The following is a 72089-nucleotide window of genomic DNA, read 5'->3' on the forward strand; positions in this document are numbered from 1 at the left end:
CCCAAAGGCTCTTCGAGTGATCCATGACTCATCCTCCTTTTGCTGGATGTAGAATGGCAAAAGGCATCGCAGATGTGAGGTGGCAGAGGGGCAGTGGTGTTGGAGTTTTGCATGGGTCTTAATTTACATATTATGGAACCAGGATTCAGTTATTCTTAATCAATGGTTGTCTTAACGATGTGATGGAGGAAGTTGACTGTGTTTGTGGTAGCTCTCCTTGATGATGCTATTTTATTTTTTAGAGATGTTTTTTATTGAGTCAAATACAAGAACATTAACTTAACATTGCCATGACAGAGATATGCAGTTGTGAATATATATGCATAAAGAATATTGTACTTATAAATGCATAATAAACATGTAAATGAAATAGGCATATACACCAATATAGTATCAAAGACTCCAAGTTTGATTAAAGAAAGAAGAAAGAGAAAGGGAGAGGGAGAAGAGCTATAGGGATAGAAGAGGGAATCAAGTGATAGGCATGTGGAGAGAGAGGTAATAGACATTTGTTAGAGTGAATGTAAGATGAAATAAGTATATATAAGAAGACAAACAGGAAATATATTGACATTTTAAAAAGGAGGAGAAAAGTCAATTTCCTTCGAGGTGCGTGAGAGATAGTTACTTAATGGCAACCTTAGCTGATGATGTTTGAAGAAAGTTCCTGTTAAATCAAGCTTGTAGCTGTCAAGTCTATGATGATAACATACAGAATTCCACCACTGTATGAGAGTAATGTTCTCCGAAGATTTCCAGTTAGAAGTAATAATAGAGATTGCAACAGAAAGCAAAAGGTCCACCAATTTTCCAAGGGGCCTGAATGAACTCCAGATATTGTGTATGCCACCCAAAAACAGTAATTCACATGACATTGGTAAGGAGATCTGAGCTATTGCTGAAATGCGAGGCCATATTAAGGACCAAAAAGTAGATAGGGATGGACAAGAAAAAAACATGTGAAAGTCAGTACCCTGCTGAGTGTGGCAGCGCCAACAATTGTTATTTTGTGCAGGTTTGAGTTTGTAAAGGCGTACAAGGGTGTAGAAAAGTCTAATATAAAAAAAATATAGGGTCTGCGTGAGGCTTGCAGTGCGTGCAGTGGAATGTATCTTATACCCTATTCTATCCCATAGAAAAGTTGGCCAAACAACACCAAGATCTGATTCCCACAATGTCTTAATAGGTGATTTGAGGCTAGGTGAAACAGACGTTCTTAAAAGTTTATAAATTCCAGCTGCCCTAGGATAATTAGAAGTTACGATAGGGTGTGGAGTAGATGCAAGAGAAGAATGATTATGATGTATACGTTTATTGAGGGCCTCTTGGACCAGAGTAGAAAGAATGATATATTGGGATTTCATGCAAATAGGGAGATTATAAATTGCTGAGAGAGTAGTAAAAGGGATGAGAGAGTCACCTTAGTCATCCAAGCCTTCCAACACAAGGTTTTACCTTGTTTCCTAAGAGAACTATTGTTCCAAATAGGACTGTTAAAGAATTGATTAACCCCTTCTGTGCCTTGGACGAGGTGACCTCGTCCAAGGCTACAGTTCCCGAGTGCCTTGGACGAGGTCACCTCGTCAAAGGCACACAGGAACTTGGGGGAGCGCTAGCGTGCCCCCCCTGCGCACCCCTCTTGCCCCCAAGGCGGGGATGGAAGGGGAAGACCTTCCCCTAACCACCCGCCAACCCCCTCCCCACCGTGACATCAGCGCGCGAACGCGCGCTGATTTGTCACAGGGGCCTCCCCCATTGCGCTGGAAGCTCTGCTTCCAGCGCGATTGAAAGAGAAATGCAAAGCATTTCTCTTTCAATCACTGGAAGAGGCCCGGAGGGGCTACAAAGGGAAGGAAATGTATTTCCTTCCCTTTGAAGTCTCTCCCAGGGTTTCAAAAGCCGGATTGCTTGCAATCCGGCTTTTGAAACCCCAAATAACACCGGGATTTTTTTTTTCTTTCTTCAGAAATTGACATAAGGGGGCAACCCCTTGGGCAAGGGTCGCTCCGGGGGGGGGGGCATTTTAAGGGAAGGCCTTTTCTGCCCCCCCGGGGGCAGATTGGCCTAATAGGCTGATCTGCCCCCAGGGGGGGCAGAAACCTCTAGGCACCAGGGTTCATTTTTTTTTTTTTTATAGGTGGGGAGCGACCCCTTAGGCAAGGGTCCCTCCCCTAGGGGGCAAATTATAGTTAGGCCATTTCTGCCCCCCTTGGGGGCAGATTGGCCTATTTTGATGAGGTTAATCTGCCCCCAAGGGAGGCAGAAACCACAAGACACCAGGGAGTTTTTTCTTTGCGTGAATTTCACGCAAGGGGAGCGACCCCTTAGGCAAGGGTCGCTCCCTGGGGGGGAGAAATTATTTTAGGCCATTTCTTTCCCCGGGGGGGGGGGAAAAACCTCTAGGCGCCAGGGCAATTTTTTTTTTTTGTGTTTTTTTTTTTTTTTGTTTTTTTAGAGATGGGGAGCGACCCATCAGGCAAGGGTGGCTCCCCTGGGGGGAAAATTGTATTTAGACCATTTCTGCCCCCCTTGTGGGCAGATTGGCCAATTTTAGGTCAATCTGCCCCCAAAGGGGCAGACACCACTAGGCACCGGGGATTTGTTTTTTGCCGCCAATGTCATGCAGGTGGAGCGACCCCGTAGGCAAGGGTCGGTCCCAGGGGGGGGGGAGTTTGGGGGATGGGGGTCAAATTTATTTTTTAGGGCATTTCTGCCCCCCCCAGGGCCGGCTGAGCTAGAGGCCAAAATCCACAGGTAGGCACTTTGCAAAAAACACCTCTGTTTTCTGTGAAAAAATAAGTTGTGTCCACGTTGTGTTTTGGGCCATTTACTTTCGTGGGCGCTAGGCCTACCCACAGAAGTGAGGTACCATTTTTATCAAGAGACTTAGGGGAACGCTGGGTGGAAGGAATTTTGTGCCTCCTCTCAGATTCCAGAACTTTCTACCACAGAAATGTGAGGAACATTTGTTTTTTTAGCCAAATGTTGAGGTTTGCAAAGGATTCTGGGTAACAGAACCTGGTCAGAGCCCCACAAGTCACCCCATCTTGGATTCCCCTAGGTCTCTAGTTTTCAAAAATGCACAGGTTTGGTAGGTCTCCCTAGGTGCCGGCTGAGCTAGAGGCCGAAATCTACAGGTGGGCACTACGCAAAAAACACCTCTGTTTTCTTTCAAAAAATTGGATGTGTCCACGTTGCGCTTTGGGGCATTTTGTGTCGCGTGCGCTAGGCCTACCCACACAAGTGAGATATCATTTTTATCGGGAGTCTTGGGGGAACGCTGGGTGTAAGGAAATTTGTGGCTCCTCTCAGATTCCAGAACTTTCTGCCACAGAAATGTGAGGAACATGTGTTTTTTTAGCCAGATTTTGAGGTTTGCAAAGGATTCTGTGTAACAGAACCTGGTCAGAGCCCCACAAGTCACCCCATCTTGCATTCCCCTAGGTCTCTAGTTTTCACAAATGCACAGGTTTGGTAGGTTTCCCTAGGTGCCGGCTGAGCTAGAGGCCAAAACCTACAGGTAGGCACTTTGCAAAAACACCTCTGTTTTCTTTCCAAAAAATGGGATGTGTCCACGTTGTGTTTTGGGGTGTTTCCTGTCGCGGGCGCTAGGCCTACCCACAAAAGTGAGGTATCATTTTTATCGGGAGACTTGGGGGAATATAGATTAGCAAAACAAGTGTTATTGCCCCTTGTCTTTCTCTAAATGTTTTCCTTCCAAATATAGGAGAGTGTGTAAAAAAGACATCTATTTGAGAAATGCCCGGTAATTCACATGCTAGTATAGTCACCCCAGAATTCAGAGATGTGCAAATAACCACTGCTCCTCAACACCTTATCTTGTGCCCTTTTCGGAAACAGAAAGGTTTTCTTGATAGCTATTTTTTACTCTTTATATTTCAGCAAATGAATTGCTGTATACCCGGTATAGAATGAAAATGCACTGCAGGGTGCAGCTCATTTACTGGCTCTGGGTAACTAGGGTTCTTGATGAACCTGCAAGCCCTATATATCCCCGCAACCAGAGGAGTCCAGCAGACGTAACGGTATATTGCTTTCGATAATCTGACATTGCAGGGAAAAGTTACAGAGTAAAACGTGGAGAAAAATTGATGTTTTTTTCACCTCAATTTCAATATTCTTCTTTTTCAGTTGTTATTTTCTGTAGGAAACCCTTGTAGGATCTACACAAATGACCCTTTGCTGAATTCAGAATTTTGTCTACTTTTCAGAAATGTTTAGGATACTGGGATCCAGCATTGGTTTCATGCCCATTTCTGTCACTGGCTGGAAGGAGGCTGAAAGCACAAAACGTTGCAAAAATGGGGTATGTCCCAGTAAAATGCCAAAATTGTGTTGAAAAAGTGGGTTTTCTGATTCAAGTATGCCTGTTCCTGAAAGCTGGGAAGCTGCTGAGTTTAGCACTACAAACCCTTTGTTGATGCCATTTTCAGGGGAAAAACCACAAGCCTTTTTCTGCAGCCACTTTTTCCAATTTGTTTGAAAAAAATGAAATTTCCACTGTATTTTGGCTAATTTCTTGGCCTCCTTCAGGGGAACCCACAAAGTCTGGGTACCTCTAGATCCCTAGGATGTTGGAAAAAAGGACGCAAATTTGGCTTGGTTAGCTTATGTGGACAAAAAGTTATGAGGGCCTAAGCGCGAACTGTCCCAAATAGGCAAGAAAAGGCCTGGCAGAGGAGGGGGAAAAGTCCTGGCAGCAAAGGGGTTAATTGGGGTAAGATGTGAAATAAAAAAAGGTTTCAGTAAGTTGACTGAATGGGAGATAGTGCTGGGCAACCAGAATTTTGGGGGGTTAGACATAAATATAACGTGTTTATGGGAAAAGGGATAAATCATTGTTTCTTCCAAAGAGAAGCATAGCTTTTGAGGGGCATCATTGAGTGTAGATAAATAGGGATGTATTTGCTTAATGCCAAAAGATTTGTGATAATTTAAAAAGTCAGGAAAATTAACTCCACCTTCTACTTTAGGAAGTTTTAATTTCGAGAGAGAGATTCAGGATTGTTTACCGTTCCACAGGAACTTGGATGGAATTTTATTAATTGAACTAAAAAATAGTTTAGGTATCTTAATAGGAAGCATCATAAGGAAGAAGTTAATGACAGGGAGGAGCATCATCTTAATGGTGTCCAAGCGGCCCCACCACGTGAGATATAATGGAGACCATTTCTGTGTGAGATCTACAAGCTTTGCAGATAAGATTTCTAAATTAGTCTTTAATGTATCCTTGAGAGTAGTGCAGTACCATACCCCCGGCATTTAATCTTATAAGAATGCCAAAATAATCCTGCATCAAGGAATACAGAGCCAGTGCAATGAGCATTAAGTGGTAAGACCACTGTTTTGTCTATATTAAGTTTATAGCCAGATACATCAGAATATAAGTTGAGCTCATACAGGAATGCAGGAAGAGAAGTGTCAGGGTGAGACATGAACAAAAGAATATCATCAGCATATGCCATAAATTTGATGTGTGCATTATTAATTTAAAACCCTGTAAATTGTTCAAATGTTTTTAATTGGTATAGAAAGGTTCAAGAGCCAAAATAAATAGCAAATGAGATAACGGGCATCCCTGACGAGTTCCCCTTTTAAGAGGGGAAAAAAGGAGATCAGATACCATTTGTTATAACCGAGGAACATGGTGAGGAATGAAGAATGGATATAAAATGTCAGAATTTAGTACCTAGTCCATGCCATTCCAATGCCTTCGACAAGAAACCCCAGTAAACCCTATTGAAGGCCTTTTCCACATCCAATGATAAAGCTGCCAAAGGAATCGTAAGTTTAGATGCCTTGTTATTAATATTTTACGTACGAGAATTATCTGCTACATTTCTATTAGGAATGAAACCAGGTTGATGAGAATCAATAAGGTCAGGTATATATGGGAGTAAACGGAGAGCTAAAAGTTTGACATAGAGTTTACAATCAGTATTAATTAAAGATATGGGTCTATAATTTTTACAGTCAGTCACATCCCAATCTTTTTTGGGAATAAGACAAGTCATGGCCTCCTTAAATGAGCCAGATGCAGAACCTGACATTATAAAGTGATTAAGTCATTCAAAGAGTTTGGGGAAGAGAGACTTAGCAAACTGAAAAAAGAATTCTACTGTGAAGCCATCTGGGCCTGGAGCCTTACCTTTGGGGAGAGATTGTAAAGCTGTATATAGTTCGGTAAGTTGTAGGGGTTGGTCTAAAGATGAGAGGTCAATCTGCAATGGGTCTCTTGGTTTGAGATTAGAGAAATATTGGTTGAGAGATTCAACTGTTGGTGTGTGTTCTGGAGTGTACAGGTCCTTTTAGTAAGAAGTGAAACACAATGCTATATCTTTATCTCTAAAGTGTTTAACCCCATTGTTATCTGTGATAGATTTAATAGTTTTTTTTTCTTTTCTTAGTTTCAAATATCGAGCTAGAAGAGAACCAGCTTTATTGCTACAACCATAATATCTGGCATTTATTTTCAGGAGAATGTTGCATGTTTGTTCAGTGGTATATTGGTTAAACTTTATATTTTCAAGGATGGAAGTTGATTTTTGTTGAGCAGACTTTTTTATTGAGTGAGCGTAACTTGTGATGAGACCCCTAGAGGCTGCTTTGAATGCATCCTATACAAAATGAAATGATAGTTGATCACTATCATTGATGTGGAAGTATTCTTCTATAAACTTACTGTAGGAAGCAATAAAAGTATCATCTGAAAGTAGAGAGTTATTAAACCTCCATGAAGATGTTTTAGAACCATTAAGAAAAAGATCAAAGTCAGTAATCTCAGGTGCATGATCTGAGATCAAAACAGCACCGATTTCAGAGTTGACCCTATGTTGCAATAAACCTTTACTCAGAAAGATATAATCAAGCCTAGAATGGGAATGGTGGGTAGGAGAATAAAAAGAGTATTCCAAGCGATCTGGATTGCATATTCTCCAGGAATCAGAGAGAGAATGCTGTAAAATAAAGTTTTTAAAAGCTTTGTGGGAGGCATGTGGAACGAAATATGACGTGGAACATCTGTCCAAAAATGGATCAAGAATTTGGTTGCAGTCACCACCTATTAGTAAATTGTTTGAGGAATGTTCAGAGACAATATGTGAAAGATTCTTCCAAAAATGTGGATCTGGATGTGTGGGGGCGTATATATTTAGGATAGTAAGAGAAATATTGTCAATTGTGAATGTAACAAGTACCCAGCGACCTTCTGTATCTTGATGCTGTGAAATTATGGTAGGTTTGAGAGATTTATGACAGAGTATAATTATCTTATTTTTGTTTGTGGTAGAAGGGGAATAGAAAATGCCCCCCACCCATTGTTTTTTAAGCTTAATTGCCTCAGAGTCGTTGCAGTGAGTCTCTTGAAACAAAGCAATGTGGCATTTCAAACGAGCTAGGAGAGATAAGACATGCTGACGTTTAATGGGGTGTTTAAGCCCCTTAACATTCCAAGTAACAGTTCTAAGTTTCATAAACAACTGCTGTAACAAGGAAAAAACTAGGCATATCAATTTTGCAAAAGCTAAGAAATGGGAAAGAAACAAGATAGTAAAGAAAATAAAAAAGAAAAGGAGGAAGATGACCTCCAAAAGTTGTATATACATGGATGTGGCAATACAGGGACTAAAGTCCACGAAAGCTAAAGAAGACAAGATAGAAAGTGAATACCCCAAAAGGTAGAGGGACAGCGGAGAACTTGAAAAGACAGGCAAGAGTGGCTTCAGCACAAGAAAAGTGATATTAGACATTAAAACATATGAAGGCGAGTTTCAAGTAAGAAAAAAAAAAACATACGAATGAAAAAAGTACCATTCAGTAGACCAAATAACGTAATAACTACAGTAACGGAGTGTGACATGAAGAACAATAAAAATCAAACCTTACCAGTGGAACATGTAGGAGAACAATTTGGATGATGAGAAAGGGATACGGTTGGGAAAGGAACATGAGGATTGCACAAAGAACACTATCTAAAAAACAAAATTAAAAAAATAAGAAGGTGCAGAGAAGGAAAACCATAGATACAAATACTAAACATAACCATTACTATTAAACTGTCCAGAAAAAAAAGAAAGGACATTAAAGACAAATTAAATTATATCTTCGAGTAATTGCAGATGCTCCCAGTTCCATTGCGTCTGTTTTGTGTTGGTTAATAAAAGTTTGTAGTGCCGAAGGTTCCTTGAACGAGTAAGATTTGTCCTTGAATGTAATTTTGAAAAGGCATGGGTGAAGAAGACCATATTGAATATTCAAGGATTTGAGTTGTGGACATAAGTTCAAAAACTGTTTGCAACGTGCAGCTGAGCAGGAGAGAAGTCTTGTGTGAAAAACACTTTATGACCTGACCATAGCAAAGAGCCCATCTTTTTGGCTTCCAAGAGTATTTGCATCAAGTCAGTAAATTGGAGAAAGAGAATAATAATACCTCTAGGATGTGCACAAGGGCCAGTTGAAGTCTGTGGACCTAAACTATAGAGCGGATAGAGAGGGGAGAGGTAGAAGGCAAGCAAAGAATTGAAGGTATTGCTGTTTGAAGGAATGCAATCATGTTAGAGCCTTCCGAACCTTCTGGAATCCCAAAAAGGCAAAGATTATTTCTCCTATTTCTATTTTCTAAGTTTTCAGTAAGCCTTTTAATTTGAGCTATGTCCTTGGAGATCTGAGGATTGACAGTGTTACAATCTTCAAGATTACTGCCTCTCCGTTCCAGAGTACAACTTTGTTGTTCGTGTTGGGACCACTGCTCCTCAATACGTTGCAAAGAGGCATTAGTGTCCATCATAAAGGGCTTAAATGCACGTAATACCTCCATGCCATTATCTAGAGTAAGATGTGTAGGTGATTTTGAGGGAGAATCAAGGTCTTTTTTTGGGGCGCTTGATGGAGGAGGTGTTAGATGTTTTTTAGCAATTGCGCCAGCAGCATGAGGTGAAGAGGCGCTATCCTTTAAAAAGTCTGTAGCACTATCCATTGTTAAAGCTGATGGTAGAGAAGATTTAGTTATATGTGTGCGCACCACTCAAAGAGGATTATTAGGCTTAGTGGAAGAGGATGACTGGCTGCTCTGAGAATTATGTGGTCTCCCCATAAAATCCAGCAGCAGTTTGGTAACAGGAAACCAGCAATGTGAGGTGATGATGAAATTATATGACGATGAGCAGCTTCTGCGAGAAGTTTCCAACAACAGAGCAATATATAATAAAAAATATATAAATAGAAAATTCTAAATTATTCTCTCAGAACAGGCAAGACAGTATACCACAAGAGCAAAGCACTTTACTGCACATAGTCAAACAATTGGTGACTAGTTTTAAGGGAACCTTCTGAAAAGAAAAAATCCCCTCCCTCAAAGGAAAGCATTTACCATGTTATGAAGAACAATTTGAAAGAGCTCCTTGACAACAAGAGCTGCCAGTGAATACTGAAAGTTGAAAACCTCAGATAAATGTGTTTGAAGAGAGAGGTCAAAAGTTCAGCTGGCTGTCAGAAAGTAATAAATATTCCATTGCAGAGAAAATTAGATTTGTAGAATGACATCCACGCAAACAGTTAAAAGTCAAATAGAAACATCTCTGTGAAAGTTTAGGTTTGTGCAGAGACTTATGGAGTAAAAGCAAATGATGCAGATAAATAATTACCTCAGGCCCTCACATGAAGTCTCTGAAATGACTTCAAAACTGATGTCTCTGTAAGATAAAGGCATGTTTATGCAGCGCAGAGCTCCAGAGCTAAAAAATGCTCAAGAAATTAATCATTTTGATGTGAAAACATCTCCTTCCTTCCAGGACGTGCTGAAGCCTCATGGAGCTCTTAAGAGCAGGGGCCATCTTGCGTGACCTCTAGCCACGCCCCATGCTATTTTTAATTTCTTGATTTTATTATTAGTACCTCTTGCCAGTGTTGGAGTAAAAGCAAATGATGCAGATAAATAATTACCTCAGGCCCTCACATGAAGTCTCTGAAATGACTTCAAAACTGATGTCTCTGTAAGATAAAGGCATGTTTATGCAGCGCAGAGCTCCAGAGCTAAAAAATGCTCAAGAAATTAATCATTTTGATGTGAAAACATCTCCTTCCTTCCAGGACGTGCTGAAGCCTCATGGAGCTCTTAAGAGCAGGGGCCATCTTGCGTGACCTCTAGCCACGCCCCATGCTATTTTTAATTTCTTGATTTTATTATTAGTACCTCTTGCCAGTGTTCTATGAAACTTAAAAGCCATTGATAAGCGCTTTGTGTACCCCTCCTCTTACCACCAGACCTCTCTGATCTGTCACTGGTGATTTGGGTTTAGCAAGCAGTTTTTCCATCCTTGTATCTTGTGTTCAGGTGATTGTGTGCCCGCTCTAATGTAACATAACATCAGTTACAAAAAAAAAAAAAACATGTGAGGAACGGAGCATTTAAAATATTTTGCCTGAATTTTTAATCAGGGCTATGTCTTTTTAACTGCTAATACAATCAATCAGAATTAGTATGAATCAATTCAAGGGGAAATACGTTCACGTGTCAAAACTCCAAATTTGACCTTTCCATGGGTAGAGAAAACTAAACTTCATACAGTGACATTATTGATTGTGCTTTTGATCCGAAAAAAACAAAAAGGAAGAGCTACCACAGGACAAAAGCAGCATGTAGATATTACGGGTACTTTCACTAGTGCTAAATGATTCTTACAGCAAATGCATATCCCGAAAAGGCACAAACATCGTTTTACGCACACCCGAAGTTTCACCAGATTATCATGGAGGTCAATTTTAAATAAATAATGTAACTACAAACGCCCCACGCTGCTGCACCAATGTCTCATCTCTGCTCTGCGGCGGCAAGTCTTGGTGCCATTAGTGTCGTGGGCATTCAAACACTGGAATGCATCTTCAAATTCACAATTTAAAGCTTCAAATTGTGTTGGCTTTCCTTTCTTTAAAAAATCACTTGGCTGTGTTAAATGGATCAAAGGACTCCGACTAATATGGGAAAAGAGGCGGCTAGCTGTGGTGAGACCTTTTAGCCCCTGTGAAGGCGCTTTGATTGTACAGGCGATTTAATAACAAAAGTGTGAAAAGGTTAAACAGTACATCTATTCCTTTATAGTCCATTCAGAGTATTTCTAAACATTATATCCCCTTTTCAAACGTTTTCTCCTTCTAGCTCCAGTCCAAATGCGTCCATTCTCTTCTGCAGTGATGGGCCTCATTGTTAGTTGAAGAACAAACATTTGCCAGCAAAAATGTGCTGATAGAAACTTGCGAGTTTTACGTCAGATTCCGTAACCTGAACTATGCTTTTCAGATGTACACCTACACCTGTTAACGTTGTTGGTATTTTGTTTTCTGCACTAGTAACATTTTGAAACATTTATGCTTTTGCATTGAATCCCTGTCCGGTTTTCCTGTGGTATTTGACCCTGGGGACCTTGCACGAAGACTGCTGCAAAGGAAGAACAGCTCTAGGTAAATGAGCAAACGGATGCCTGCTGGAGATTCAAGAAAAAGCTGACCTCTGTGTTCCTCTGAATACTGAGGAGCTAATTAAGCACAGCATCTCCAGAAATACAAAAAGGAGTCAGGTGCTCTGCCTGCATATGTCAGCAGGGATTGTGCATGGGCCCATTTCTAAAAGGCAATTGCAGAGGAAAGAGCGAAATTGTCGGTTTGCAAATTATAGTCTAAATCACATCTTGTGCATTTCATATCCATCCATAAAACATATAATTTAGATAATGAGCAAGCAAAAGTACACAAACACTTATGGGGGATATGTATGCTGCAAGAAGACTTCTTACATATAAAAACGACTATATTATACCCAAGAGCATCATTATCTTGATTCTTAAGAGTTCATGGAAAGTTTCAATATGTGGGTGCTGGTGTGAATTTGTTTATCCATGTGTGTGAGCATACACAACAGGCGGGGGGGATACAAATGTGTGTTTGGGTATACGTTTACCAGTTATGATGGATAAGATAATATGATCAGACTCTCTGCACATATGTTAAGAATTTCAAATGTAATGTGTTTTAAACAGTAGTTCCTCAGAATGTGAAATTTAGTTACATTATCTTTGCTGCCGGGAAAACGGCATTAAAGGGCAATTATTATTTGACACAATGCAACACAGCAAGACACCTTGCTGCACCACACTGTGTGAAAGAAAGAGTCATGAATGTGCCACATCTATTGAGATATGGCGCATTCCTGCTCTCTGCCTGCGCTGGCACACAAACTGCTGCCTAGCACCAACGTAGGTACCCTTGCACCATGGTGCAATAATGCCGGCAGTACTAACAGAATTGTTTTTGCGCAGGAAGGGACACCATCCAGCGCATAAACAATCCTCTGAGTCTTTTTCCCATTTCTACTTGTGCTGTAAAATGGATAACTAGTAGAAGGAGGAAAAACAACGAGAATTAAAGATATTTCTCCTTGCTACGCCTCCCATGAGAAGGAGAAGTATCCTGATGCATTCTTAGGTCTTCCAGTATTGGTAAATTCAGGACTTTATTCAGAATTCAGGGGTGGATACACGGAAACACCCATTTTCCACCCTTGGAAGCAACCCAGGGGCAGAGTAATGCAACTTGTGCTGCCTTGAGTTACTCCAGATTTACCAACCCACATGGGACCACGCAAGGTGGACTTGTGTGGCTTGGTGAATCTCATTACAGGTTTTGCGTCACCCTGTACTACTTTATGTGGCACAAAGGTGATGCAAAACCCTTGGTAAATATGCAGCTCAGTTTATTCAAATCCTGCATATACCATAGTGTTTATTAGTACTAGAGAAGCAGGGAGTGAAAGTGAGCTGTGTTCTGCAACTAATTTTGGAATTTCAAACTGACTGTAGCTACAAACCATATAAACACTTTGCGTACCAAAAATTATTTTTGAAGTTACAAGGCCCATGGACCAGGCTTTATTACTGTTAGAAATAGGGTTTCTGTTTGGCTAGGGTATGCACCTAAGCCAGGCAGAACCCACCCACGATATCCAGGGTGAGGGAGTTACACACCCAAGATAACCCCTGCTCACCCCCTTGGTAGCTTGGCACAAGCAGCCAGACTTATCCCAGAGGCAATGTGTAAAGTGTTTACACAACAAACACAACACACGTGAGGAACTATCCCCACCACAAGGGAAACACAACACCAAGTTATATAAAAAATAAACTGTATTGCACACAACATCATTTGACCAAACACAACATGTCAGTAATACCCTGCTAACCAAGCAATTGTCAGAATGTTACACAGTACTATTACTCTGCAGAAATCAGCAGAAGTCACATACACACATGTTACTCATTATTCTGCAACATAAGCAGTAGTCAGGTTTTAGAAATGGGGTCTTTGGTTGGCAGTCAGGTTACCCTCTGCCCAAGCAAGGACCCTCACTCTAGTCAGGGTAAAAGAGAATCACCCTTAGCTAACATCTGCTTACCCCCTTGGTAGCTTGGCACGAGCAGTAGGCTTAACTTCAGAGTGCTAGGTGTAAAGTATTTGTACCAACACACACAGTAACTTAATGAAAACACTACAAAATGACACAACCCAGGTTTAGAAAAATGGAAGAAAGGTATCTAAACAAAACAAGACCAAAACAACAAAAATCCACAATAGACAAGTCAAGTTATCAATTAAAAAGCAATAAGAGTCTTTTAGTTAGTTTAAAACACACACTAACACTGTTAGCATGACAATGTACCTTGGGAGAGTCCAAAATAACCCCACACGGGTGAGTGTGCATCAAAAAGGGCTTGCGGAGCGTCAATTTCACTGACGACCAAGACCTTGAGTCGTTTCTCCTTTCATCGTGTCAGGCACATCGTTTTCTTCTCTCTGCAGGAGAGCGATGCGTCGATCTGGTCAGCACTCTCAGGTCTGGGCAGGCCTTGCGCTGTTTTTACACGCCCAGCGGTGCTTGCATCAGAAAACCAGCTGCACGATGATCCGAAAACCAAACAGCATGGGTTGCGATCTCCCAGCCTTCGTCAGCGCTGCTGCGCGTCGTTTCTCCAGCTCCATGCATCAATTCTTCAGTCATGTTTCCGACTAGCATTGATTTTCAGCTGCAGAGCTGACGCTGCATTGTTTCTTCAGCCGCAGATCAAAGTCGCTTCGATCTTTTCCTCGCACGACGCTCTGTGATTGGATTTCTTCCTCTTAGGCTGCCAGCTTCTCCTTCCAGGGTCCCAGGTACTGGATGGGCACCACAGGGCAGAGTAGGGGTCTCTCCAGAGACTCCAGGTGCTGGCAGAGAGAAGTCTTTGCTGTCCCTGAGACTTCAAACAACGGGAAGCAAGCTCTAAATCAAGCCCTTGGAACGTTCTTCTCAAGATAGAAGGCACACAAAGTCCAGCCTTTGCCCTCTTATTCTGGCAGAAGCAGCAACTGCAGGAGGGCTCCACAAAGCACAGTCACAGGCAGGGCAACTCTTCTTCCTCAGCTCTTGGGCTCTTCTCCAGGCGAGGTTCCTCTTGGTTTCCAGAAGTGTTCTAAAGTCTGTGGTTTTATGCGCCCTTCTTATACCCAGTCTCTCCTTTGAAGTAGGCCTACTTCAAAGTAAAGTCTCTTTTGAATTGGAAATCCTGCCTTTCCCAGGCCATGTGCTAGACACTCACCAGGTGGTTGGAGACTGCATTGTGTGAGGACAGGCACAGCCCTTTCAGGTATAAGTGACCACTCCTCCCCTCACTCCTAGCACAGATGGCTCATCAGGAAATGCAGACTACACCCCAGCTCCCTTTGTATCACTATCTAGTGTGATGTGCAACCAGTGCAACTGTCAAACTGACCCAGACAGAGAATCTACAACCAAGCAGAGTCACAGAAATAGTATAAGCAAGAACAAGTGGAATTTTCAAACACAATCTTGAAATCAACTTTACTAAAAGATGTATTTCTAAATTGTGAGCTCAGACACCCCAAACTCCACATGCCCCTCTGCTCCCAAAGGGAATCTACACTGTAATCAGGTTTAAAGGTAGCCTCCATGTTAACCTATGAGAGGGACAGGCCTTGCTACAGTGAAAAATGAATGTAGCAATATTTCACTGTCAGAACGTATAAAACACATTACTATATGTCCTACCTTATCCATACACTGCACCCTGCCCTTGGGGCTGCCTAGGGCCTACCTTAGGGGTGTCTTACATGTAAGAAAAGGGAAGGTTTAGGCCTGGTAAATGGGTACACTTGCCAAGTGGAATTTACACTTAAAACTGCACACCCTGACACTGCAGTGGAAAGTCTGAGACATGATTACAGAGCTACTCATGTGGGTGGCACAACCAGTGCTGCAAGCCCACTAGTAGCATTTGATTTACAGGCCCTTGCACCTGTAGTGCACTTTATTAGGGGCTTACTAGTAAATCAAATATGCCAATCATGGATAAACCAATTACATACAATTTATACAGAGAGAACATGCACTTTAGCACTGATTAGCAGTGGTAAAGTGCTCAGAGTTCAAAAGCCAACAGCAACAGTTCAGAAACAAAGGCAGGAGGCAAAACGATTAGGGATGACCCTGCATGAACTTAAAAGTCTAACACCAGGAAAAACATTATTAATTAAATGCACTTGTCATATTATCATCATAAATGCCAATAACAGGCACATTAGGAAATACAATGCAAGTCATAAAAAACACATATTAGCATGGGGTGCCCCTAAAAGAAACCTTAGATAGTATATGGTGCATCAGCAAGACCACATTATCATTGTTACCCATAACTGGAGCATCATAAGGCCATAGCCTTATCACCACAAAAGCCTATTTCAGGATGAAACACATCATATCCTAACACCATGTAAAGACATCTTCATAACGGCACCTGCACTTCTGTTGGACGTGGACTGGTCAACCTCGATGCATGCGATGTACTCAGGAGTTCCTGTGCTCCTGGTACAAAATAGTATGGGGGACCCCCCTTTTTTGGGGGGGACCAACTCACCTTCATAGGATCCCGGCCAGACGGGTGCTCTCCTCTACACCGGTGTGGTGATATGGCCTGGTTCTGCTCCTCTCCGCTATGGGAGACCAGGGGTGAGAACATAACAAAAAGGAGGGCCAGTACCCTCAAACTGGATGTGGGGACCTCTTGGGGTCCCCTCCTGTGATGGGGTGCGACCGGCAGCCACCCATGTCCTTGCGGCGCAGCTGCCACTCAGGGTGCTGTCTTCAGCAGCGACAGTGCCGCGTGAACACAAGGCACTAGAAGTGGATTCCTGTTTGTGCCCCGTGGATGCCTCTTGAGGGCTTTTTGTGCCCCCAGGGCACCACTGGGGGAAGTCCAAAGAGCGCACTTTCGACACGTTCAGGTTTTCACAAAAACAAATTCCTGGTTCGCTGTGGCAAGCTTTCTTTCCAAAGCGCCCAGGTCACGACGGTGATCACACCCTCGGGAGAGAAGCAGAAGGTGCTCCAATGCGGGAGCAAAAAGGAAACCAAGCACGCTAGAGGCGCTATATTTACCAAAAGAAAAAAGCTTCTCAAGGCGCTATGAAGGAATCCAGAACAGTGCTCCCCACGCACTGAAAGCAGGCAATTGCACAGGCCACAGCACCCAGCCCCGGGGACACAAAAGGTGGAACACAGGGCAGTAGGGCCCAGCAGCAGGCCAGCACAAAGGGTTGCAGTCAGTGGCAGCAGCAGTCCAAGGCAGTTTCTGGTGAGTCCCTTCAGCAGCATTCTGTGTCCAGTTACAAGCATGTTAAAGTCCAGAGTTGTCTCCAAATTGTGGGTAAAAATCCCATCTACTAATACTCAGTTTTGCAAAGGTTTAACAAAGAGGGGGAGAGGAGGTTCCAACCAGTTCCAACTGGTTCTAGGAGTGTCCCCTCTCTCTTCCAGCACAGGCTCCAAACATCAGTTGGGGATAAACAAGCCCTTTGTGTGAGGTCAGGGCACAGCCTTTACAGATGCATGTGTGCCCCACCTGCCCTTCTCTCAGCCCAGGAAGACCATAATGCAGAAGCACCTCTGTGACACCTCCACTCTCCCTGTGTACAGGCTGTCTGAAAAGTATGCACAAAGCCCAACTGTCACTCTGCCCAGACATGGATTGGAGTCAAGTGGCAAAACACCAGTCATGAGCACAGAGAAATGCTCACTTTCTAGAAGTGGCATTTCTGTAATGATAATAAAAAATCCACCTACACCAGTAAGCAGCATTTCATTTCTCACTACCATTACAACCATACCAAACATGCCTACGCTAGTCCTCATAAATCAGACAATACCCCCTACGCCCAAGGCAGGGTATTTCAAATGCAATCCTATGAGAAGGCAGAGCTCACAGCAGTGAGAAACCAAATAGGTTGTTTGTCACTACCAGGACAGGCCACGCAACCAGTCATGTGTCCTGCCTTCTACATACATACCAACCTGCCCAAAGGGCTAGTTAGGGCCTTACTTAGGGGTGACTTACATGTAGTAAAAGGGGAGGTCTGGCCCTGGCATGTAAATTTAGATGCCAGTTCCCTGTGGCAGAACACTGCGAACGCAGGCCCTCCACTAATTGGCCTGAGACAGGTTTGAATGGCTACTTCTGTGAGTGGCACAAGCAGTGCTGCAGGCCCCCTAGTAATATTTAATTTACAGGCCCTGGGTATAGGGATACCACTGTAAAAAGGACTTACAGGTAAAGTAAATATATGTATAAGCCAACAATACCAACTTTAGAAAGGAGAGACCCTGCACTTTAGCACTGATCAGCAGTGATAAAGTGCTCAGAGTCCTAGAGCCAACAGCAAGAGGTCCGAACAAATAGGAGAAAGGAGGCAAAAAGTCTGGGGGTGAACGCACAAAAAGGGCCAGGTCCAACAATTACCATAACACACTTTTTCACAAATATTAAAAAAGCTTTTTTATGTGAGGGAAATGTTCTTCCAATTCATAACGTCAGCTTTGCGAAACTCTCAGAGTTGCAAACAGCATGTGGGTATGAAAATGTGGGCCCCTCCTCTTTTCTAATTGCAAAGGGATGTTTTCAATGGTTTGTAACTTCAATTGACAAAAAGCTATTTATTATTGTTTCTTCTTATGTTGGTTACTAACTAATTACCAAAAATGAAGCTGCTACACTTAGGAATTGTGTTGGGTGGCCTTAGGGTGGATTTACAGTTTTCAAAACTGGGCACCTGTCCCTTTATTGGCCATGGGCTACTTAAAAAAAATATGCTTCCTGTTTAGGAAAGCAAATGCAGAGATGTTGGTGTTCTGCTACTTGCTTCCCACCATCTCTGCATTTACAGAGAATTGCAAAATGTGACCTGCCTAGTTATTGTTTATTGTAAAGTTCATTTTGTAATGCCCTGAGAATACTCAATTTGTGATGCAACCTATTATCACATAGGTTGCATCAATATTTGTATCACTATTTTAATTCAGTAGAAGTGCAATTTTCCCATCCATGGTCTGTAAGCAGGGATACTACTTCTGGCCCAAAGTATGTTCATGATGGAGGACATCTGAGTAAATATGTTCTACAGCACACCAAATGTCAATGTTTTTTATTGGGCTTGTGTTTTTTAAACACAAACATTTGCTATATGCCCATGAATTAAACCAGGTTATGTTCTGAACAAGGTCATTTTCACTGGCTGCATCCAACAGAGGGATAGTGGTTGGTGTAGAAAGTATTCCCCATGCAAAGCAAAGATGTCTGTGAAAGAGGAAGCACCCTTTAAAAGTTCACTTTTTGTTTAACATTTCACGTGATTGTCTGCTGATAACCAATTAACATTAACTACATCCAATAGAAAATAACAATAAGCAATGATCTATCATCCCTCCTCCAAATTTGGGGTGTGCCTTGAGTTTGTAATACTATAACAACTTGATTAAGGCAACTTATTTGTAGTTTGTCTAAAAATTCATAATTTGTAGCTCTGAAGGCCGTGCAGCAACACATACAGTTTAAAATAAAACATTAGGTAATCACCTCTAATCTAAAAAACTTGCACTGTTACATCCTCAGAGTCTAATTACTTTCAAAACCACCGGTTTCACATACAATACCACCACCTGGGTCTCCACAAGCAGGAATGTCAAAAGAGGGATGAGGGGGTCATTATTACCCAGGCTGATGCTTCATGAGCACCCATATTTGTGCTTCAGTAATATTTATTGTTTTTAAAGCAACGATTCCCTCTTTATTAATGACAGTGCAATTCATATGACTAATACTGTCATATTGCACTAATGGGTGGATTATACAGTGTGGCACATGTTCCTTGTTTGCATCGGGCTCTCCTTTTAAAAGGTGCGTCTAGCACAAACAAGGAGAATACACTCTATTAAATTGAATTCACTGCCCCCAGGGTAGCCTCGAACTCGAGTTACCCAGGGAGCAGAGCATTCAAGTGAAATATGATGCAGCTTTCAAGGAGTTACTTCTTGTTGAACTGTGCAGGTGGCAGCCCACCTTCTGCCTTAAAGGCAGGTGCAAGGAGTGACTGCACCCACCTGCAAGGGAATGTCTAGGGAATCCATTAGACCACCCCTACTAGAGGGCTAGCACCAGGGGCTTCACTGGCAGCACCCCACCTTTTTGTAGCACAATATCAGTGCACCACCTGATGGCTTCTTTGCTTTACACCCACGTCTATAAACCGGCGCAGGCTAAAGGCAGAGAGATTCCCTCATGTGCATGGGAACACACCTCCATGCAAATGAGAAAGTGTCTTCTAATGATAGCATAGGCATTATATATGCACCAGCACTATCTGTATTACAGAAGGGGCCGCAGAAGTGTCTGTGGCCTCTTCTGTAATACCAGCGCCTGCTGTACCGTGGGACACTTCGTATAAAACTGCCCAAGATGTCAGATCTACATTGTTTTCTCTTTCCCTAGTGGACATTTATTTAAACTTTGAACAGGTCCTCTGCGAACAAAAGACCCACTTCATTTTGTCAGCCGGACCCCTTCAAAAATATCTGACATGCCTGCCACATGTACCATAAACTGCATATCATAGAAGGAACAATAGCTAGGATGAGAGAGAGCTGCCTCCACCTCAACTCAGATAAGACCGAGATCATCATCTTCGGAAATGCTACCTCGGACTGTGATGAGCCCTGGTGGCCCACATCTCTCAGTTCCATGTCTACTCCAACTGACCACACCCACAACCCAGGAATAATCCCTGACTCCTCCCTATCAATGTCCCAACAGGTAAACATGATCACCTCCTCCTGCTGGCACACCCTCTGCCAACTCCTAAAGGTTTTCAAAAGGATCCCAGTAGACTGCCTCAGGACAGTCACCCACACCTTAGTCACAAGCAAGCTCAACTACTGCAACACAGTCTACCCTGGCACCACTACAAAAAACATCAGAAAGCTGCAACTCATCCAAAACGCTTCTGCCAGACTCGCCCTGAACCTCCCCCATCAGGAACATATCTCCCAGCACCTGAGGACCCTCCACTGGCACCCGGTGGAGAAACTAATCATCTTCAAGCTACTTATTCACACCCACGCAGCCATTCACAACATTGGTCCAGCCTACCTAAATCACTGCAACTCTTTCCACAACCCTGCCAGACCCCTCCACTCCGTCCAGCAGGCACTGGCCACTACCCTCTCGGGTGAGTAGTTGCGCTCTACAAAAACAGATTGATTGTAGAAGCAATTCACGTTTATGCCTCTAAGCAACTAAATGAAGAAATTTAAAATAATTAATTAGGTCTTCTCCCTCTAAACACATAGGGATAGATTTAATAAAAAATAGTGCAATTCAGCACAGCAAGTACATTTTTAATGCTATGTTCCTCTAGGGGAAAGAACAGCGCAGAGCCATATCTACTAAGATATGCAGCTACTGCTCCTGTCACCTAGTATGGGTGCACAAAGAGGCTGCCTATTACCACAAACACTGTTGCATCATGGGGTAAAGGTGTTTACATGATGTCTATCATAGGTTTTGTGATGAGAGGGTACCTGTCTAGTACTATATACTATGCCTAGATCTTCTCTAAAATATTTTTCATATTGGATGTTTCCTTACATTGCAGCACACATCCAATGTTTGAAGTATTTGCAGAAATAGAAACATTTCTTTTACTTTATGCTTGTTTCAAAGAGGTGCTATTTTTTACACAAAGCCGGTGGTCTTTGTAGAACTATCTATGCATCAAGAGTCATGTATGGTAATATGAGAACACCCAAATACCCTAGGTGAAATACCCCTTGACTTAAAGTAACACACACCAGTGCAAAGCACTATTTGCACTACTCCATAAGCAAATTTCCTGCAGAAAACAGTTTTGCGTTGTAAAGTAAGTACTTTTTCAACACTTTGCGCTGCTTTATGTCACTTTCCGTCATTTCGTATCAGGAAAAAATCCAGCATTCATAACTGGAATCTACCTTTCCATCAATCCTCCCCTTTTTCCTGTGGACATCTTGGCCACTCAGTGTTCTTTCTGATGTATTACATATTTACTCTTTCTGTAAGGCATTGTGAGATTTCACAGGAGAATATTCAAACTAGCCTGAAAAAACATTATTTTGGTTGATCTTCCGGGACAACGCAACAGCTCCAAATGTTTTTTCTTCACCTCCACGAAGGTCAGACATGCAGGCACTTGTGTGCAATCTTCAAACCACAATTGCAAGCATTTATTAGAAAGCAGCTTCCATAATGAGCAGTGCTTTAAAATGCAGACTGAAGTATGGTACAGCAGACCAAGAGCTGGAATGGGATGGGAGTCAAACTGAAGATTGAGGGCCTCATTTAGGCGGTTTTGGCACACGGCAAGAAAAGGGCAGGAATGTGCCGTATTTAAGAAATATGGGCATTCCTGTCCTTTTTCCATGCATTTGTGCACAATGGGCTCCCATGCACCAACACAGACACCCTTGCACCATGATGCAATGGTACCTGCATTGCATGGATGATTGGTTTTGTGCCGAAAGGAACACCTCCCTGCACAAAAATAATCATGAGAGATGTTTCCCACTTTTTATGTGTGCTGCAGGTATTTCTCCTCATTGCGCCTCTCTTATGCATAGGTTTTTGGCGCATTCCCAGGTTTAAAAAATCTTGTAAATCTGGTAATGTGTCAAATGCCATGCGTGTTATTTGGAAACACCCACAGTAACTCCCATGGCATGCCTCCCTGTCGCAGGGTGAGACAACGCAGTGACTTTCAGTAAGCTTTCACCTGGGCTCTCATTATCCTAATGAGGCTGTTGGATTTGGGCGGCAGCACCACCTGAATTGTAGAGAATTTAATCCAATCCCACATATATTGCGTCATCAATGGCTCTTCCACTCTATAAGCAGAAAAGTTTGAAAAACCTGACTACGCACCATACTTCATACATGGACATAAGTCGTAGTGACAGTTATAACATATTCACATTTTCAACAGTTTAAAAACATCAGCGTTCATTTCTTTTGTGAGTGGATGTCATAGATATCGCTACATGTGTGAGGATGTAATGTAATTTATAATGAATGTTTATGATACAAGAATTGTACAACCATCTGCTGGGATTTCTAGATTCTGCACCGCAGCTCCATAGTTGATGTCTCGTTATGTGATCAAGGCATTGAACAAAGTGGCCAAGCCACAAATGTTGCTTGATTTCTCTAACATCCTGAAATCTATGCTGACATTCAGACAAGAAATACATATCCAAGCTTAAGATAAATACACAAGGTGCCCAATGATAGCGCAACTGAAGATAAAAATACACTGGCCACAATTCAAAAAGTCACATATATCTAATTATACCAATATGGTATGATAATACCGAGAAGAAAAATCTGCTATCATGGGCATGTTCTGGCATTCCATTGGGGACTGCCACACAAAGTTGTCGAGCTACCACCCGATCCCAGTTCTGTTGGTGTTCTAAACATTGTCCCTGCCGAATCACATACTATATGCTGTGAGATCTCTATTCCTTTCAAGGGTAGGAATAAATGCCCTGACAGAGATGCGAATAGGGAGGAGAGACCCAAACATTGATGAGATTGCAGGAGTATGGGTGTTTTCCATGAGAAAAATGTTTGCATGTTTTAGTGCAATTTTGCTAAGCATTTGCAAATGCCTATTGTCAATATGTGTATTAAGCAATCGTCACAGCTTTCGTGGAGTATTCCTGGATGTTTTATCAGTTCCAAAAGACTTTTAAATCTGTTCCAAACACAGTACCCTATTCACAGTGAAATTTACAACATTGAATTCACAGAGACATATAGGGGTCATTCCTACCCTGGCGGTCCGAGACCGCCAGGGTAGGTGACGGAGGAAGCACCGCCAACAGGCTGGCGGTGCTTCCGGGGCAATTCTGACCGCGGCGGTAAAGCCACGGTCAGAAAAGGGAAGCCGGCGGTTTCCCGCCGGTTTCCCGCTGCCCCAGGGAATCCTCCACGGCGGCGCTGCAAGCAGCGCCGCCATGGGGATTCCGACCCCCTTCCCGCCAGCCTGGTTCTGGCGGTTTTTACCGCCAGCCTGGTTCTGGTGGTTTTTACCGCCAGAACCAGGCTGGCGGGAACGGGTGTCGTGGGGACCCCCTAACAGGGCCCCACATTAATTTTCAGTGTCTGCTTGGCAGACACTGAAAATCGCGACGGGTGCAACTGCACCCGTCGCACACCAGCAACTCCGCCGGCTCCATTCGGAGCCAGCTTCCTCGTTGCTGGTGCTTTCCCGCTGGGCGGGCAGGCGGCCTTTTGGCGGTCGCCCGCCAGCCCAGCGGGAAAGTCAGAATGACCGCCGCGGTCTTTTGACCGCAGTACGGTCTTCTGGCGGGGGAACTTTGGCGGGCGGCCTCCGCCGCCCGCCGAAGTAGGAATGACCCCCATAATGCCTCCACAGTCGGTTCATTTATATCTGGTAGCTATCCACAAAATGATGCTGGTTAGGCATACATTGTTTTACTACTGCATAGGCCTTTATGACTTTGCATACATTAAACAGTAGCAAAACTTATGCCAGGCATGAGAAGTGGATGGTTCAAGTCAGAAGTTGCCGTAAAAGTTTTGAATGCCTCATAAACTAATACTTTTGTGGTAATTCACAAACTCCTGTCCAACCATGTTCAGTTCAGAATACAGTTGGAATTTTACTCCCACAAAGTGCTTGGGATTCTCCCCTTCCATGGTAGGAAAGGGGGTAGATCACCACCAAACTTAATTAGGGTGTTGGGGAAGGCAGGTATTCCCTCTGGGAAAATGTTTCCCCATTGAGAGCAATTAACAAAAAGAAACAAAACGTGCATTTACATATCAGTCCTTGTTTCCACAGTTTGTAATAGTAAGCTATGGAAACATTCAAATTGCGGAAATGACTTCCTTTCAAACTATCACTCAGTCATAATGATTGCCTTTGCTTTTCTGGCATACTAATGCTGAGTTTGTGAATTATGAAAAAAACATAGATCTGCATCCATAAAGGATTGTTTTGTAGCGGGAGCTAGACCAGAAGGTATCGGCGTGCTTTCCATGAGCACCAGTAGCTTTCAACAAAAAATGTTTCTGGCTAGGGAAAGTTAAGTGATCTGTCCAGGATCACAAGATGTTGAACCGATGCTGAGACTCGAGCCTGGTTCCCCATTTCTAAATTCGGCAGCTCTCCCAATGAGTGCAGATTTGTAATTATTTTTCTGAACTGGTCCTATAGGCATACACCTGCAGGTATAGGTTTATGATTTTATTTGTAAATTAAACCCATATCTAAAGTAAAGTACAATAAATGTACATACATTGTTTGGATACTAAAGGAATTTACAATAGATAAGCACAACCCTATTCACAAAGGTAAACTCTTGTTTATGACAGCCAGGAATCCACAAAATAATTAATTTGGTAGCTGAGAGAGTAAACTAATTTACTACTGTGACTTCCTCCACCATGAGAACAGTAAAATATGTATAGTATTTCCTTCCCTAGGTGTAGAATATTGAAGTTCCTAGTCCGGATTTAACACAGAAATTTGGAAACGCCCACAAAAAAGATCTCTTGTGGCATTTCTAAACTTCGCTCCAAACTGTTACCTCTTGGAAAATGGTCAGACGATTTGACTCAGTAAACGGCTGGAGTATCGCTTCTTCCAGGATGGGAAGGGTAATAGATCCTCCTCAGATTTCTTGGATATTTGAAAAAAGGCCTTCTGCAAATAGAAATATGTTTTCCCATTTGCAAGCTTTAAGTCCGGTGGTTTCCGGGTGTAGTACTGTGAATGATCGTAAATAGAAATGTGCACTCATAGAGAGATGACATTTGCTCCCTCACTTTTTCCTGAATGGGGCTCAAAAAGTGTAATATCAATTGCTAAGATAGGGTTTTTGAGATGTTCTAATTTAGTTGCATTTGAAAATATTTCAGTCGTTGGTAAAATCAACCATTGCATCTTACCAGTCTTGAAGTACTGAAGTCGCCATATGTCATGTATTCGACTGAAAAAAATGGCACACACTATGACCGGAAATTAAACTTAAGTCTATTGTATAGCTTCCTCCAAAATTAAAATATATAGTATGTTCAGTCTGTTCATTTTTATAAATCCTCTAAAATAGTGCAGAAATGTCATGGAATATTGAATCTAACACACCTAAGCCTCCATATGTCATGCAGAAACATTATGCATATATTCATATACCTGTCAGCACAAAACAGGAGGCTATTTTAGTTGAGAGTTTAGTTTAATATTCATGTTTTATCTTCCTCCACAGACACTAATTAGCTTAGTATCAAACACAAATTAAATCATTTGCATGATATGCTATGGAAATGTTTTCTGAAATGAGATGATTAATTAAAATGTTTCTGTTGTGCCCTATTTTTCACACAGGTGTTAGCAACGTCTCATACCTTACTATATATGTATTCTATTGATCACTGTGAAATGAATTATCTTTGATTTTTAAAACTTGGCACCATTGCCTCATTCAATAGCCCGCCAGCATTATAAATGAAACATTTAGATTTTTATGATTTATTGTTCATAGATTATATTTTTGATGTTTCCTGACACAATATAGGGGGTGTCAGTCAGCCAGTCATAAAAGCCTTATTCGATTAAAAAAATGTCGTACACAGTGTCAATAAATCAGCATTTGCAACGTCAGCCCATGGACAACAACTCTTATGAAATTAATAGCTGTGTGACAAATTTCAGGAGAGTCAAGAGAATGTCGAAATCTAAAACATGCTTGGTAGAAGCAAGGAGTATGTAATCTCAAGAGAGGAAGCAAAACAGTTGTCCTTGAGATTTTGTAAAGTGCACAGAAAAATAGAAAATGCAGTGGATTGCTTCGGGGTATTATCACAGGGACATAGGGAAAGGTTTTCCATCTTTGCGCCTTGAGTTGGGTAGGCCACCAAAAAATGTAAGGTGCCCAACGAAACCTAGTCAGATAAAACCTGTGCTGTGGAATCAAGATAAAGGAAAACATACAATTGTGTCTCAACACTGGAGGGGATATCCTATGGAATGCTCAAAGAATATTGCAGAGTAGATGAACGCCGGTTTTTAGAAAACACACATTCTGAGTGTGCTACCTTGATTTGATTTTTAGCTGGGGGCGGGATATTGGCTCGATCATCAAAAAACTCAACGAGGCCCAATTCGCCAAGAGTTCATTTAACATATCCAAGCCAATAATCTTTTTCAGCATTACACATAGTCAGGCAGTCCAAAAGAATACATTTCGAAAAATATAATTTTGGTGTTGTCCGTATTTTGACCCACAATAACAAGCCTATGCAATCGTCTATTCATTTCAAGCCTACCTATCCATGTCCCGCCCCACCCTATCAATCCAGAAAGTCACGCAAGGAAAAGTAATTTATGAACTGTGCTGATATCGTGCCAATTGCGTAGTAGGTCGGGGTAAGAAATGTCAAGAGAATATGCAGTGACATGACTAGGCTCAGAGGCCTTCTCTGCATCCTTAAAGTGTGGAGCACCTGAATGAAAAGGGAATACAAACCAAAATGATACAGGGGTGAGGGAAAAAATTAGGCCACTATCGAAGCGTTTACGCACAAGGGCCCCTCCTGGCTGATTTGGTTTGTCTGGAAGGAACCTGGAGTAGGTGAAGGGGTTCTTTCATCATCTTCTGCATATCACTTCAGATCAAGTATCAAGGCATCCCACTGCGATGCTAAAGGTTTTCTCCTTGTGCAAGGCCATGCCTTCCGCTTCTGCCCAAAAGAGTGCCTCATCTTCACAGGCTGCTCCAATTGGGGCACCATTGGATTGTTATACTGTGTTTCGCCTGGAGCAGTAGGAGATCAGTGAATCTTGTTTTCACCTGAGCCCTAGAGGAACGGGGGACATGCCTGACATCCAGGCTTCCATTGTTGCCAACTGCAGCATGCCTGTGACCATTGCAATGATAGTCTGTTTGGTGCCCCAAAACAATAGAAGGAGGGGCAGTACCGCATGACAAAAGTGTGCTGTGTAGTGATGACACCTAGCACAGCCTGAGCATGCCGCTGGTTATAAGCTGCCAATTTTCTGTGGTGTAAGGTACACCTTGTGGTGAATGTTCAGTTGAATACATCAAAAACAGGCATTCCTGAAGACTTTTTGTGGGTATTCTATTGTCCTCTGCCATTCTTTATCCTTGAACACCCATTCTCTGACACCCTTCCTGGACTTCCTAGACAGCCGAAGAGAAATCTCTCTGTGTTCCTGGATTGCCCTATAAATCTAGGTAACACGTCTTCCTCCCTGCCTCATGGTTTTTAGAGTTTGCAATAATGCATTGGTGGGGAGCTGCGTTTCAGGTCTTGCTCCAGAGCCTTCAGAAGTATCCTGGATCCTAGATATTGCAGAAATTGACTGAGTGGTAAGTTGCATGTATTGTGTAGAGTGAGAAACCTGAGGAGGTTTTACTTTAGGTATGAATAACCCTGGGTGTGGAGGCCCACATTTTTCAACTGAATAAAAACCTGAGTCGACAGGTGTTCCAAGTCAGTTGGGAGTCCACAGAGAGGTAAGGCCGGATGGAAGGACAGATCTTACCTGTATTTGTGAAGCCTTTTCTCAAGAGTTCAATATCATTATGTAGATGAAATGGTGCCTTTTCCCTAATCTTCAACCCAGGGAATATGAGTGAACTCAAGGTGCTGTCCTGGGTCTGAATGGTGATGTCTCCTTTCTCCCGGATGTGAATCTCTGCCAGCCAGCAGGCTAACCATTGGAGTTGGCCTGCAAGTTAGTATTCACAGAAGTTAGGAGCTGCCCATAGTCCCTTATCAGGAGGTATTCTAAATTTCATCAGACTCATCTGACACCTACCTGAGCCCCATAGCTGGGTTACTAAAGGGGTATTCAGTTGGCGAAAGAAGTAATGCCAAATACTAAAGGAGTCAGGGTAGCATTATCACTTTTGAAATGGCTATTTGACTCGGGACAGACAGACAATGAAGTCCAGAAGGCCATTTGAGGTCTCAGAGAACTCATGGCTCTCCCTATGTTACAGTCCAGAAAGTCTGGAATGTGCTCGATACATGTTGATACCCAAAGGTGGCATGAGCCTATTGTAGGGATCAAATTCCTAGGAGGATCACATGCTGAGGCCCATCATGTATCAGAGGGAAAACATGGGATTTATTATGATTGACCTTCAAGCCTGAAATGTTAACAAAGACTGTTAGGGTGACTAAAATTGGGATGTGACATCGAACATAGATCAGCATGTTGTCCGCATGCAGCAAAACTGTGTATAGCACCCGCATTTGGTATTCATGAAGGTAGACTACATTAATGCAACTTCATCACTATGGATTCTATTGCAAGGGCAACCAGCAAGGGGGATAAGGGACGTCTCTGACATGTGCCCCTAGTCATGCCATACGAGACAGAGACATGCCGGCCAATCATTGCCCTGGCTGTCGGGCCCCATACAGGACCTTAATCCTTTAAGCAGTGGCAGGTGATGTCAAATTTGCTGGGAATTTTAAAGAGATACAGGTAGAAACATGCTGATCTAGGACACACAGCCACTATTTGGTCTTGTATTTGATGGAAGCTGCTGAAATTCAAGGACGTACATCTGCCAGGGATGAAGCTTTTCTGGCTCCTTAGAATCAAAGTGGGCAAAGTCAAGAGAAGTCTATTTGCTACGATTTTACCAAGGATCATGTACCTTGATTTGATTTTGATGTGATTTGAGATTTCTTGAGCGCCAAATAGCCAAGGGCTTCTTGTTGCTGGAAGGATCTACAACAGACTGACCAAGGCAATGGAATTATACTGGGAGAGAAAACAGCCAAGATTTTGTCTGCTTACAAAAGCTACGCAGATTTGACTTAATTTTGATGTATAATGGCAAATTATTCCATAGCTGGCAGGTGGAATGGACAAAGCTGCAGCGTCCACCAGGAAGCATTTTTTATCCTGGAGATGGAGGCTTGATGGGAAGAGGCAGATCTTAGCCTTCTGCTTGGTTGATACCACCTACATTTTCCTGTTAGCTAGTCAGGTCCTATGCCGTTCAAGGCTTTGTGTGCCATGCAGACTGGTTTGAAGGCAACTCTCTTTTTTACAGGAAGCCAGTGAAGCTCCACCAGCACGTTAGACAACAACATTTGTTTTATCATTTTTTTTAAGGAGGAGGGGAGCAGCATTCTGCAGCGTATGGAGCTTTTCAAGTGGCACTTGTTTGATGCCCTAGTAAAGGGTGTTACAATAATCAATCATGGATAGGACCAGGGCAATGACAATCGTCTTCTGCAGCTGGAAAGGAATGAAAGGCAGCACCTTCTTCAGGGATCTTAGCTTCAGAAAGTTGTCAGTTTATTGGCCTGTTCCATAAAGGACAGATTGGTATTGTTAGAAATAGGATCTCTAGTTGGCAGTCGGTTTGCACCCTGTCCAAGGAGGGACCCTCAGTCTAGTCAGGATAAGGCAGATACCCAGCTCAGATAACCCCTTCTCACACAATTGGTAGCTTAACACGAGCATTCAGGCTTATCTCAGAAGCAATGTGTAAAGCATTTGCACATAACACACAGTAATACAGTGAAGACACTACAAAAGGACACCACACCAGTGTTAGACAAATAGGCAATATTTATCTGTGTAAAACAAGACCAAAAGGGGAAAATCCAACATACATTAATAAAGACATGAATTCTGCAAGAATTAACTTAAAAATACAGTTCCTTGAAGTCGATAGCTCCGTCTGGGACTATTAAGGTGCCTGGAACAACAAATCCAACAGTTCAGGCCGGCGTTGGCGTTGCAAGCCCGCTACAGTGTCTGGAAGACCTGCAAACAGTACCTTGGAATTGTAGGGCATTGTGATCTCACAATGAGATCCAGAGTGCAGCGTCACTGGCGTCGCAGGCGTTGGTTCCGGAGAACGGTGCGAGGGTCGTCGGGGCCTTAAAGTCACATGCAATGCAGATCGAACTCCGGATGATGACAAAGTCAGGAGCGCAGGCGTGGATGGCATTGAGGCTGCAGTGCGAAGCGGGACGATGCAGTGTGTTGTGCTCACAGGTAATGGTGCAGGCAGCAGCTCAGTGATGGCTCCCTGCGGCATGGGTGAGACAATGGCTTCGGTGTGAAGTGGGGCTGCGACATGCAGTGGCTCCAGGTCACAGTGCAGACAGTGGCACCGTCATTGCTAAAGCACTGTCGTCTGCAATTTCAAGGCGGTTTTGCAGTGTGGGGCAGGCTCTGTGGGGCACCCACAGGTCGCGGTACAGACAGGGGCATATGTTGACAACACTGGAGTTGATGGTGCTGGCATTGGTGGACGAGGGCTGTGGTGCGCGACAAGACAGTGCATTGTGTACCTGACGAGCGGTGACCTCAGGCAACGGTGCATGTATTAGTGTCAGCATGGAGCAGCAATGGCAGGGATGCCAAGGCTGCGGTGTGAGCAAGGCGATGCAGAGTGCAGGCCCACAGGTGACGGTGAAGCAGCTTAGTGACTGGGTCAGATTACAGGGTCGGTGAGACCAGGGTTGCTGTACGATGTGGGACATAGCTCCGTGTGGTGTTGTCAGGTCACAGTGCAGACAGTTGCGCCATTGACAGTGCCAGTGCAGACAGTTGCGCCGTTGACGGCGTTGCAATAGCTTTTCCTCTGTTGGAGCACAAAACACACAGCTCCCAGTGCCGTAGGCAGATGAAGCTGAGTCTTTGATACGCCTGAGATTTCTAACAGGAGGCAAGTTCTATTTCAAGCCCTTGGAGAAATTTCACAAGCAGGAGACACAGCAAAGTCCAGTTTTTGTCCTATTTAGGGCAGAATTTAGGGCAGAAACATTAACTGCAGGCCAACACAGCAAAGCACACACAGCAACAGGGCAGTACTCCTCCTCCAGCTCCTCAGCTCTTCTCCTTGGCAGAGATTCCTCTTGATCCAGAAGTGTTCTAAACGTCTGTGGTTTTGGTTACCCCGTTCTGCCTTTGAAGCAGGAAAACTTCAAAGGAAAGTTTCTTTTGTTCACAAGATCCTGCTTTGCCCAGTCTTGGCCCCAGACTCACTCCAGGGGGTTGGAGACTGCATTGTGTGAGGACAGACACAGCCCTTTCAGATGTAAGTGTCAGTTCCACCCTCCCCACTCCTGCCGAGGAGACTTATGCAGGCTGCACCCCAGCTCCCGTTGTGTTACTGTCTAGAGGGAATTAGCAACAGCACAACTGTTAGTCTGACGCAGACGTGGAATACACAAGCAGGCAGAGACACAGAATGGTTCAGCAAGAAAGTACCCACTTTCTATAAGTGGCATTTTCAAACTGACAATCTAAAAAACAATTTTAACAAAATATGTATTTATAAATTGTGAGTTCAGAGACCCCAAACTCCTCCTCTTTATCTGCTCCCAATGGGAAACCACACTTAAAATATATGGAAAGGCAGTCCCTATGTTAACCTATGAGAGACATAGGCCTTGCAATAGTGAAAAACAAATTTGGCAGTATTTCACTGTCAGGACATGTAAAACACATCAGTATATGTCCTACCGTTAACATACACTGCACCCTGCCCATCGGGCTACCTAGGGCCTACCTCAGGTATGCCTTACATGTACAAAAAGCGAAGGTTTGGGCCTGGCAAGTGGGTACACTTGCTAGGTTGAATTGGCAGTTTAAAACTGCACACACTGACACTGCAGTGGTAGGTCTGAGACATGTTCACGGGCTGCTCATGTGGGTGGCACAATCGGTGCAGCAGGCTCACTAGTAGCATTTGATTTACATGTCCTGGGCACGCATAATGCATTGTACTAGGGACTTATGAGTAAATCAAATATGCCAATCATGGATGAACCAATCACCAATGCAATTTACATAGGGAGCACTTGCACTTTAGCACTGATCAGTAGTGGTAAAGTACGCAGATACAAAACCATCAATAACAGAGTCCAGCATACCATAAACACAGGAGGTCTAACAGGCATCAAAGATTACTCTGAGGGTTCCCACCTTGGAGACTGTCTTGGGTTATGAACCAAGAGTCTTAGACCACCAAATGTTGGTCCAAAAACTGGTCCCTTTCCTGAAAATGAGGACCTCTATTTTGTCTGAATTTAACTTCAGGCACTTAGCTGTCATCCAGTTGACAATGGCACTCATGTACTTACTAAATCTGTTGGCGACATCCTCCATATTACTCGAGACTGAAACCACAATCTGTGTATCGTCTGCATACACTACTGTGGTGAGCTCAAAAGAGTCGATCATCTTAGCTAGGGGGGCCACATATATATTAAAAAGTGTAAGGCTAAACGATGATCCCCGAGGGACACTACAGGGAAAGGAGAAGGATTTAGAGTTTAATTCCCCAAAAGCCACAGTCTGCTCCCTGTCCATCAGAAACAATGATAGGACGTCATGCGCCAGGCTGGTGATACCAATATCAGACAGGCTATCTAGCAGCACAACATGGCGTATTGTGTCAGAAGCCCTGGAATGGTTCAAAAGGACTACCACACCCCTCACTCCAGTGTCTCGGATAGATCTGATTGCTTCTGAGACAGCCATCAGTGATTTCTCAGTGTGATAGCCTGATCTGAAACCATATTGTGCATTGTCCAAGAGATGATTCTGTTCTAAAATAAGATAAAATAAGATATTTTTCCAATAGTGTGACTGCAACTGGTAAATTGGGTGGAGGTTATTTTCCTCGTTGAGATCCAACAAAGGTTTTTTAACAAAGGCATAATGGAAACCTTCTTCTAGTCCAATGGAAAGGCACCTGTTGTGATGATTATGTTCAGCAGGGCCATAATCACTAGGTCAAAACTGTCTGCCGGATCTTGCCCTGACATAAGGGGGCAAGGATCCGAAGGGGACCTGAGTTAATATGGTCAATTAGCTCAGACACTTGATCAGTGGTCAGATGGGGAAACTTGCACAGTTCAGAATTATTTGAACTGACAGATGGAGGCTCTGTGCTTGGGTTAGATAGGGAGCGAGTAGAATCAAATTCCCTATAAAATACCTCCAGTTTATTTTTAATTAATTCATCCAGTTTGTTGCAGAATGCCTGGCGGGGGAGACAAGAGGGAGACAAGAGGGTGAGTAGGACTCGAAAGGGAATTAACAACTTTAAAAAGATCTTTAGAAGGATTTGAGGTCGCATTAATTTTCCCCATACAAAATGAGTTTTTTTATATTCACGAATCGCCTCTCTATATCTGCCTCTACCTATCTCACTGTAGTCCTGTTTCAAAGCTTTCTTTAGTCTACAGCATTTTTGTCTTATAAATCTAAGTGCTGAGGAAAAGCAAGGGGCAAATGGCCTTATCCAATAGGATTTTACTTTTTTTTAGAATGGCCTCACTTATCCAGTCATAATAACTTGCAGCCACTATATTAGTGTTGCTAATTAGATGAGTCTTTGTTAACATTAAACACTCAGCCAGAGCTCCTATTTGTGTCTTGTTCCACAATCAAATGGTTTTACTCTTCTCTATCGTGTTTATATCAGATTTAGGAGTCAGGATAATAATGCTGAACTGATCTGCCATTTGATCTGACCAGATTATAGGTAATGCAGTGTGCACCCTTAGATTGAATCATCAGAAAAGATGCCATCTCAAGTATGGCTTTCATGGCAGTTTGCACTATCTGCTCCAACCTAAAACAATTTAATAATTCCAATAACTGAACTGATTTTTTGTTGTTTCGATCCTCCAAGTGACAGTTGAAGTTCCCTAATACAGTGTAATTGGTTTAATAAACAATAATATAAATGTGGTTGCACGTGGCATCTAATTACAATCCCATGAAAGACAGAACTGTCTGTGAGTTTACTTGGAGACTCAAACTCGAATATAGCAGTGGGTTCATATGTTATTCCCAACACGTTGCAGTGCACTATTGCTAGACTACCACCACATTTACCCATCCTATCAAATCTGCTAATGGCATAGCCAGCAGGCAAGGACAAAACCATATCAGGGTCGGTAGTTTTATCCAACCAAGTGTTGGTCAAAAATACCAGATGGGGATGTAAAATTCTAAAGACTCCAAGACCCCAAATATGTGCTTAATGAATGAGTGGGCATTAATTAGGAAACATCCATTTGAGTTCATAGTATGGTCTGAGTCAGCTAAAACTGACTGAGCTTTTGACTTTCACCCGGTCTCCCATGACAAGATAGGCGCATGTGACACTTTTTGCTTTCACGTGCTATACCTACCTTAAATGTTTAAAATTCTATATCTCCGGGGGCGTGGTCTGGCCGCGATTCATGATGGCCGCCTGGGAGCTGAGCTCAACGATGTGGCGGGCCGTGGGACGAGGGCGGTGGCGCATGGGGTGCACCAGGGGACCCCCGAAAACACTGCTGGCATGCGTGTAGGAGATCAGAGGCGGTGAAGGACCGATGTTTGCGGCAAGGGAGGCATGCTCTCCCCTGAAGCATCGTGTGGAGAGCAGAGTGCGAGCCTGAGGCCCGCGGCAGGATTGCAAGCCGCGGCCTCGAGTGGAGGATTGACCCGATGTGGAGAGACCCGCCTCCTGGGGAGCGGCTTCGGGTAAGAGGCGCGCCTCCCCTTTGTCTCTACCACCGTGGCCGCCGGGGGCGGCGAACGTCCGGAGCCTCGCTCGCCCACCCTCGCTGGCCTGGGCAAGAAGCAAGTAGAAGAAGTAACCGCTCTCCCCCGAGCCTGGGGGAGTGGGGGACGGGACAAAGGCCAGCGGAGGGGAAAGCCGCGGCCTAGAGTGGAGAGGAGGCCCGGCACCGGAGACGTGCCTCCCTCCTCCCTGAACCCCCCCCCCCTGCGGGCGACGAACATCGACAAGCTCTCCCGCCTGTCCTGACAAACCCCCCCACCCGGCTGGAGACCGGGGGCCTTACGCCTGAGCCCCACGTGGTGACTGCCCCCCGCCCCCACTCTACGCAACAAAGGAGGCCTGCGGTAGGGGGAAAAGGCAACAAGGGCAACAGAGGCAACAAAGGCAACGAGGGACAAGGAAAACAAAGAAAAAAAGAAAAAAAGAGAAGGAAAGAAATAATCAATGGAAAAGGAAATGGCGAGGGGAGGAACAAAAGAGGAAAAAATTAAATAAATAAAATAAAAAAGGCAATAATAACTATAAGAAAGAAAGAACCAACAAAGTACAGCGTACAAAGAGGACCAAGGGTTACAACAGACCCAGATAGCAGCAAAAGGAAGGAGGGGGTAACTAAAGACAATATTAACGACACAGAGACAATACAAATAAAGCACAGGAGGAAGGAGAGAAAGATAGAAAGAGGGGAAGAAAGAAAGAAGGGAGGACGGCCGGGGACATTAACAGTAGTGCCTTCAAGTAGCCAGGAGGCTCAACCTACGGGGCGCACCCCATCCTCACTCCTACTCCTTCTCTTTTTTTGCGGCCCCCCAGGCCAACACAGGGGCTGGAGAGCGGCAGGGGGCCTCGCCCTCACATGGTTCTCTCCCCGCCCCTGAAACAGCGAGACATTGTCTGAAATTGCATCCGTACCCGGACTTACACTCTGCTCAAACATCTGGTCGTCTGCTCTCTGAGGTCGTTTTGCGAGATCAGCAAGTATCTATCCAAATTCGCTGACCAACTAGAGCCTCTCTCTCTCTCCCTACCCCCTCCGCCATCACTCTCTACGCTCTCGGCTTTTGCTGAGATAAGGACAGGTATCTTCCGGACCTTCACCAGCACAGGGAAATCTGCAATGCTCAGGGGCAAGACGACGGGCAAAGCATAGCGTGAACCAGCCCACCAACTACTCTTCTCCGAAGCCCGGCGTCAACAGAAATACTCCCCTGCAGTGGACCCTCTACCTCCCCCGCATTCCAACATGGCAGAGGACACACAAGGCGAGTCAATGGACCAAATACTACAGGAGATATCGGCGGTGGGTCGCCAATTGGAAGGTATGGACAATGCTATGGTGGTGCTAATGGCGGAGACTAGATCTATGCGCCTAGAGATAGCGGGCTTCCAGTCGCAAATCTCCGGGCTGGACCATCGAGTGGCGGCAGTGGAAACCCATGTGGCCTCCTGGACCGACAGAGACCAGGAACTCCTGCACCTCCGTAGTAAGTTAACCGATCTAGAGGACAGAAGCTGCAGAAACAACATTCGCCTTCTCGGATTTCCGGAAGGCATTAAGGGCCCGGACATCCATTCCTACCTACAGGACACGCTCCCCAAACTAACCGACACAACATTTGATCCTCCCCTGGAATTCCAAAGGGCGCACAGACTTGGCCCCAAGAGACAAGACGGAAAAGGCCGCCCTCCTCAATCATAGCCTGCTTGCTGCGACATGGGCAGGCTCGCCAATTGCTACAGACAGCCCGAACGCAAGGTCCACTCCGGTTTGGCACCCTTAAAATCCGTCTTTCGGCTGATTTTCCAAAGAACTGCAGACTGAAGGAGAGCTTTTCTCTCCCTTCGCCGTCGCCTTTGCCACTTAGATGTGAAATTCGGCCTATTCGAGCCAGCCAGGATGTGGATCACCAAGAACGGGGAGTCCCGGACCTTCTATGACCCAGAGAGAACATTCCTAGAGGGCCTACATGACCAGACACAATCCATGGAAGCAACAGCCCAGTCCCCGCAGGACACACAGGGCCAAGCCCTAGGAGCTGGCCAGCCAGAAACCGTATTGGATCCCGACGGAAGACCAACTATAGACCCCCAAACCAGGGGAAGAGACCTGGAGAGACTAACAAAAAGCTATGATGACAGGGGCCAAGTATTACAGGCGGTGGCGATGTATACACAGCTATCGGACAGAGATAAATCTCGATCCCCTTTGAAACCCACGGTGCCCTCCACCTGAGGCCAAAACGGGCACAGCGCCCCTATGGGTCTTCGCTGTCGTGAATCATGGACTGTCGCGGAGACGCCACAGGGACCCGCGGCGGAGAAGACCAGATGGAGAGATGAGTACCTTTGTTTGTGCACCCCTAAGACATTATAACGCTAATAGGCTTCGACTGCCTTTGATTGTTTTGGTTGTTCTTGATTGCTTTTGACTGTTCTTGCCTATTCCCATCTGCTCCTGGATATCCCTCCTTGCCCCCCTCCTCCCTCGGAGACCCAGAGACCTCCTACCCTCCATCCCCCTTCTCGCAATTTTTTTTTTTTTTTTTTTTTTAGTAACGCTACCCCTACTCCATATTATTCACCCCATCTGGAAAAATGGCCCCTAAGACTTGCGAGAATTATTATACTATTCCCACACACTACTAGCCTGTCCTGGTCGGGTGCGGCTCTAGGTTCTTAGTTTGGATTCTGGGTCCTGGCTCTTCAGTGGGCATGTAGAGGGCCCATCGCGGGTGATGGCGTAGAGTAGAGTAGATCACAGATGTCACGGCCTGGCGCAAAGGTACATCATAACACTTCAGATAAACCCATGGCGCGAGGTCCTTGCGGCGAAAACACCCCCCTGGTTATGATCAAGGTACGGACCCTGCTTTTCCAAAAAACCCATGCAGACACCCGCTATGCACCTCTCCTGCTTCCCGCTCCCTGCGCTGGCCCCATCCCCTCCAAAGGCACAACATTATCTCACTTCCAGATTCAAGTTGTCATAGGAGCAGCACGTGCCCTCTGCATGCCCCCCCCCGGCCTCTTACCTCCCTCGGGCGCGGCCCAGGTCCGCGCGCAGACGGAGATGTCTGCACAGGGGGGGCCTGTGTGCTGCGCGAGTGCCGCCTTCTTCGTCATGGGGCCCGCTGGCCGGGCGTCGATGCTCAATCGGCCTAGGTTTTAGACCCGCCGGTTAAAGTTCGCGAACACCAGGACCCAAGTCCCGGTCTCCCTCTTTATCTCCAAATCTTACCTCTTTCCTCCAGTCTTGCCTATTGGCACCCCCTATCTACTGACCCATTTCTCTTTCTTTCTTTCTTCTTACTATCCTTCACGTCTACTGTCCCTTTCCCTTCCTTCCACCCTCCCTTTCAGTCTTCAGAGTCCGACTCCAGTCCCTGCTTACCCTCTCCCCCCTTCTTGACTCCTTCCCTCACTCTTCTACCCTATCTCCCGTGCCCATACCCCCGGGTGGGCTTACATAAGAAGCAGGGATGTCCAAAATGAATAAGGTACCAGCAGTACCCCTACCGATCATTTCATGGAATGTAAATGGCCTCACCCATTTTATCAAGCGAAAAAAAAGTCCTATCCTATCTTAATTCCAAGCAGACTGACATTGCCCTATTACAAGAGACACATCTGGACAGACTCGAATCTGATAAACTACGACGTGACTGGGTTGATACCGTCCTGTTTAGCTGTAACCCACCCTTATCCAGTACGAAGAACACCCCAAGAAAATGCGGGGTGGTGATCCTACTGCGCAGAACCCTCCCTTTCATGGTCATCAAATCATGGACTGACCCTGAGGGCCGCTATGTGTTTGCCAAACTGAAGATTCAAGACTCTACACTGTGTGTGGGCTCCGTCTATGCACCAACGGGTCCCAAACACCTCTTTTTTCTACAGCTCAACTGACTCCTGACCGAGATAGGGGCATCTAGCTACGCAATAGGAGGTGATTGGAACATAGACAGAGACGCAGTACTGGACAGAACAGGACCCCTGGACATAAGTAACAATGCAGACAGAGCCCTACAGACTGACATACTCTGGCCTAGTAGACCACTGGAGGCTGACCCATCCGGCAGAAAGATAATAATTTTTCTCTCACTGGTGCATGGTACTCAATCCCGGTTTGATTATTTTCTTCTATCCCACAATCTTGTAGCTCACACCCTCGATGACAGCATACTGGAAGGAGGCCTCTCAGACCATTCACCAATCATTTTAGCCATTCAGTTGGACCTAGTATCTCCAGGCCGCAAACCCTGGAGACTAGCAGTCCATCGCTACCGATCCCCCCAAGGTAAGTTACAATTGTAGGACCATGCAACCACTTTTGCCCAAGATAACCTAGGCACTGATCGAATCATGTGGCCTGCGGCCTCGAAATGGGGACATCTCATGCGGGATGCTGCGCTAGCGAATAAAGAGAAGAAAGAGCAACAGGTGGCACTGGAACTCGATATTCGCCGATTTACTAGGCAATACACGGCACATCCCTCCCTTCTAGGACGTCGAAACTTAGAGCGCACCCAAATGGCCCTTAATGAGCTGTATACCACCCAGGCTGAATATGCACTACAGAGGCTACAAGGGAGACACTATGAACAAGGTGAGAAGGCTGGATGACTGATGGCAGCCCAACTTTGCCAAAGAACAGCTGCTTTGGCCATTCCGGCTATTCGCTCTTCCTCTGGGGAAACACTGACACACCCGCAAGCAATTGCAAGCGAATTTGCGCTGTTCTACAGACGCCTTTATACACCGGAAACAACAACCAGCCCGGCGCAGACTGCCACCTTCTTAGAAGGACTCAACCTCCCCTCCCTATCAGACGAGGGTCGTAGTCTTCTAGAAGAGGAAATGAGCAGCCAAGAAATAGATAAAGTCATCTCCGAATTCCCTTATCACAAATCACCCAGGGAGGATGGATGCCCAGCGGAATTTTACAAGTGGGTAGGGAAAGAGGCGATCGATATCCTGCACAAAGCCCTAAACGAAGCCTGTGCAACACAGACACTGAGGGACATATCCAATAATGCTACGATAGCCATCATACCGAAACCTGGGAGAGACCCCCTACTGTGTGGCAGCTATTGGCCCATCTCTCTCCTAAACAGAGATATCAAAATCCTAGCAAGTGTTCTGGCAAACAGACTACGCAAAGTAATGCCGTCCTTAATTCATCATACACAGGTGGGGTTTGTTCCGGGCCGCACCTCTAGGATCCACTTGCGTACCCTGTGTCATACCCTATGGACTACCAGGGACTCACCGGAGACGGCGTTGGCCCTGTCCCTAGACGCCGAAAAGGCGTTTGATCGCATAGAATGGCCATACCTGTTCGCTGCCCTGGAGAGATTTGGTCTGGGAGGCAAATTTACCTCTATGGTGTGGCTGCTTTATGACCAGCCCGCGGTCAATTGTGGAGGTTTCCTCTCGGATCCTTTTCCTATCCGTAGAGGTACACAACAGGGTTGCCCCCTCTCACCCCTCTTGTTCCTGCTGGCGATGGAGCCCTTGGCCGCAGCTATTCAATCCTCCCCCCTCATAACCGGCCTTCCATTACCCTAAGGTATTTCCAAAATCTACTTATATGCCGATGACGTCCTACTAACTCTTATGGACTTAGAATGATCCATACCAACCTTGCTGGAGGTCATTGAGGAATTTGCAAACCTCTTTGGTTATCGCATTAATTGGGATAAAAGCGAGGCACTCCCCCTTTCGCGAGTAACCACAAAAGCAGCACTTCTAGGTTACCCATTCCGCTGGACGCGAAGCGCCTCAAATACCTGGGAGTGCTAGTCAACCCGGGCCTGACACACATGGTGGCAGACAATATCGACCCCCTCATTGCACGGGTGAAACTGGATTTAGCAAAATTGGCCCATTTGGGCCTCTCTATGTGGGGCCGAGTGCAGGCGGTTAGGATGGTCACGGTACCCCGCTTCACCTACATCCTGGAACTTCTCCCCCTACAGGTGCCCCTCTCTACACTACAAGGCATTGATGCGCTTATTAGATCATTCGTGTGGGGCCCCATGCGACCACGGCTATCGCCTGGCAAGCTCCTAGCCTGTCGCATGGGGCTTCCGTCGGTGGAGCACTACTCTTTAGTATTACAGCTGTCCCAACTGTCCAATACATTGTCGAAAGCGCCAGACCCTCCCTTGTGGATTGCAGTGGAAAGACAACTCCTGTCTGCGAACGAGGGGCTTGGGGGACCTTACCTTGAAGACCTTCCATCCACCACTTCGGTGAACCCTATTTTGAAGGCGACCAGGGCAGCCTGGCAAAGGGCCCACTGACTACTTGGGGTCCATTCCCTCATCCACGCCCTGGCACCTCTGTGGCACAACAGTGGACCCCGGATAGGCGGTGAGGTACTCAACTGGCCGCAGTGGAGGAGGGCCGGTATCCTTACCCTCTCTCAGGTCCTGGAAAATGACGGGCTCAAACCCTTCCCCAGGCTGCGGGAGGAGTTCGGCCTCCAGCCGAGTCAGGAATGGAGATACTTACAACTCAACCACTGCATTTCCCAGGGTAATGAAACTCTCTGACAGGGGTCCCAGTCCTCACGTCCCAGTCCTCACCCATAGTGGCTTACTTGAAGCAGTGGGGGCAACATAAGGGAGTAATGGCAGGTCTCTATGATCTAATTATCCGACAACTCTACTCCCAGCCTCTCTCGGACAGGCTACGCCTACAGTGGCAAACCTGACTGCAACAGGTCCTAGATCCAGTTGACTGGGAAGACATCCTAGAAGCACTAGACAGAGGCACCCGGGAGGCACATTGAAGTTCTGTCTCTTTAAGGTCTTACACGACTGGCACTGGTCCCCAGCGAAACTACACAGGACAGGGCTTCTCCCTCACGTGAAGTGCTGACGGTGCCCAGAGACATCCTGCGACTTAAAACATATCCTGACCGACTGTCCAACAGTTCAACCACTCTGGGACTCTGTGAGTTCCACTCTGGCCGAATCTATGTCACTCCCGTCACCACTCCCCCTCCCTCATACTCTAACAAGACACGACCTCCCTACCAGATCTCTCTAGACCACACAAAAGACTGCTGCACACTGCACTAGCTACCGCAAACATTTGCATAATCCGTCACTGGCGGTCGGAGGCCACCCCAACCCCGGAGGAATGGATTATAGCCATGATCCGCACGGCCACACATGAAAAAATCATCTATAACCTACAAGACCAAGCACAAATATTCACTCAGGTATGGGCTCCCTTCCTTACAGTGGGAAGATAGCAAATCACCCGGAATCACCGCCCCCCCTCCTCTCCCACCTTCCCCCTCTCTCCCTCCCCTCCCCTCCCATCCCCTACCCCTTCATTCCTCTTCTTTCTCCTTCTTTTTTCCTTACAAGTCCCCCCTTTCCTCTCTTTCCTTTTCTTTTTCAAATTCCTTTTCTTTCTTTTTCTTTCTTAATTTCACTATAGACTAAGGGCAAGATGTAGCAAGCAGTTTTGCCCATTCTGTGTCTATGGGAAAATGTGTTCGTACATATGGCCCTAAATACTGATCTTCCCCATCATCCCAAGCAGACTTTTTCCGCAGATCTCTCTCTCCGTGCCATAAGAAGGACACCTAGTATCAGTTTGAACTGGCCAAGCGACGACAGGAGATCCAAGTCCCACTATTTGTACTGTGTAGTCACCTTGACAACTCGGAGCCCTACAGTACACTACTGTCTCGGCATCGCGCCTCCCCCAAGGTAAAAAGGTCCAGCCGAACGCCCCGTGGCGCAGGCGCTCTCTGACTTGTTCCCAACCCAGAAATCGACGCAGTGAGAAATTTATTCTGCATCCTTAGGGAATCAGATGACCCCATACTCAAAATCACCGCTGCCTGACTAGCTTGCTCATTTGCTTCCCCTTCTTATCCTCTCTCGCCTACTAGCTGGGTGACCAATGATGCAATACCTTGTTTTTCCGTTTACTCTCTATCCTTTATCCCTACCTATATCTTCCTTAATCCCCTTTTCCTATTGCATGCCAGAATTGAACAGTACATCATGTTTTTTCTAAGTACGAATGATAATATTCCATTGTTTTAACCCTTTTTTCTTATTCTTTGATGTACAATTGCTTATAAACGCCGGGACTTTGATCCCATTTGGCCTTGTATCATATTGCAGTGTTTACAATAAAATAAAAAATTCCATATCTCCAACTCTACTGATCAGTTTGTGATTATTGTGTCAAATAATTTTGACTCTAATATTCTAAATTGGGGGTGGGGGGTGGGTTTGGTTTATTTTATTATTGTTTAAGTGGTGCACATTGCTTCACAGTTAATCCTGACGTCTTCTGTGGCAACTTACCAGAGGTTAAGCACAAGTTAATTTAATGAATTGTTGTGATTCTCCCTGACAAGGATTGTGGTTGTTACTTGAGTAGGGTCTCACCCTCCTCATTCAACAACCTAATTTCTCACAGTGAAAGATTTAAAAAGCATAACTCACACCTTCTTTGTGTACTGCTTATACTCTTATACTCTTTTATATTATATCACATATAACATCTAAAATTATAACAGTTGCACCAACACTTATGACATCACAAATCACATAATTTGTGAGAAAACAGTGCATGGTAAAGTGGTGCGTTATGGCTAATGTAGTGTGGCTACTGTTTCACTACAGTGTGTATGGAGGTGCACAAGTTGTAATAATTGGAAGATGGTGCACAAATTACATATTAAAGGTATATGTACACATTTAGAATTTCAAATGTCTGATTAGCATAAGCTTGGTTTGTATAAAAATAATACATGCATGTATAGTAATTTAAATGTGGCATATAAATTATAAGTTAAAGGTATAAGTATAAATTTAGAATTTCTAATGTTTGTGTACTTTAATTTTGGTTTGTATAGAAAGAATAAATACAGTTTTGATGATATAACTGAGGTTTAACCTGTGCATTAAATCGTACAGTTCAGTATTGTTCAGTGGCATGTTCTTAAGTAAAGTGTCCTATAGTAGAGTGTTGTATAGTGTAATATCATAGAGTGTAGTGTTGTAGCGTGGAGTAGGGTGGAGTGGAGTCATTTGGAGTGGTATAGCATACAGAGTGATAAAGTGTCATGAAGTAGAATAGCTTCTTTCACAGTACAGTGGAATGGTGTGTTGTAGAGTATAGGAAAGTGTCATAGCATGGAGTAGAGTGTTGTACAGTGGAGTATAGGGGCTTAGAGTGGAGGAGAGAGATGTAAAGTGTAGTGTAGAGGTATAGAATGGAGTACAGTGTGTCATAGTGGCACAGATCATAGTAGTATCTCCTAGAGTGGAACTGCATAGAGTTGAATAGAATTTGGTAGACTGGAGTGATGTACAGTGAAGTGTAATATAATGGCACAGAGTGGAGTAAAGTGTTGTGCAGTGCAGTATAGTGGAGTAGACTCCAGTGGAGTGGTGGTGTGTCATACAGATGAGTAGACTGGTGTGTTGTAGAGTGTCAGAAAGAGTTGTAGAGTCTAGTAGAGTATCACTGAGTGGGTAACAGTGCTGTACAGTGGAGTGGCATGAAGGAGAGTAGAGTGTGGTACAGCATGGTACAGAGGAGCAGCATAGACTGCTGTAGAGTTGAATGAAATAAAGGAGTGTACAGTGGAGTGGTATTCAGTGGGGTAGTGGAGTAGAGTGGAGTAGAGTGGAGTAGTGTCTCATTGAAAAAAGTAAAGTAAAGTGTACCTTACAGGAAGTTGCAGAGAGTGTTTCAGAGTGGAATAGAGTGTCATACAGTGGCATAGATTAAAGTAGAGTGCTGTAGACTCACAATGACAGGAGCACCCTGTTGTACAGCGGAGTGCTATAGAGTGGAATATAGTGTGGTAGAATGGAGGGGCGTAGACTGTCGATGGGTGCAGTACTATGTCATAAGTTGGTTTGGGTAGAGTGGAGTGGCATACAGTGGAACAGCCTAAAGTGGAGTGGCGTTGAGTTGAGTGGCGTAGATTGGAGTGGCATAGTGTGGAATAGCGTCCAGGGTAGTGCCATACAGGGGAGTGGCATAGAGTAGAATAGCCAAGACTTGAGTTACATGCAGTTTATTAGCATAGAGTAGAGTGGTGTAGAGTTGAGTGGGTTAGAGTGGAGTGGTGTAGTGTAGCATAGCGTACAGTGGAGTGATATAGAGAGGAGTAGCATGAAGTGGAGTGTGGTAAAGTGTCATGGCGTACACCTGAATTGCATTCAGTGGAGTGGCGAACATGGGAGTAGTGTAGAGTGAAGTGGCATACAGTGGAATAGTGTACAGTAGAGTAGCTTACAGAGAAATAGTATATAGCGAAGTAGCATTTAGTGGAGTACCATACAGTATAGTGGTGCAGATTGAAGTGATGTACACTGGAGTGGCATACAGTAGAATAGCATACAGTGGAGAGACATGGAGTGAGGTATTTGTAGATTGGCAAAGAGTGGACTAGTGTATAGTGGAGTGGTGCAGAGGCTACAGCGTATTGTACTGTGGCATAGAGTGGAGTGGGGCGAAGTGGAAGGACATAGAGTGGAATAACATAAAGTAGAGTTGTGTGGAGTGGTGTGGCATAGAGTGAAGTAGCATAGAGTGGAATAGGGTATACTGGAGTTGAGTAAAGTAGAGAGTGAAACAGCATATAGTGAAGTGCTATACAGTGGAGAACATAGAGTGGAGTGGTATAGAGTGTAATAATGTACAGTGGAGTGTCATAGAGTGGAGTAGCATCCAGTGGAGTAGCTTGGAGTGCAGTGAGCTACAGTTGAATAGTGTACAGTGGAGTGGCATAGACTGAAGTGACATAGAGTGAATTGGCATAGAGAGAATAGCATACTGAGTAGTGGCACACAACAGAGGGGCTTGTAGCTGAGTAGCATATGCTGCAGTGTTGTAGAATGGATTTGTGTAGAGTGTAATAGCATACACTTGAGTGTTGTGGAATGGAGTGGCATAGAGTGGATTGGGGTACAGTGGACTTGCATATATTGAAGTGACATTGAGTGGACTGTCTTTGAGTGGAATAGACAATACAGGAGTGGCATATAATGGAGTGGCATACAGTAGAAAACCATACATTGAAGTGGTGTACAGTTAAATAGCATATAGTGAAGTATAGAGTGGTGTGACATGCAGTGGAGTGGTGTAAACTGGAGTTGTGTAGAGCAGAGTGATTGCATGGTGCAGAGTGGAGTGGTGTATACTGGAATGACATAAAGTGGAGTGGCATAGAGTGGCATGACATTCAGTGCAGTGGTATACAGTGGAAGAGCGTACAGTGGAGTGTCATAGAGTCAAGTGATGTAGAGCAGAGAGGAGTAGCGTGAAATGCAATTGAGTGGAGTGGCCTAGAGTGTAGTTATGAACAGTGCAATAGCATATATTGAAACAGTGTAGAATAAAGTGGAGTCAAATGGAGTCGCATAGACTGGAGTGGCATACAGCGGAGTGATGTGAGGTGGCATAGTGTGAATTACATTGGTGTAGAGTGGAGTGTTATTGAGTAGAGTGGTGCACAATGGAATACCAGAGAGTGGAGTGGTGTATTGTGTAGTTACATACAGTTGAATAGTACACAGTGGAGTGGTGTAGAGTGGAGTTGGGTAGAGTGGAGTGCTATAGGGTCGAAAAGCATAGAGTAGAGTGCCATGTAGTGTAGTTGTGTACAGTAGAATAGCATATGGTAGAGTGGTGTAGAGTGCAGGGGAGTGGCTTACAGTGGAGTAGCACACTGTGGAAAAGCAAACAGTGAAGTGGAGTAGACTGGAGTGGAGTAGAGTGGAGTGGCATAGACTGGACTAGCATAGAGTGGAGTGCAGTTGCGTAGAATCAAAGAGCATATAGTGGAGTGGCGTAGAGTGACATAGAGTACAGTCGAGTGGCATAGACTAGAGCGGCATACAGTGGAGTGGCATAGAGTGGAGGGGTGTAGAGAGGAGTGACTTAGAGTGTAGTCACATATATTGGAGTGTCAAAGTGTAGTGGAGTAGAGTTGAGTAGTGTACATTGGAGTGGTCCAACATGGATTGACATAGTGCCAGATGTATCAAAGGGTTTTACCCATTCTGTGTCTATGGGCAAATGCTTTAGTACATATGGCCCATAGATTGGAGTGGATTAGGGTGTAGAGTGGTAGTTTAAAACAGATGTAGCGTGAGTGTGGGTGAACATATGTAAATGTAATGTGGCAGAAATATAGATTATGGTGTGTAAATGGTAACTTTTGGCATTAGGTATAAATAGTTTAGTTGATGTTAAAGTTAAGTAACTTTTCAATATACCAGGGTACATGGTGATGACAAGGCAGTAAGTAATTGGCTAATGGCTGTCTTTACAGGATGTAAAAAGCAGTCATCCAGTTTTAAGCACACTTTGCCTGTGCTTTGGTTTAGTAGTAAAGGAAACAATGGTCTCTGAAGGGGTACGTGTGACAGTCAGCATCCTTGGAAACTAGTAAATAACCATCAATTGACTGGTACTACTAGAAAAAGGTACAGTTTTACTCAAATTGCTCAACATTTAAAATCACAAAAGGAAGAAATCATTAGGCTCTATTACTTGAAGCATTTAGAATTGAAGTGGTGTTCCCAAACGACACAATGGTTCAGTGAAAGTGAGATGAGTGGGTTTAAAGCGTGCTAATGCTACACCTTACATATATATATATATATATATATATATATATATATATATATATATATATATATATATATATATAAATAGTTACTGTTGATGATGTAAGGTGTTTGATTCACAATCTGACATAGAGTTACAGGCTCCAAAATCACATAAAGGACAGTGCACTTTTTTTTCTTTCAATGTTTCAACCGTGTAAGAATATTTATGCAGGGTCAGAATCCGAACGAAGATTCGGAAACCCCCATTGGATGGTACTGATGTGTTGATTGTCAAAAAGTTAATTTTAGAATGGATCCACCTGATTGGTCAAATACAGGTCAGTGAACTGATTTCCAAGTCTAATCACTGTGACCCCTTTCAACTAACACTGAACTCTATGGCAGGTCTTATGTGCAGGGTACATAATACTTGGAACGGGTAACTTTCAATGTATGTGTCTTTCTGGTAGTACATATAAATCGTGAAACACCATAGAAATAGTGTGTGCTGGGAAACACTAGGTTTCTGTCAGTGCCACTGATAATGGAAACCCCAGTTAGATATGTATCACTGTAAAGAATCAGTGTCCTGCAAGCCCAGGCAAAAAAAATCTCAGAACTGACACAATTAATTTAAGCTACATAGGGGGATATTTATGGTCACCTTGCGCCACCTTGTGCCACACTGACGTCATTATTTATGACGTTAATGTGGCCCAATGAGGCCTTAATCTCAACGCCGTATTTACAGAGTGACGCAATAGATGCATTGCGCCACCCTGTAACCCTTTGCGCTTTATTATGCCTGCGCCAGGCATAATACATGCAAAGGGGTATTCCCCAGTTAGGGTAGATGAAAAAATTGCACTTTTTTCAGAGTGAAGCCCTTGGTACTCTGCAGGAGTGAAGCCAATATTGTGGCACTACTCACGCAGAGTACATCAATACTGTCATGTGAAATTACGCTATTGCCCCCTGCCATGCGCCATGGTGCGCCATATTTTAAATACGGTGCACACATGGTGGTGGTAGGGGGGGTGCTAAAGGGCGCAGGGAAAGTGTTGCTGCACTTGATGCAGCGCCACCTTCCATAAATCTACCCCTAAAGGTGTAAATTAGTGGAACACTCCATTGCTCAGGTTATCAAAACCAAAAACCAATTCTAACTGCTCACTGCATGAGTCACTGCATGAGTCAAAGTAAGTGAAAGTCATGCTGAGCACTGGCATACACATCCATTCAAGAGAGATGTGGGTTCCTCATGGTAGTACATATCTAACTGAGGTTTCCATTTTCTGTGACATTGACAGAAACCTAGGGGCACCTCCACCACATTAGAGTCATTTTTTTATGGTAAAGTGGCCCAACGAGGCCAAAATCCTTGTGCCATATTTACAAAGTGGTGCGAAAGGGGGCATTCCCATGTTGGGGGCCGAAAAAATGGCACAAGGAAATCTAACAGTTTTCCTTGCATCATTTTATATGGCACTTTTAACGCTTGCTTAGAGCAGGCGTTAAAAGGGGGCTTCCATTATTTATAATGGGCCATTATTTTCTTTGCAGAAGTAGCGCCTATAATAGGGCCCTACTCCTGCAGAGTACATCAATAGCGTCATGAAAAATGATGCTATTGCCACCTACCCTGCATCGTGGTGCACCACATTTTAAATACAGCGCACATATGATGGTGATAGGGGGGCCATAAAGGGTGCTGCAACACTTTTCTTAAATATACCCCCTAGTGTTTCCCGGCACACACCATTCCTATGGTATTTCACAATTTGTGAGCTGACTTTGGCTCATGTGGTGAGCTGTTACAATTGGTTTAAGGTTTTGATCCATGCCAATGTGTAAAGTATTTACGAAACACTCCAAACATCAATAGAGTGGTAGCACTGGACCAGGACAAAATCATAGGTTCAGGCTGACCGTGATGGAGCACAGGCCAGCTACTGGGACTCACTTAGATCCACTGAACACAGTACATTAATCCTAGTTATGAAGAGATGGGGATTCCCATGTCGGGGAGCTTTGCAGTAGTGGTGATGCGAGGCCTGGATGAGTGTATGTATCGCGCAACAGCGACTCCAGGAAGTTGTGAAGTGTGATGACATGTTCTTGCATGGAGATGTGTCTCGATGTGGTGGTTCAGATAGGCTGCAGTGGGGGAGGCAATGTCCTTGCAGGGAGATGTGTTGTGCATCGGCACATCCGATGGACTGCAATGGGCGATGTGAAGTCTTTGCATTGGTCAGGCCCATGTGCAGAGGTAATGTGTCAGTACCCAGTACAATAGATCAAGTAGAAAGTATCAGTGTGCTGGTTCTGCTGGAGATGCATTAATTCAGGGGATGCATTGATTCCGCTGAATCTACAGATGGGTTGAGATAGCACAATCAGGCCCATTTCCTAAGGTCTAGGACTGGGGTAGTACCACATGGGAGTGCAGGACTCACAGACTGCAGCATCCAGGTACTGGGATCAAGGTTGTTTGGAGTCTGTTATGTTCCTGAGGCTTCTCATTAGGTGGCCATCCAACTAACCTTAGAGTCACTGTGGAGTTCTGGGTGTGGAATTGCAGGTCCTGTCCTCCTTTTCCAGGCAACAGGGCAGCAGGTCAGCAGGGTAGAGCACCAGTCCTTCAGAGCGGCAATCCATCAAAGTGGTAGGCCTTTCAGTAGCACAGCAGTCCTTCTTCCTGGCAGAGTCCACAGGATCAGAAGTCTCCTGAAGAGTTGGGTCCAAGGATCAAATACTTATACCTGTTGCTCATTTGAAATGGAAAAAGCTTATAGAGGTTTCCACCCCCTTGAGGTGTAAGGAATCCCCTTCCTCCCTGGCATGGCCCCAACTTGTCTGGGGTTACAAAAGATCAGTGGCAAAACCTTTATGAGAGTGCTCAGGCAGTGCCATTGTGATATGCAAGTGTCATAGGTGGCAGAACCTCCCCCTCATTAGCTCAGAGTAAACACCTATTTTCTCTGTGTCTCCCTGTCTGGGAGCAATACACAAAGCCAGACTGCCAGCTACATCATGTGACCCAGGATCAGACTGCAGGCACCAAATGGTTAGGGCAAGAACATTTCAACTTTTCAAAGTGGCATTTCCAGCACTGTGACTAAAATCCTGATTGTACCATTTTACCAGGGTTTTTAATTATGATTCTTTAGACACCAAACTCGACCTATGTCTACCTGCTCTACCTGTGTCTACCTGCTCCCAATTCAAAGATACAGCCTATTAAATGGAATAGGGCAACTCCAACATTATCATATGGAAGTGGCAGGCCTTGCAGTAGAGAAAAAAATAAAATGTAAAATTACAAGTTCAGATTTTTAAATACATTGCACTCTGCCCTTTTAAATGTTCAGGGCCTATCCTAATCGTGGCCTTGGTGTATTATTTTGCCAGGTCGAAATGTCTGTTTAAAACTGCACACACAGGCTGCAATGAAAAACCTGAGTCACATTTGAAGGGCTACTTATGTGAGTGGCACAAACTGTGCTGCAGGCCCCCTAGTAAAATATCATTTACAGGCCCTGGGCACATGTGGCACCATTTTTCTAGGGGATTATAATTAAATTAAATATGGAAGTTGGGTATAGGCCATTAGTATCATGTTTTAGGTAGAGAGCACAAGCTTCCATTTTTAAACTTATAAGTCACCCTTGAGGTAGACCCTAAACAGCTTATAGGACATAATGCATTGTATTTAACCCCTTCGCTGCCAGGCCTTTTCCCTCTCCTGTGCCGGGCCTTTTTTTGCCTATTTGGGGCAGTTCGCGCTTAGGCCCTCATAACTTTTTGTCCACATAAGCTAACCAAGCCAAATTTGCGTCCTTTTTTTCCAACATCCTAGGGATTCTAGAGGTACCCAGACTTTGTGGGTTCCCTTGAAGGAGGCCAAGAAATTGGCCAAAATACAGTGAAAATTTCGTTTTTTTCAAAAAAATTGGAAAAAGTGGCTGCAGAAGAAGGCTTGTGGTTTTTCCCCTGAAAATGGCATCAACAAAGGGTTTGCGGTGCTAAACTCAGCAGCTTCCCAGCTTTCAGGAACAGGCAGACTTGAATCAGAAAACCCAATTTTTCAACACAATTTTGGCATTTTACTGGGGCATACCCCATTTGTGCAATTTTTTGTGCTTTCAGCCTCCTTCCAGTCAGTGACAGGAATGGTCATGAAACCAATGCTGGATCCCAGAAACCTAAACATTTCTGAAAAGTAGACAAAATTCTGAATTCAGCAAGGGGTCATTTGTGTAGATCCTACAAGGGTTTCCTACAGAAAATAACAGCTGAAAAAGAAAAATATTGAAATTGAGGTGAAAAAACCATCAATTTTTCTCTACGTTTTACTCTGTAACTTTTCCCTGCAATGTCAGATTATCGAAAGCAATATACCGTTACGTCTGCTGGACTCCTCTGGTTGCGGGGATATATAGGGCTTGTAGGTTCATCAAGAACCCGAGGAACCCAGAGCCAATAAATGAGCTGCACCCTGCAGTGCGTTTTCATTCTATACCGGGTATACAGCAATTCATTTGCTGAAATATAAGGAGTAAAAAATTGCTATCAAGAAAACCTTTGCATTTCCAAAAAGGGCACAAGATAAGGTGTTGAGGAGCAGTGGTTATTTGCACATCTCTGAATTCCGGGGTGACCATAGTAGCACGTGAATTACAGGGAATTTCTCAAATAGATGTCTTTTTTACACACACTCCTATATTTGGAAGGAAAAAATGTAGAGAAAGACAAGGGGCAATAGTACTTGTTTTGCTAATCTATGTTCCCCCAAGTCTCCCGATAAAAATGGTACCTCACTTGTGTGGGTAGGCCTAGCACCCGCGACAGGATATGCCCCAAAACACAACATGGACACATCACAGAAAACAGAGCTGTTTTTAGCAAAGTGACTACCTGTAGATTTTGGCCTCTAGCTCAGCCGCCACCTAGGGAAACCTACCAAACCTGTGCATTTCTGAAAACTAGAGACCTAGGGGAATCCAAGGAGGGGTGACTTGTGTGGCTCGGACCAGGTTCTGTTACCCAGAATCCTTTGCAAACCTCAAAATTTGGCTAAAAAAACACATGTTCCTCACATTTCTGTGGCAGAAAGTTCTGGAATCTGAGAGGAGCCACAAATTTCCTTCCACCCAGCGTTCCCCCACGTCTCCCGATAAAAATGATACCTCACTTGTGTGGGTAGGCCTAGCACCCGCGACAGGATATGCCCCAAAACACAACGTGGACATATCACAGAAAACAGAGCTGTTTTTAGCAAAGTGACTACCTGTAGATTTTGGCCTCTAGCTCAGCCGCCACCTAGGGAAACCTACCAAACCTGTGCATTTCTAAAAACTAGAGACCTAGGGGAATCCAAGGAGGGGTGACTTGCGGGGCTCGGACCAGGTTCTGTTACCCAGAATCCTTTGCAAACCTCAAAATTTGGCTAAAGAAACACATGTTCCTCACATTTCTGTGGCAGAAAGTTCTGGAATCTGAGAGGAGCCACAAATTTCCTTCCACCCAGCGTTCCCCCACGTCTCCCGATAAAAATGATACCTCACTTGTGTGGGTAGGCCTAGCGCCCGCGACAGGATATGCCTCAAAACACAACGTGGACATATCACAGAAAACAGAGCTGTTTTTAGCAAAGTGACTACCTGTAGATTTTGGCCTCTAGCTCAGCCGCCACCTAGGGAAACCTACCAAACCTGTGCATTTCTGAAAACTAGAGACCTAGGGGAATCCAAGGAGGGGTGACTTGCGGGGCTCGGACCAGGTTCTGTTACCCAGAATCCTTTGCAAACCTCAAAATTTCGCTTAAAAAACACATGTTCCTCACATTTCTGTGGCAGAAAGTTCTGGAATCTGAGAGGAGCCACAAATTTCCTTCCACCCAGCGTTCCCCCACGTCTCCCGATAAAAATGATACCTCACTTGTGTGGGTAGGCCTAGCGCCCGCGACAGGATATGCCCCAAAACACAACGTGGACATATCACAGAAAACAGAGCTGTTTTTAGCAAAGTGACTACCTGTAGATTTTGGCCTCTAGCTCAGCCGCCACCTAGGGAAACCTACCAAACCTGTGCATTTCTGAAAACTAGAGACCTAGGGGAATCCAAGGAGGGGTGACTTGCGGGGTTCGGACCAGGTTCTGTTACCCAGAATCCTTTGCAAACCTCAAAATTTGGCTAAAAAAACACATGTTCCTCACATTTCTGTGGCAGAAAGTTCTGGAATCTGAGAGGAGCCACAAATTTCCTTCCACCCAGCGTTCCCCCACGTCTCCCGATAAAAATGATACCTCACTTGTGTGGGTAGGCCTAGCGCCCGCGACAGGATATGCCCCAAAACACAACGTGGACATATCACAGAAAACAGAGCTGTTTTTAGCAAAGTGACTACCTGTAGATTTTGGCCTCTAGCTCAGCCGCCACCTAGGGAAACCTACCAAACCTGTGCATTTCTGAAAACTAGAGACCTAGGGGAATCCAAGGAGGGGTGACTTGCGGGGCTCGGAACAGGTTCTGTTACCCAGAATCCTTTGCAAACCTCAAAATTTCGCTAAAAAAACACATGTTCCTCACATTTCTGTGGCAGAAAGTTCTGGAATCTGAGAGGAGCCACAAATTTCCTTCCACCCAGCGTTCCCCCACGTCTCCCGATAAAAATGATACCTCACTTGTGTGGGTAGGCCTAGCGCCCGCGACAGGATATGCCCCAAAACACAACGTGGACATATCACAGAAAACAGAGCTGTTTTTAGCAAAGTGACTACCTGTAGATTTTGGCCTCTAGCTCAGCCGCCACCTAGGGAAACCTACCAAACCTGTGCATTTCTGAAAACTAGAGACCTAGGGGAATCCAAGGAGGGGTGACTTGCGGGGCTCGGACCAGGTTCTGTTACCCAGAATCCTTTGCAAACCTCAAAATTTGGCTAAAAAAACACATGTTCCTCACATTTCTGTGGCAGAAAGTTCTGGAATCTGAGAGGAGCCACAAATTTCCTTCCACCCAGCGTTCCCCCATGTCTCCTGATAAAAATGATACCTCACTTGTGTGGGTAGGCCTAGCGCCCGCGACAGGATATGCCCCAAAACACAACGTGGACATATCACAGAAAACAGAGCTGTTTTTAGCAAAGTGACTACCTGTAGATTTTGGCCTCTTGCTCAGCCGCCACCTAGGGAAACCTACCAAACCTGTGCATTTCTGAAAACTAGAGACCTAGGGGAATCCAAGGAGGGGTGACTTGCGGGGCTCGGACCAGGTTCTGTTACCCAGAATCCTTTGCAAATCTCAAAATTTGGCTAAAAAAACACATGTTCCTCACATTTCTGTGGCAGAAAGTTCTGGAATCTGAGAGGAGCCACAAATTTCCTTCCACTCAGCGTTCCCCCACGTCTCCCGATAAAAATGATACCTCACTTGTGTGGGTAGGCCTAGCGCCCGCGACAGCATATGCCCCAAAACACAACGTGGACATATCACAGAAAACAGAGCTGTTTTTAGCAAAGTGACTACCTGTAGATTTTGGCCACTAGCTCAGCCGCCACCTAGGGAAACCTACCAAACCTGTGCATTTCTGAAAACTAGAGACCTAGGGGAATCCAAGGAGGGGTGACTTGCGGGGCTCGGACCAGGTTCTGTTACCCAGAATCCTTTGCAAACCTCAAAATTTGGCTAAAAAAACACATGTTCCTCACATTTCTGTGGCAGAAAGTTCTGGAATCTGAGAGGAGCCACAAATTTCCTTCCACCCAGCGTTCCCCCACGTCTCCCGATAAAAATGATACCTCACTTGTGTGGGTAGGCCTAGCGCCCGCGACAGGATATGCCCCAAAACACAACGTGGACATATCACAGAAAACAGAGCTGTTTTTAGCAAAGTGACTACCTATAGATTTTGGCCTCTAGCTCAGCCGCCACCTAGGGAAACCTACCAAACCTGTGCATTTCTGAAAACTAGAGACCTAGGGGAATCCAAGGAGGGGTGACTTGTGGGGCTCGGACCAGGTTCTGTTACCCAGAATCCTTTGCAAACCTCAAAATTTGGCTAAAAAAACACATGTTCCTCACATTTCTGTGGCAGAAAGTTCTGGAATCTGAGAGGAGCCACAAATTTCCTTCCACCCAGCGTTCCCCCACGTCTCCCGATAAAAATGATACCTCACTTGTGTGGGTAGGCCTAGCGCCCGCGACAGGATATGCCCCAAAACACAACGTGGACACATCACAGAAAACAGAGCTGTTTTTAGCAAAGTGACTACCTGGAGATTTTGGCCTCTAGCTCAGCCGCCACCTAGGGAAACCTACCAAACCTGTACATTTCTGAAAACTAGAGACCTAGGGGAATCCAAGGAGGGGTGACTTGTGTGGCTCGGACCAGGTTCTGTTACCCAGAATCCTTTGCAAACCTCAAAATTTGGCTAAAAAAACACATGTCCCTCACATTTCTGTGGCAGAAAGTTCTGGAATCTGAGAGGAGCTACAAATTTTCTTTCCACCCAGCGTTCCCCCAAGTCTCCCGATAAAAATGATACCTCACTTGCGTGGGTAGGCCTAGCGCCGGCGACAGGAAACACCCCAAAGCGCAACGTGGACACATCCTAAATTTTGGAAAAAAACAGAGGTGTTTTTTGCAAAGTGCCTACCTGTAGATTTTGGCCTCTAGCTCAGCCGGCACCTAGGGAAACCTACCATACCTGTGCATTTCTGAAAACTAGAGACCTAGGGGAATCCAAGGAGGGGTGACTTGCGGGGCTCGGACCAGGTTCTGTTACCCAGAATCCTTTGCAAACCTCAAAATTTGGCTAAAAATACACATGTTACTCACATTTCTGTGGCAGAAAGTTCTGGAATCTGAGAGGAGCCACAAATTTCCTTCTACCCAGCGTTCCCCCAGGTCTCCCGATAAAAATGATACCTCACTTGCGTGGGTAGGCCTAGCGCCGGCGACAGGAAACACCCCAAAGCGCAACGTGGACACATCCTAAATTTTGGAAAAAAACAGAGGTGTTTTTTGCGAAGTGCCTACCTGTAGATTTTGGCCTCTAGCTCAGCCGGCACCTAGGGAAACCTACCAAACCTGTGCATTTCTGAAAACTAAAGACCTAGGGGAATCCAAGGAGGGGTGACTTGCGGGGCTCGGACCAGGTTCTGTTACCCAGAATCCTTTGCAAACCTCAAAATTTGGCTAAAAATACACATGTTTCTCACATTTCTGTGGCAGAAAGTTCTGGAATCTGAGAGGAGCCACAAATTTCCTTCTACCCAGCGTTCCCCCAAGTCTCCCGATAAAAATGATACCTCACTTGTGTGGGTAGGACTAGCGCCCACGAAAGGAAAGGGCCCAAAACACAACGTGGACACATCACATTTTTTTATAAAAAGCAGTGCCTACCTGTGGATTTTGGCCTGTAGCTCAGCCGACACCTGAGGAAACCTAGCAAACCAGTGCATTTTTGAAAACTAGAAACCCAGGGGAATCCAAGATGGGGTGACTTGCGGGGCTCTGACCAGGTTATGTTACCCAGAATCCTTTGCAAACATCAAAATTTGGCCCAAAAAACACTTTTTCCTCTCATTTCGGTGACAGAAAGTTCTGGAATCTGAGAGGAGCCACAAATTTCCTTCCACCCAGCGTTCCCCTAAGTCTCTCGATAAAAATGGTACATCACTTCTGTGGGTAGGCCTAGCGCCCACAAAAGGAAATGGCCCAAAACACAACGTGGACACAACATATTTTTTCACAGAAAACAGAGGTGTTTTTTGCAAGGTGCCTACCTGTGGTGTTTGGCCTGTAGCTCAGCCGGCCCCGGGGGGGGGGGCAGAAATGCCCTAAAATAAATTTGCCCCCCCAACCCCCACCCTCCCCCGCCGGGAGCGACCCTTGCCTACGGGGTCGCTCCCCCTGCGTGACATTGGCACCAAAAAACAAATCCCCGGTGCCTAGTGGTTTCTGCCCCCTTGGGGGCAGGTTGACCTAAACTCAGCCAATCTGCCCCCAAGGGGGGCAGAAATGGCCTAAATACAATTTGTCCCCCAGGGGAGCGACTTTTGCCTGATGGGTCGCTCCCCATCTCTAAAAAAAAAAAACAAAGAAAAAAAAGAAAAATTCCCCTGGCGCCTAGAGGTTTCTGCCCCCCCCCCCGGGGGCAGTTCGGCCTAATAATAGGCCGATCTGTCCCCCGGGGGGGCAGAAATGGTCTAAAATAAATTTGCCCCCCCAACCCCCACCTCCCCCCCGGGAGCGACCCTTGCCTACGGGGTCGCTCCCCCTGCGTGACATTGGCGCCAAAAAACAAATCCCCGGTGCCTAGTGGTTTCTGCCCCCTTGGGGGCAGATTGACCTAAAGCTTGCCAATCTGCCCCCAGGGGGGCAGAAATGGTCTAAATACAATTTGCCCCCCCAGGGGAGCGACCCTTGCCTGATGGGTCGCTCCCCATCTCTAAACAAAGAAACAACAAAAAAAAAAAACACAAAAAAAAATTGCCCTGGCGCCTAGAGTGTTCTGCCCCCCCCCCGGGGGCAGTTCGGCCTAATAATAGGCCGATCTGTCCCCCGGGGGGGCAGAAATGGCCTAAAATAAATTTGCCCCCCCCAACCTCCACCCCCCCCCGGGAGCGACCCTTGCCTACGGGGTCGCTCCCCCTGCGTGACATTGGCGCCAAAAAACAAATCCCCGGTGCCTAGTGGTTTCTGCCCCCTAGGGGGAAGATTGACCTAAAATTGGCCAATCTGCCCCCAGGGGGGCAGAAATGGTCTAAATACAATTTGCCCCCCCCAGGGGAGCGACCCTTGCCTGATGGGTCGCTCCCCATCTCTAAAAAAAGAAACAACAAAAAAAAAATTGCCCTGGCGCCTAGAGTGTTCTGCCCCCCCCCGGGGGCAGTTCGGCCTAATAATAGGCCGATCTGTCCCCCGGGGGGGCAGAAATGGCCTAAAATAAATTTGCCCCCACAACCCCCACTGCCCCCCCGGGAGCGACCCTTGCCTACGGGGTCGCTCCCCCTGCGTGACATTGGCGCCAAAAAACAAATCCCCGGTGCCTAGTGGTTTCTGCCCCCTTGGGGGCAGATTGACCTAAAATTGGCCTATCTGCCCCCAGGGGGGCAGAAATGGTCTAAATACAATTTGCCCCCCCAGGGGAGCGACCCTTGCCTGATGGGTCGCTCCCCATCTCTAAAAAAAGAAACAACAAAAAAAAAAAACACAAAAAAAAAATTGCCCTGGCGCCTAGAGTGTTCTGCCCCCCCCCGGGGGCAGTTCGGCCTAATAATAGGCCGATCTGTCCCCCGGGGGGGCAGAAATGGCCTAAAATAAATTTGCCCCCCCAACCTCCATCCCCCCCGGGAGCGACCCTTGCCTACGGGGTCGCTCCCCCTGCGTGACATTGGCGCCAAAAAACAAATCCCCGGTGCCTAGTGGTTTCTGCCCCCTAGGGGGCAGATTGACCTAAAATTGGCCAATCTGCCCCCAGGGGGGCAGAAATGGTCTAAATACAATTTGCCCCCCCAGGGGAGCGACCCTTGCCTGATGGGTCGCTCCCCATCTCTAAAAAAAGAAACAACAAAAAAAAAAAACACAAAAAAAAAATTGCCCTGGCGCCTAGAGTGTTCTGCCCCCCCCCCCCCGGGGGCAGTTCGGCCTAAAAATAGGCCGATCTGTCCCCCGGGGGGGCAGAAATGGCCTAAAATAAATTTGCCCCCCCAACCCCCACACCCCCCCCCCCGGGAGCGACCCTTGCCTACGGGGTCGCTCCCCCTGCGTGACATTGGCGCCAAAAAACAAATCCCCGGTGCCTTGTGGTTTCTGCCCCCTTGGGGGCAGATTGACCCAAAATTGGCCAATCTGCCCCCAGGGGGGCAGAAATGGTCTAAATACAATTTGCCCCCCCAGGGGAGCGACCCTTGCCTGATGGGTCGCTCCCCATCTCTAAAAAAAGAAACAACAAAACAAAAAAAACACAAAAAAAAAAATTGCCCTGGCGCCTAGAGTGTTCTGCCCCCCCCCCGGGGGCAGTTCGGCCTAATATTAGGCCGATCTGTCCCCCGGGGGGGCAGAAATGGCCTAAAATAAATTTGCCCCCCCAACCCCCACCCCCCCCCCGGGAGCGACCCTTGCCTACGGGGTCGCTCCCCCTGCGTGACATTGGCGCCAAAAAACAAATCCCCGGTGCCTAGTGGTTTCTGCCCCCTAGGGGGCAGATTGACCTAAAATTGGCCAATCTGCCCCCAGGGGGGCAGAAATGGTCTAAATACAATTTGCCCCCCCAGGGGAGCGACCCTTGCCTGACGGGTCGCTCCCCATCTCTAAAAAAAGAAACAACAAAAAAAAAAACACAAAAAAAAAATTGCCCTGGCGCCTAGAGTGTTCTGCCCCCCCCCGGGGGCAGTTCGGCCTAAAAATAGGCCGATCTGTCCCCCGGGGGGGCAGAAATGGCCTAAAATAAATTTGCCCCCCCAACCGGCACACCCCCCCCCCCGGGAGCGACCCTTGCCTACGGGGTCGCTCCCCCTGCGTGACATTGGCGCCAAAAAACAAATCCCCGGTGCCTTGTGGTTTCTGCCCCCTTGGGGGCAGATTGACCTAAAATTGGCCAATCTGCCCCCAGGGGTGCAGAAATGGTCTAAATACAATTTGCCCCCCCAAGGGAGCGACCTTTGCCTGATGGGTCGCTCCCCATCTCTAAAAAAAGAAACAACAAAAAAAAAAAACAGAAAAAATAAATTGCCCTGGCGCCTAGAGTGTTCTGCCCCCCCCCGGGGGCAGAAATGGCCTAAAATAAATTTGCACCCCCACCCCCCCCCGGGAGCGACCCTTGCCTACGGGGTCGCTCCCCCTGCGTGACATTGGCGCCAAAAAACAAATCCCCGGTGCCTAGTGGTTTCTGCCCCCTTGGGGGCAGATTGACCTAAAATCGGCCAATCTGCCCCCAGGGGGGCAGAAATGGTCTAAATACAATTTGCCCCCCAGGGGAGCGACCCTTGCCTGATGGGTCGCTCCCCATCTCTAAAAAAAAAAAAAGAACAAAAAAAAAAAACACAAAAAAAAAAATTGCCCTGGCGCCTAGAGGTTTCTTCCCCCCCTGGGGGCAGAAAACGCCTTCCCAAAAAATTGCCCCCCCTGGGAGCGACCCTTGCCAAAGGGGTCGCTTTGTTGCGTGACATTCGCGCGCAAAAACAAACTCCCTGGTGTCTAATGGTTTCTGCCCCCCTTGGGGGCAGATTGGCCTTATCAAAATAGGCCAATCTGCCCCCAAGGGGGGCAGAAATGGCCTAAATATATATTGCCCCGTAGGGGAGCGACCCTTGCCTAAGGGATCGCTCCCCACCTAAAAAAAAAGAATTCATCACCAAAAAAAAAAAAAAAAAAAATGGTCCCTGGTGCCTAGAGGTTTCTGCCCCCCCTGGGGGCAGATCGGCCTAATAATAGGCCAATCTGCCCCCAGGGGGGGCAGAAAAGGCCTTCCTAAAAAAATGCCCCCCTGGGAGCAACCCTTGCCCAAGGGGTCGCTCCCTTTTGCCAATTTCAAGAAAAAAAAATAAATCCCTGGTGTCTAGTGGGGTTTCAAAAGCCGGATTGCAAGCAATCCAGCTTTTGAAACCTGTGAGAGACTTCAAAGGGAAGGAAATACATTTCCTTCCCTTTGAAGCCTCTCGGGGCCTCCCCCATGGGATTGAAAAAGAAATGCAAAAGCATTTCTTTTTCAATCGCGCTGGAAGCTCTGCTTCCAGCGCGATGGGGGAGACCCTGTGACTAATCAGGGGGGGTTGGAGGGGGTCGGGGGTGGGAGGGGAAGGGCTTCCCCTTCCATCCCTGACTTGGGGGGGTGGGGGAGAACCCCACAGAGGGAGCGAGAGCGCTCCCTCTGGGCTGTGTGCCGAGGACGTAGTGGTTACGTCCTCGGCACAGCAGCACTGTGCCGCAGGACGTAACCACTACGTCCGCGGCACAGAAGGGGTTAAAAAGCAGAACGTTGTTTTAAGTATTACATGTCTTGGTAGTGAAAAACTCTTGAATTCATATTTCACTACTGTAAAGCCCATCCCTCTCATTGGATAATATTGGGTTACCTTATTACATTTAATAAGTGCTAACTTGGGAACAGATAGGAATTTCGAGTTCTGACTCAAATGAATTATAATTTACAATCCCCTATAATGGTAAAGTTGGATTTAAAATCATAATTCTGAAAATGCCACTATTAGAAAGATAGCACATTCTGGTCCTAACCACTTGGTGCCTGCTGCCTGTGTCCTGGGACACATGACTGTGAATAGCTTGACAGTTGGCCTTTGTGTATTCCTGTCAGACAGTGATACAAAGGTTGACTAGGTGTTGTCAGGGTGGGAAATCCTGCCAGGTTGAGTGGGGCTGAGATATTTTTTGCTGGCCTACTTACATTTCAAAGGGCCGCTTCCAGCACACACACGATGGGACCTAATATCAGTGTTTTCTCTACTCAGACTACTTGGAGCCTTGGCAGGGGAAGGGAAGAACTTTCCAGAACCAGATATGAGGGTTGCCAGAATGCACCCTCACTTCAAAGGCTGGAACCAGATATAAATACTGGATCTCCTGAACTACCTCTTCAGTACTGTTAGAAATAGGGCCTTTGGTTGGCAGTCAGGCTACCCCTTGTCCAAGCAAGGACCCTCACTCTAGTCAGGGTAAGTCACACACTATCCAAATTATCCTGTGCCCACCCTCTCGTAGCGTGGCACTGAGCAGTCAGGCTTAACTTAGAAGGCAATGTGTAAAGTATTTGTGCAATAAATCATACAATAACACAATATAGCACCACAAAAATACACCACACAGTGTTTGGAAAAATATATAATATTTATTTGATAAGATGCAGGTCAAAACAATTAAAGATTGAAATAAGCAAATGTAGGGATATCACTGAAAAGTAATATAAAGGGGGTGATTCTGATTCTGGCGGGCGGCGGAGGCCGCCCGCCAGAATTCCGCCCTCCAAAATACCGCGCCGCGGTCAAAAGACCGCGGCGGGTATTTCAAGTTTTCCCCTGGGCTGGCGGGCGGCCGCCAAAAGGCCGCCCGCCAGCCCAGGGGAAAACGACCTTCCCACGAGGATGCCGGCTCGTAATCGAGCCGGCGGAGTGGGAAGGTGCGACGGGTGCATTTGCACCCGTCGCGTATTTCACTGTCTGCCAAGCAGACAGTGAAATACTTGTAGGGGCCCTCTTACGGGGGCCCCTGCAGTGCCCATGCCAGTGGCATGGGCACTGCAGGGGCCCCCAGGGGCCCCGCGACCCCCCCTACCGCCATCCGGTTCCCGGCGGGCGGACCGCCGGGAACTGGATGGCGGTAGGGGGGGTCGGAATCCCCTCGGCGGCGCAGCTAGCTGCGCCGCCTTGGAGGATTCAACAGGGCAGCGGTACACTGGCGGGAGACCGCCAGTGTTGCCGGTCTGACCGCGGCTTTACCGCCGCGGTCAGAATGCCCTGCGGGTCACCGCCGGCCTGTCGGCGGTGCTCCCGCCGACCCTGGCCCCGGCGGTCTAAGACCGCCGGGGTCAGAATCACCCCCAAAGTGTCTTAGAGTTCAAATATTACTGTAAAAGCAATAAAAAGTGTCTTAAGTTCTCCGAGAAACAACAAGTGTCTCTTGCAGGACAAAGTACCTGGTTTTTGCAGAAAAATCCTTACAAGGGACCGCAGAGGAGGAGATGCTTGGAAAACGGTAGGTGTGCGTCGGTTTCGTCCCTTCGCACACGGACTTACGTCGCTATTTTCCACGCGGGGAAGATGGTGCATCGATTTCTGACCCGCGGACTTGGATCCTCTTTGAGTTGCGGGGTTATCGGACACCCCAGGGATGATGTGTGGAATTCTGGTCTTGCGGAGCGAGGTCACAGATACTGTGTTCATTCTGAGTCGGCTTGCGTTGATCCAGTAGGGCCGTGCGTTGAAGTTCGGGTTGCGTCGCTGGCGCTGAGTCAATCTTCTGATGCAAAGTCAGGCTGCATCGTTCCGGTCTCAGCGTGCAGTGAATTTTTCACCGCGAGCTGGCTGTGCGTCATTCTTGGCAGGTGGTGCGTTGATTTTTTGCCGCACAGGGATTACAGTTGCAGGAGAGAAGTCTTTTTGGTCCTGAGACTTCAGGGAACAGGAGACAAGCACTATCCAAGCCCTTGGGAAGCACTTCTGCAGCAAAGCAAGAGAGCAGCAAGACAGCAGGGCAAAAGCAAGGCAGCAGTCCTCTTCAGAAAGCAGTCAGGTGAGTCCTTTAGGCAGGCAGTTCTTCTTGGCTGGGTGCAGGTTCTGGTTCAGGTTTCTTCTCCAAGAAGTGTCTGAGTTGGTAGGGCAGAGGCCCTGTTTTTATACCCATGTGCCTTTGAAGTGGGGTAGACTTCAAAGAGTCGCCTTAGAAGTGCACCAGTTCCCCTTTCAGTTCAATCCTGTCTGCCAGGGTCCCAGTAGGGGGTGTGGCAGTCCTTTGTGTGAGAGCAGGCCCTCCACCCTCCCAGCTCAGGGAGACCCATTCAAAATGCAGATGTATGCAAGTGAGGCTGTGTATCCTGTGCTTGGTGTGTCTGAGTGAATGCAGAAGGAGCTGTCAACTAAACCTAGCCAGGCGTGGATTGTAAGGCACAGAAAGATTTAAGTGTAGAGAAATGCTCACTTTTAAAAGTGGCATTTCGAAAATAGTAATATTAAATCCAACTTCAGCCTTCAGCAGAATTTTGTATCACCATTCTGGCCATACTAAATATGACCTTCCAACCCCTTTCAGATCAGCAGTTACCACAATGTATGAGGGCAGCCCCAATGTTAGCCTATGAAGGGAGCAGGCCTCACATCAGTGTAAAATGAATTTAGGAGTTTTACACTACCAGGACATGTAACCTACACAGTTACGTGTCCTGTCTTTTACTTACACAGCACCCTGCCCTAGGGATTACCTAGGGCACACCTAGGTAACCTAGGTGACTTATATAAAAAAGAAGAGGGGTTTTAGGCTTGGCAAGTACTTTTAAATGCCAAGTCGAATTGGCAGTGAAACTGCACACACAGGTGTTGCAATGGCAGGTCTGAGACAAGGTTAAGGGACTACTTAAGTGGGTGGCACAATCAGTGCTGCAGGTCTACTAGTAGCTGTTAATCTACAGGCCCTGGGCACATATAATGCACTCTACTAGGGATTTATAAGTAAATTAAATAACCTAATGGGGTATGATCCAATGTTAGCATGTTTACAGGGAGAAAGCATATGCACTTTAGCACTGGTCAGCAGTGGTAAAGTGTGCAGAGTCTAAAAACCAGCAAAAACAGTATCTCAAAAGTGGAGGGAGGCAGGCAAAAAAGTTAGTGGTGACCACCCTACGGCTGTCAGGTCTAACAAGTACACTCCTGGACCTGTGGACTATGAAAGAGGGACTGCCCTGCTGTTATTGGAAAACTACTCAGCTGTTTGAGGCCTGTTTTGTTCCCCAGAGTACTGCCATGATATTTTAGGTCTGTCCTGCTCTCTGAGAAGGAAGACAAGACCTGCTTCCTTCATCCCAGGCTAACCTGTATGTCTCTAAGTGTCAGTTTGCTAATCTTCTTTTCTGAGCTACAGGGACAAAACAAGCTCCAGAGGCTTCCCTGCAACTGCTCAGCTGAAGTGCCACAACTGGTCCTGCCTGAACCTGCAACTGGACCTAGCTAAGCCCTGCTGACCTCTGCTAGAGTGTGTCCCTGATCCCAGCCCTTGACCCTTGACTTCCATCAGAGTACCCTCATTTGTGAAGAAAGGACAAATCCTGAAAATTAGGGCTCTCCATTCTATGAATGAACCAGTTCATGCCGAGGCTCTGCCAAACCACGATGAGCGCCAGTGTGAAGCTTTGTTGAATCTGATTTTTCACGCTACAGTGACCACCAGTCATGTCCAGCATCGTGAGATGTGCACAGAAATGATGTCCTTCAATAATCGCCAAATCAAAGATCCTGCAGAGACCGTCTGCGATGCCTGACCAGATCTTTGCACTACACCAAAGACCGTCCTTGATTCCAGGCCTGCTGATACAGCAACGACTGTCTGATATGCCCTCCCTCCTCTTTGTTGGCTCCTCTTGCACTGTGAATAAAACTCTTTTTGACAGATTTTGAGAAGCTAACTTTTATCAGAAGACAGGTCCCTGTGTCCACACTACACTCCATTGTGGTCCGCCTCAACTTGTGACTATCCCTCGATCTAGCCAAATCAGATAACCATAAGTGGCACATTGAGCTTCTAGACACTATGGGGGTCATTACAACATTGGCGGTAAAAGCTGCTTACCGCCGTGCAGAAGACCGCCAAAACACAGCCGCGGAATACCGCCACAGCTATTATGACACACATCTTGGAATCCACCGATATTCAGACACCCACACAACTCTGCCACACCAAAGGTCAGTGTTAAACTGGCGAAAACAATTCCTCCACCGTCACGCCAACAGAAACACGCCCATGCTATCACGACACACGAATCCACGCGGCGGTCTTTCAACCGCAGTATTCCATTGGCGGTACACACTGCGCCCTCAAAATACACACACATCTCCAAAACACCGCCACGTTGGACAATTCCAAATACACACACCTGACACACATACAAACACCACTCCCACACACCCAACACAATATAAAACACACACCCACATCACCCACAAACCCCTACGACCATAATTCACGAACGAAGGCCAGAGAGACAGAGAGCACAGCAATTGAGAACCCCACCACACAGAGGCACACAACACCATCACCCATACAACATTCCACGCACAAAACACCACACACCACTACACATCACCACACACATCAACATGGTGGAGGAAATCCTACGGGTAGAGCCACAGCTATTTGGCTCACAGGTGCAGCACACCTCCATAGCCAGGAAGATGGAGCTATGGCGTAGAATCGTGGACAGGGTCAACGCTGTGGGACAGCATCCAAGAAATTGGGAGGACATCAGGAAGAGGTGGAACGACCTACGGGGGAAGGTGCGTTCTGTGGTCTCCAGGCACAACATCGCGGTACAGCGGACTGGCGGCAGACCCCCACCTCCTCCCCCACAACTAACAACACAGGAGGAGCAAGTCTTGACCATCATGTCACCCCTCACCAAAGCATGCTCACTGCACATACCCAGAACAACCCCCTAACCATCATCACACAAACCCACACACAGGAATGCTTGCACTGGGGTACACGCACACCCACCCATTGCACACCATTACACACACGCATGCAATAATCATGCTCTCAAATCCCTGCAGGGCCATTAAGGAACGTCACCACACCGGAGGGTCCAGACATTTCCACTCCACCCACAGAAGAGGCTCACAGTGACGACAGCAGCTCTGCCCTATTGGATCCTGATGACCAGCCCGGACCATTGTGGGCCTTGTGACAGTCGGTTCCCCTTGCACAGGCACAGCCCAACACTGACCTTCCACCCTCTGGTAACAACAGCACAGCACCCACCCAGCGGGCCCATACCTCCGTACCCAGGACACGTCAATCAGCGGTGTGTCCACCACTACAGGGAACCCAGGATGACCCACCACCCCAACAACAACAGGGATCTGGGGGCAGTGATAGTGGGCACACGGTCCAGGGGACGGAGGCACAGGAACACAGGGGAACTGGGAGGGCTGCTCTGCGACAGGGGGCGGACAGGCCAAGGGAACCCACTCTCCATGAGGCCCTCTCCTCCATCATGGGCACATACCACCACTCCCAGGAGACGATGGCGACGGTCCTGACCAAGTTTCAGGAGACCCAGAGCCTGCAGGAGGAACAGTATTTGGGGTTCAGGGAGGAACTCAGAACCATCGGCTCCACCCTGTGCACCATCGTAGGGGTGCTGAAGGACATACAAAACACCATGTGGGACACCGTGGCACTCCAAGGGGCCCCTGACACTAGCATGGACAATGAACTGCCCACCACCTCCGACGGCGCTAGTGGACAGGACGCCCCGCCACAGGACCACCACACCAGCACCCCACCCCCTGCAGACGGACAACCACCATGCAAGCGGTCCCTGAGATCCAGGAACAAGACAAAGCAAGATGTCAAGACCCCCGCCAGGAAATGAGACCACCCTGATTGTCATCCCACTGTCTCACTTTGTTACCCTGTCCATACTTTAACTGCCCCAGCTCCACTTCCTATGCCCATATGGGCAGTGCACCTGTGTGACCAATAGACTGGACTCTGCCATGGACATTCCTAACCGTCCCCCATCACCATTTTACAACCCCCCTCCATTTTTGAGCACTTAAATAAACACCCTTGAACCACAAAACAATCTGGAGTCAGTCTGTGATTTGGTAAATTTGTATTATCAATGACAGTGTCAAAATGTGTTTTCTATTGTAAAGCCAACATACCTATGTCACACATCACAAGTCCTTGAAGGATGCAAGCAGATGACACACGTTGGTAACCACACCTGTGAAACTGTAATGGAAAGGTACAACTCAGTGACCAAATAGTGCTATGGAATGACAGACATGATAGAGGTAGAAGTGTGAAAGTGAATGTTATGGTAAGAAAGAAATTTTCTCACCTGTGTGTCACTGGAAATATTGCTGTATGACTGACTCCCTGTTGTCTATGTCTTCTTTCTCAGCTTCCTCCTCATCACTGTCCACAGGATCCACAGGCTCCACAGCTGCCACAACACCGCCATCTGGACCATCCTCCTGCAGAAAAGGCACCTGGCGTCGCAAAGCAAGATTGTGAAGCATCGAGCATGCGATGATGATCTGGCACACCTTCCTTGGTGAGTAGAATAGGGAACCACCTCTCATATGGAGGCACCTGAACCTGGCCTTCAGGAGGCTGAAGGTGCGTTCGATCACCCTCCTAGTCCGCCCATGGGCCTCATTGTAGCGTTCCTCTGCCCTGGTCCTGGGATTCCTCACTGGGGTCAATAGCCAGGACAGGTTGGGGTAACCAGAGTCCCCCAATAGCCACACACGGTGCCTCTGGAGTTGACCCATCACATACGGGATACTGCTATTCCGCAGGATGTAGCCATCATGCACAGAGCCAGGGAACATAGCATTTACCTGGGAGATGTACTGGTCTGCCAAACATACCATCTGTACATTCATCGAATGATAACTCTTCCGGTTGCTGTACACCTGTTCACTCCTGTGGGGGGGACCAGAGCTACATGGGTGCCATCAATAGCACCTTTGACATTGGGGATATGTGCAAGGGCATAGAAGTCACCTTTAACTGTAGCCATATCCTCCACCTAAGGGAAAATGATGTAGCTCCTTACGTGTTTCAGCAGGTCAGACAACACTCTTGACAACACGTTGGAAAACATAGGCTGGGACATCCCTGATGCCATGGCCACTGTTGTCTGAAAAGACCCACTTGCAAGGAAATGGAGCACTGACAGCACCTGCACGTCAGGGGGGATTCCAGTGGTATGGCGGATTGGTGACATCAGGTCTGGCTCCAACTGGGTACATAGTTCCTGGATAGTGGCACGGTCAAACCTGTAGGTGATGATTAAATGTCGCTCCTCCATGTTAACAGGTCCACCAGCAGTCGGTACACCGGAGGATTCCGCCATCTTCTCACATGTCCAAGCTGATGGTGCCTAGGAAGGACAACAGCGACCACAGAGTCAACAAATTTCCAGGTATGTACCCACAGATACACAGAACACGACACCAAACACAAAACTCTTCCTGTATGTGTGTTGAGTGTAGGCCTAGGTATGTGTGATGCAGTAGTAAATGAAGCCATGTGGGCCCCTGAAATGGCGGCTGCCTGACCTCTAAACTGGGACAATGGGATGTGAGGTATCTGCGCTGGCGTTGTACACCGTCGCAGTAGGCGGTCGTAGACCGTGGCGCAATGCTGCATTGGTTAACATTGGACCCTATGGGTCCTAGGAGCCAATGATGAAGTGCGCCGGCGGTAAAGATACGCACCGCTGCGGACGTGACCGCCGCGGACGTGACCGCCATTTTCTATCTGTTCAATCACTCGATACCTGATCTTCGACAGGAGAGGACCTACACTGCAAGTGCTGCTGTGACCTCGGTCTGGAAGAGACAATGGCTGCTGCGTCTGGGGAAAGGGCCCCTGCCTTCACTGCTCAGGAGTTGGAGAAGCTCGTGCACGGGGTCCTCCCCCAGTGCACGCTACTCTACGGTCCTCCAGACCAACAGGTAAGTACACAGGGAGCACGTTTTATGGGCTGTGCCTGGGTGGAGAGGGCTTGTTGTAAGAAGGAATGGGGCAGAGTTCAGGGAACATGAAGGACTGTGAATGCATGTGCCACATGGCAAGGGTAGGGATGGGGGCCACTCACATTGACGGGGCAGTTGGTAATGACTTCTCTTCTTCCCCTGTGCATGTCATGTAGGTCAGCGCCCACCAGAAGGACATTTGGCATGCCATTACCAAGGACGTCCGGACCCTGAGGGTCCACCAGAGAAGGGGCACCCACTGCCGGAAAAGATGGGAGGACATTCGCCGCTGGAACAAGAAGACGCCGGAGGCTCGGCTGGGGATGGCCTCCCAACGTGGGAGGGGTGCCCGTCGCCCCATGACCCCCTTGTTGTTCAGGATCCTGGCGGTGGCCTACCCGGAGTTGGATGGGCACTTGAGGGCATCACAGCAGACACAAGGGGGTGAGTACACTCTCATTCTGGGGACTTTGCGCGCAGTCGAGGGGTCTGGGTGGGGGAGGAGGGCTATGGGTTTCCCTAGGCCAGGGCGACTTACGTAGGCTAGTCCCCTCTGTAATGCAGGCCATGTGCCACTCCACCCCACCTCAGTAGAGGGCCAAGTACAGGTATACATGCCCCTGTGGCATCCATGTGTGCAGATGTCCACCATAGCCATGTAGGCCAGATCCCAGGAATTGCATCTGTAGTGGCCAAGAGCACGGCGTAGTGCAGGGGACTGCTGTGTCTGTATTGTCCGCCAACGGTAGCGGTAAGCCATGCACTCAACCTGTCTTTCTTCTGTCGTCCCCCCCCCTTTTTCTGCTTTCCCTGTTCTTTTGTGCATCAGCATCATCAGGCGGAGGTACAGTGGCACCGGAGCACAAGGGAGCTGCATCCCACATGGCCATGGAGGGCCACACCACAGACTCTGAATACACCAGTGGGACGGAGGGCGAGGGGAGCTTCACGTCGGGCACAGGATCACAAACCAGCGACACAGACTCGTCTGCCGATGGGAGCTCCCTTGTGGTGGTGGCACCATCTGTGCCCACCACTTCTACAGGTACAGCCGCCACCTCCCCTACCAGCATCGCCCTCCCAGCAGCCCCTCAGCGTTCGCCCCGTGCCCGCTCACCCAGGCACCTCAGCCCCTGCCCCGTCACCCCCGCTGCCCTCAGTGAGGAGGCCATTGACCTCCTCAGGTCACTCACTGTTGGGCAGTCTACCATTTTGAATGCCATCCAGGATGTAGAAAGGGAGTTGCAACACACTAATGCATTCCTGGAGGGCATTCATTCTGGTCAGGCTGCCCATCATCGAACCCTGCAATCTCTGGCCTCAGCACTGATGGCAGCCATTGTCCCTGTGTCTAGCCTCCCCCGTCCATCTTCCTCCACCCAGACCCAATCCCCTGTACCCCAGCCTATCCCAAGCACACCATCAAACAAGCATGCATACACCTCAACACACACAAGTAGCTCAGGCAAACTTAGGCACCACACAACCCACAGGCACTCACGCAAGCATCACCCACATACAGACACAGCAACATCCACTGCCTCCACTGTGTCCCCCTCCTCTTTGTCTCCCTCCTCCCTCCCAGTGTCGTCTACACTCTCACCTGCATGCACTACTTCTACAGGCACTAGGACTCGCACCAGAACACCCAGCACCACACCCCGCTCACCTGCACTCACTACCCCCACTACCATTTGCACGTCCCCTGTGTCCACTACCAGTGTGTCTGTGACGCCCCCACCCAAAGTACACAAACGCGGGCACCCACACACCCAACATCCATCCACCTCACGGCAGCCTCCAGTACCTGCACCTGCACCCAAAACACCTAAAGTTACACCTCCTACAACCACCTCCTCTTCCTCCACTCCCAGACCCCCTCCAGCTACCCATCCCAGGCTTCGTCAGCAACTCTTCCTCAGCAACGTTGACCTCTTTGCCACCATCCCCACCCCTCCAATTCATAAGTCCTGTAGTAGCACCTCAGCCAAAAAAACACCAGGACCTGTGGTGCGTGTTCAAGATGTGTGGAGTGCACCGGCCACCAGGGCAGCCAGTGTGACACGGAGCCAAAGCACTGCCAGTCCACCCCCTGTGAAGCACCTCAAGTTGGAAAGTGGCCGACGGGACAGGGTGAATGTGAAGCACCTCAAGTTGGAAAGTGGACGACGGGACAGGGTGAAGACTTCTGGCGGCAAAACTGCTCACAAGGGTCACA

This window comes from Pleurodeles waltl, chromosome 2_1 (genome assembly GCF_031143425.1).
Source record: "Pleurodeles waltl isolate 20211129_DDA chromosome 2_1, aPleWal1.hap1.20221129, whole genome shotgun sequence".
In the NCBI taxonomy this organism is placed as follows: domain Eukaryota; kingdom Metazoa; phylum Chordata; class Amphibia; order Caudata; family Salamandridae; genus Pleurodeles; species Pleurodeles waltl.